Consider the following 72089-nt stretch of genomic DNA (forward strand, 5'->3'; position numbering starts at 1 on the left):
GCCCGGCTCCAGCTCCGGCGATCTATCACACGGAACTGGCAGTAACGGATGAGGATGATCTGCTGGAAAAACTCTCTCATTTGTCTCTGTCGCAGCCAGTGAACTAGAGGAGACGCTAATACAGGGAGACGGCCCGGGGAGGGGATATAATTATGTCTCGGCACTCGCCTGCTCGCTGGCTGCGTATGGAAGGCGTATTAGGATATAATAATAATAAAGCCCGGACTCGCTTCCTTTCTCTTCCTTCTTTCCCCTCCTTGATTTATTTTGTTCACTGGATTTTCCTCTTTCACTCGCTGCCTCTCAACCTCTCAAGTCTATTTATGTGTCTCTTGTCATCCACCGCTCACTTTGACTGTTTCTCCTTCTCTCTAATCTCTCTCTCTGTGTGCAGCCCTCCCCCCTCTCCTCCACCTCTCCTCCACCAGTATAAATGGTTTGCCTTTTTTTTCTGCTGATAGGAAAGCTCAAGTCCTCCTTGGTGACGTTATTCATCAAAAACAAAGGCTGCAGGGATTCGGGGTTTGTCTTGTTTGGCCTGAATGTGTCTTGTGCATTTGTTTAAAATCCATGTTCCATTCCTATTTGGTAAATCAGGAGAAACAGTCATTTATATAAAAGAAAAAGTCTAAATCGAGTCGGAAAGAGAAACAGCACAGAGGTAAGGTGCTTGGAGACACAGATGCATTTCCAAAAGGGAGTTTCAGTCGATTCTTGGCAGAAAATGTTTTCAAGACCTGGAGCTCCAAGGCAACAGAAGGTCACTGCAACACAAAAGTGTCAAAACCTTTGTGTAGTCGTTAAATCAGATACCAGAGAAACCATAACTAAATGATTTTTATAATAAATTAAACCGAGGAGATTCGTTTACAGCAGTAAAAATCGGTTCAGGTGAGGAGGTGTGGCCCAGCGGCTGGAGGAAGGACAGATACAAAGCTGAATGTTTGGCTCCTCCTCTTCGTCCTGAGATGATTTGTGTTGTTTTTGTATTATTTCAGTTTAATAAACATCATCAACTCGCTTGTGGAAAATCCTCTGGATGATCTCCTGCTTGGGGGCTGGCAGGAGAAAAACTACGGCTTTGCACTCTCGCGTAGCCTCTCTGGATTTTTCTGGAGTGTAGTGCATATCTGGAAGCATCTTATGAAAGAAAATCATTTGTCCATGATTTTCACATTCAGCATCTGCATCATTCAGATTCTACAACTGTAATTTTTTACAATATATCAACAGAGTAAGAATAAAAATAAACTAAGTTGAGAAAGAAAGCTACAGCTGACGTTAAGGTTAGTAACATGACTTAAGGTCTGTTATCACTTACAACACTTCACAGTGGAATCTTTACTTTACAAAGTCCAGACGTGACAGTTTCATCTGTGTAATAAATGGATAACAATCATCAGGCTTTTATCTGCAGGTGATGCTGCTTCGGGATGAAGCAGATCCACGTCAACAGGCTTTTTGGAACGAGGAACAAACACACAGTGCTCTCATCCGGCATTTCTCTCTGGGTTCCAGTTTGGACCTGGTGATAACTGCTGGGGCCAGGCAGAGCGTCGGCCGAGCCAGAACTGTTGCCTCCCATCTGGGTCGCGGCAGACAAGGTTACGAGCTTAGTGCCTGAAGCCCGTAGATCAGGCTGAGTTGTGTAAGCTTCTATAAAATGTTTTTTAAAATTGATCAAATCGAACAGATAGAAAGAAAGATATTAACTTGGGTGCAACCTCTGCCAAGGCCCAACCGTCTCTGCTCATAATCCGTCATGTTCATTTGGACAAAGTCCCATTAAAGATGACTGTCTGCTGAACGCACCTCAGCATCACATCAGTGATACTTACAGCTCGGTCGCCATGTTTGTTACTGAACAATGAACATTGAAACCACAATAAAATCCATGACATCTGGATTTTTCTGGAGCCACACAAAAGTTCATACACTCGTAAATATCAATCCCCCAAATTCCCTAATGTTTTTCATCAAGATCCATTGAATCATTCCAAAGGAAATTAAAGGAAATGTAAAAATAAAATTGCAATGTTAAAGAATAAAATGGCTTCTTTTCGTTTTGAGCGATATCTCGTTCGAGAAGTTTTAGGTGAAATGCAGCTGAAAGAACAAACAAACAAATCACATCAAAGTTTATTGTCACATGCACCAAATAACTTCATCATAGCGTCATCAGAGCAGTGAAATTCTTATGACTTGGCAGGCAACGTCTACACAGAAGACTGGCAACACACGATACAAAAATAGCATATAACCTAGTAACATATAACAAAGTACAACAATTTAAATATAGATGAAGGCCTAGCAGCAGTTTACAGGGTGAAGGAGTGAGGATATTGAATTAAATAATATGCATATATGTGTAGTAAGTAAGTAGTAAAACTGGTAAAATGGGCGGGGTGAAAACATAACCTCATTGGCGTTGGTAAAGAACAAGGTGGATTGTGGGATCTGATCATTGAGTTTGCAGCTAACACCAACATGCAGTTGACGTTTCTGGATTTCTTTCTACACACCTTGACAGATGTGAAGCTGAAGATCCACACGTGTCTCTCACAGTGAGATCCGTCTCCTAACCTTCAAACAGACTAAGTGCGTATTGTCGGCGTCACGTTGGAGGGAAGGCGTCGGCCTGGTGAGTCATCCGGCGCCTATTAAAGCTCCTTCGGCAGGAAACCACCACGGTGTTATGGTCATGGTTCCTTCCTGAAGCATGGCACAGAGGCACACAGGAGATCTGCAGGATGTGTGTGTGTGTGTGTGTGTGTGTGTGTGTGTGTGTGTGTGTGTGTGTGTGTGTGTGTGTGTGTGTATGTGTGTGTGTGTGGATGTGGAAGTATCAAAGTGTGTGTTTCTGTGCAAACCTTCTGTAGAAACTGCATCATGCATCTACACTATTTACTTTAACATAAATAAGCCTTTGGAAACTTAAAAGTGTGGTTAATGCAATCAGGGGGAAAAATGAAAATCCTTTAGACACAAGCTATTTCCACATTCCTACAGTTTTATTATTTGGTCAGAGATAGTGCCGTTTTAAAACCAAAACCTTTTAGAGTGGACGTATAGGGACTGGAGGGTTTTGTGATTGGTTGACAATAAATATGAGATTAACATTTAGGTGTAATGACTTTTGGAAATGCGTTCAATCTTTCTCGTTGGAGATCATCCTGAAAAGAGTTAGCGCTCACATCATCGGCACAAGCAATTGCGTTTATTTGTTAGACGAATTCTTGCGACCAGAGGAAGTATGAGGGGAGCGAAGTAACAAAGTGTGTGCGTGTGTGTGTGTGTGTCTCTGTGTGTGTGTGTGAAAGTAACTGTTACCATAGGTAGGTATGTGTTGAATTAAGTGAGAACACACACAATATTGAGAAACACACATCAAATAGAACTGAACGTTTCCCTGAAGCTGGTGTTTTCCTCGGTGTGTCTTCACCTCCGCTCCACACCAGAGAAGACTATAATGACATCATCTCAGATGTTGTGGATTTCTGTTCCCTGCTGCACACGTTTCACACCTTAACTTCATTTGTAGAACATTTCACAGGAATAGTAAAAATGAAAGGAGACTCCGAGAAGTTCCTACACGCTCGGTTTATAAAGATCTGAGCTCCTGTTGGTGAACTGTAGCAAGGACATCCGATTATAGATTAGTTTACTTACTCACATGATCATTTCTATGTGCAGTGGCTAAATAACAACTTACACAAACAAACACAAAACTTTAGAAATGAATTGTGAGGTAATTGTGTGTAGGACAGAAAAGAAGAAGGTGAAGTGATATTTGAGACAAAGGATTCATTCATAAAGGATTGTTAATCAGGGAATGGAGATACGTTTCAGAAGAGAGAGAGAGGCTAGAGAGAGAGAGTGTGTGTGTGTGTCTGTGTGTGTGTGTCTGTGGTTGACACATTTAACAGCCGTCTTACGCCGTGTGACAGTTTGTTTGTGGAGTTGTAAACATGCTGCGGTGGTGTTGCTGGTGTCGGGGGTGTCGGGGGTGTCGGGGGTGTCGGGGGTGTCGGGGGTGTCGGTGGCTTCGTGCCGAGGAGTCGCTCGACCGCAGAGTGACCGTCCGCCTGGAGGCACATCACCTTGAACGCCCTCCTCTGGATTACTGACTTATTGTCATGTGTCACGTCCCATCATTCATGTGTGAGCAGCAGAAACGTTTTTTCTTTCTTCGTAGGTAAACACTTTTCAGCCCCTCCCCCTCTCTGGCTGACTGACCGACTGACAAGGTTCACTTTGTGTAAATATTCGGTGTGCATCTATTTTGGTGACGTTTAACAAGGTCTTTCAGAGAAAATCTATATATTAGTAAGAGAAAAAACAGTTACACATTTAGGAAACTTCTATCGTAGTCACGAGAGTCCAGTAATACATTTATGCTACATGTCCTTTTAGAAGATTAGTGTCTCGCCTGCGTTAAAATGAGAAATGTGGAGCATCTTGTTAAGTTATCATTTGTCTGTGGACTTTGAAACTGAGTCTGAAGGAAGTTGCTTCTTTCGTGAAAGGGATGAAATGTTCAGTAGAGGTCGATTGTGAGTTTTAACTTTATCTTTGACTCTCTGTTGCTCTAATCGTCGCTCGTCCTCTCAGTTGGAACACAGATACAGCCGAGCAATTTTTCATTCAATTAGATCAACAGAATAAAATCAGATTTTAAAGAGCACTTTAAAGGGTTCGAGCCACAGACCACACATAATATCATTTCTCATTAAACTGCTCCGAGATCAGAAATTAGTTTCAGCTTTTAACTGCGTCTGCTCCTCCGCTGCCAAACTCTCACTTAGCCGATGGCTGCAGGTTCCAGGGGGTTTTCACGTGAAGGGATCAGATTTCTCCGGGTCTGCCGAAGTGGCATCAGCTCGAACCATCTCCACGCCTCTGCACTTGACCTGAATGTGTCCTCAGAGATCAACAGTCAATTAAGCCCCCCCTCCTTCCTTCTTTTTTTTTACTTGTTTTACCCTGAGAGCAGAGAGGAGCTCAGTGTGGACTTCTGCACTGCTACTCTGCTAATTGGAACCAGGATCTGTAAAAATGGGAACTTAAGTAAAACATGCCATAAAATTCTGAAGGCTAACCATAAACTAACCAATTTCTTTCATTCTTTTAAAGGCAACTCTAACTGAAACCTCCACATAAACTTTTACGAGGATCCCTGGGGTCACCCGTAAACCCGTTAATAGAGATGAGATATGAGCAGGGTGCTTGGGCCTCCCATTTCGTTTGCATTTCTTCTCTTTTTTTTCGGGTCCCCCTGTTCCATCGCATTCTTGGAAGAGGTCAAATGCTGTTCGGAGGTGAAGACTGCCAGGACTGCACCAAACAGCGCCGTGAAGCTTCCCTCCACGTGGACGCATCTGAGTGGGGCACGTTGGAGCTGTTGGTTTGGTTTGCTTCTCGCTCGGAGGGAGGTCGAGCTCGTGGCCCGAGGTGTGAAGAAAAGGTGAAGTTCACACTGTTTTAGTGGCAGTCGTGCCGTGAGGTTTCTCCTTTCAAGTCCACCCTGCGATAATTGATTACGTTCAATTACCACGTAATTGACAAACCAACATTTTCAACGACTCGAGTCAAAACTGAAACACTGCACGTCACGCGCAACAACAATAAACACACAACGATTTCTGTGTCCCGGAGAATCACAACAGGGCTTTTGAAATGAGGTTGTGGGTTTTTAGCCGGCTCTAAAATAAAGTAGATCACATCCAGAGAAATGATAAGTATCTTGACAGAGTTACAGGACCTAAAAGCTCCCCAGACAATAAAAAACTCAGTAGAGTGCATACCTCCACCAAAGCTCAACAGTCTCCTGAATTTCAATAAACCTGCACTAAGCTGCACACTTTCATATGCCTGATCTGTTTTTAAATCAAGATGCATGAATTTTTGTGTTTGAAATTGGTGAAACTAAAAAAGAAATGCAAAGTTAAAGAAAGTGACCAAAAAGTTTAGATTTGTTCAAATTCTTTGAGCAGTTTTTTGTGTAATCCTGCCGACAAATCAAATACAAAACCTCCTCTGTAAGTTTTAAAGAGACAAAAATCCTCAGTTTGAGTTTTCCAGCTCAAAACGCTCCTCGGAGAGCTAATCACTATTCACTCCTCGGTATCAAACATATGATAATATTGTGGTTTGCTGTACTGTTATTAAACACCGCCGCCGTAATCACCTTGACATTCTACTTCCTGATTAGTGCTTTTACAAAGAAAATAAACTCATTAGCTTGTGGTCACACCAACATTACTAAAAAATCCCCGTCCACATAAAACATGGAAGAGGAAATAAAGAAGAAGGAAACTAGAAAGCAGCCCTGAACCGCTCCCGGTGCAGCGTCGGGAATCAGCATCTACTTAAAGCTCCGTCTCTTTGTTGCTTCCCTCGGAGCTCGAGCTGCGTTTCATATTCCGTTGAGACTAATGAGAACAGTCCGGGGACCCGCTGCGGTTATTTTGACAAATTGAGGCTGTAGCTGTTTTCCTTTTACCTCCTCATACATCGCAATCTAAATCCCTGCTCTCACTGCTGATAGAGAGGATTTGGAATCTTAACTTCTGTGTTTTTCTTCACCGAATTATGATGCCGAGCGTTGTAACCACATATCCTGGGAGTGAAGTAAGTGGTCGCTGACTCACTGCAAATCTATTAGCGCAGGAATGATGGCGGTGCTGAAAAATCTGACAAAACAATTGGTTAATTTTACAAATGATAATGATTTTCCTGGAGTCAGATGGCCCCTCCGGGCAAACAAAATATAGGCCCCGGTAAAACGCCATGTCACAAGAGTTCATACGTCTGTGATTCCTTCGGTCGACAGGACAGACGCCCACATTTTTTAGTGCGACGCTAATGTCTCAGGTTACGCTGCAGCCCGAGCCGAGCTACGGCCCGAGACCACCCTTCAATTAATCTTACCCTTGTAGCGGCTTATAATTTGCCATTACAAAAGCCATTAAACCTGGGGGCCTGATTCTGAGCTCCGGGGACTGCTTTGGGAGGAGGGACCGGGGGGATTGGACAGGCCTCCGGTTGGCCCCTTAGACCCTGGACGAGCCCCCTTCTCCAGAAAGAGACAGGTACTTAAAAACAGGGTGAAGAGATCACCTTAAAGAAAACAAGGATGATTAATGGGGAAAAATGAGGGCCCTTTAGGTTGCTTTCATCTGGGTCTGATTCAGGTCTTCGGTGAGCCATTAACCCAAAGGACAACTGTCCACCGCCGGCGTGAGAAATGAAGTCGGTTCAGACAAATGTTGAGTCGCAGAGTGGAATGAATGTGGCTGTGATTCAATAAGCAGATGCTGATAAACACAATGTTAAACCTCCACATCCTGGATAAGAACGTGAATAAATCTGCTTACTAATACATCACTGGTCTTTGTACAGTGCTTATTTTTTAAGGACCAGAGCAGAGGTCAGTTAAAAATCAATGGAGCAGAAGAAAAGGCCAAGTAGGGGGGGTCAGCAGTGAAGATAAAGCTGCCAGAGTGGGTGACGTCTTCAAATGTTGTGTCATGCGATTTTAAAAAGTAGTAAATTAGGACTAATCTGATGCAGCACAACATGGCTACTAAAAGAAAATATATTTTGTGAAGTTGCATCACGTTGGACTGCAGCACACGTCTCCGAGTTTTTGCCGAGGCTCTATTTAGTCGTCGCCAGGTGTGGAAGGTTTTTACCACAACAGTCGAACCCACTGAATCTTGACAACTACACGGAAGCATCCAGAAGTCAATTAGCTTTTCTTATCTGTGATTAATCACCTACTGTACCCGACAGCGTAGGAAACATGGAGATGGGGAAGATCTCAACCATCTGCTGCTGCAGCAGGTTCACACCAACACTCAACTCATTCCTCCCTGAAAACTATTTTCACCCAAATGGAAATGCCACTCATGTCACAGTAATAACACAGGAGAGTTTGTGTGGAAGTTCAACAATAACAAAACTATAAAGTGAGCATTAAAGTTATCACTAATCGATTTGTTTTAATTTGCTTCTCACCCACTTCAGAGCTGCTTGCACTTCAGTTGGTAGCAGGTAAAGTTCACGTAGGAAACTGAGAGCAGTGGAAACACTATTATTATCGTAGCTATAAGTAAATAAAGATGTATGACTTTGACTTTTTAGTTTGGTTCGTGTCTTATATGCTAACATGGAGGAGGCGGCCAGCAGCCAGCCACCAGGGGGCGATTGAGACACTTTGGTTTCACTGTCTACAGTCAATGTCCTGCAGCATCACACTGTTAGAGCTGCATAACATGGAGCTACTACTATTACTTAATGTGCACAGACTTTTCTGCAGAAATAATTTCATTAGCCTGAAACTCGGACACTCAAAAATCTGACAAAAAGCTAATTTAAAGATAGGATTGTTGTCGTGAAATGTGTTATTACACATTTCTGACTTTATACTCATAATTTCTTTCATTTAAATATGAATTAAATGGTTTCCATCTTGCATTTTCTACCATATCATGACTCATAGAAGCAGAGAGTGTTACAGTGGACACCTCAACCTGTGCACGTCTGATTTAGGCCTCAGCAGTTCCTTTGTCCCGCAGCCTTTTGGGAGGGTGAGTATAAATAACGCAGCGTTGGACGGGAAGGCCCGAGCGCCTGTACGGTTCGTGGCGAGTACAAAGCTCACACCTGGTCCCCGGAATGAAATCAAATCCATCCTGAACTCTGTGTCTCCTCTCACTTTGCCTCCACAGTGTTTCTGTGAGCACGTCTGAGGGTCAGGAGTCAGGCGGAGTGATTTGAGCTCAGGTCACACACGCAGACAGTTTCACACGATAATGTGTTTCAAAGCTGCTGCGTCACCGGGATAAAAAGAAACCACAATAAAATGCCTTTTTCCTTAAATGTTATTTCCTAACATCACCAGTTAATTAAACCCTCGGTTAATCCAGCAGTTCTCTTGCAGTTCATCTTGTGAATCATTCCCAGCTCCACTCGCTGGAGCTTCTCTGGTAATGTGCAGTAATTACAGCCCATTAAACCACTTTCTATAGATTAACACCCACTGAAGCCTCCGCGGCTCCACTGTGTTTATTTAAGTGGGATCAATAAACCAATTCCTCTTGGTTATGTTTTCCTTGTCCGCAGCAATCAGTTCACCGCTGATTAAATCACAGCAAATTATCTCCCTGGGATTTATCTCGGCTAAATTGAGTTTCTTTCACCCTCCTGGCCACGGGAGAGCGGGCAGCGCCTGCTGGGAGAGAGAGAAATAATCATTCATTAACCTCTGACCTGGAAGGGGTGTCAAGTGAGTCAGCCGACTGTTTCATTCTCCCCTGTGACCGGGCCGAGGCAAATTGACGATTTACACGCCGCAACCCAAACTTTATTAACCTGCGCCGCGGTTTGATGCAGTCACTTGATCAGCTGGCAAAGCGTGGAAATGATCTCAGATCGGAATTACCATTGTGAAAGGGGGGGGAGGTGTTTGTGCCTGTTTTCTGCCTGTGTGATTTTTTTGGGGGGTGGGTAGGGGGGTGATGTGGAAACGGACCCGAGTGGAACAGTGGGAGCACGGAGGGGTTGCACGTGAAAACATAACTCGAGCTTAATTTACGGCGTGTGACGAGCTCAAAGGGATGGAGGTGCACATCATCTCGTCTGTCATCGTGGTTCCTCGCTGTCTCTCTCTCTCTCCTCCTTCATGAACCTGACCCAGTGTGCAGCGCTCAGCCTCACTCGGGTTTGATGTCTTCATCTGGTCACAGTAGGAGTGATAAATTACAGGAGACCACTTCTTCCTCTCTGTGCTCCACATGGACGTCTTCACGCCGAGGCATGCATCGGATTGTTTAAAACTTTTTTTTCCTGCTTCTAAAAAGTGTCGGAGCACAAATCATCCCGAATCGATTTTGTCACAGCGAGCAGCAAACCATCGAGCTAATGTTGAGCAGCAGCGAGTTTCTTCTGATTGAAACTCAGCACCTTCTGTCTCTGCTCTTTACTAAATAAAGAGAAGCAGACCAGCGACCACTGGAAAACATGCATTTCTGAATAAAACTGCCATGTCCTGGTGCATCTATTCCACTTTATATGCACCAGGAAAACGACACATTCCCTCAGCAGTGCACCCGTCATCCTGCACAGGAGAGAGAAGCTGAACTCCAAGCCGTCTGACTTTCAAAGCGAACGTTACCTCGGGTATTGATCGAGTTGTCAATGGCGGTCGTAACCTTATTTCTGCCCCGGCACGGTAGCAATAAACACAAGCAAGCTGCCCGGAGATCTTTCCCTCTGACATTATTAGGAGCTACAACCGTGTGGGACTCAACACGGTGTAAAAACAAACCAAATGTCAGCACCACTGCCCGAGCGCCTCTTGCTATAGCCAACAGCAAATGTAATGAAAGCTGGGAATGGTCTGTTAGTACGCCGCTGACCTTTTATACATTTATTGTTCTCCTGACATTTCTCCAAGATGGAGGAGGTGAAAAAAAACAAAAAAAACGGAATGAGGTGCCGCGGCAGAAATCGGGATTTTTTTTTCAAACTTCCATCTCCGACCCCGTTAGGGAATGACTTTCATCGATCCACACCGCAGGACGCCGGGGTCGATGCCGTGTGATTGCCAACACTAACCTGCTGCTGCTCTCTGTGGACGTGATGCAGTTTCATTAGCTTTCCTGTCACTTTAATGTTACTGGAAAGTGAAAAGGGAAGAATGTGGTTTTTGCTTCTGCCTCTGAACAGTAAATTGGTTGGTGGCTTTCTGGAAAAACGTGCTAACAAAATGACTATTTAAGCGCTCAACCTCCGGCGGACCACATTTTAGAATGAACCATAATTTCTACGTGTCCTCCTGGCGTCCACACTACTCCGGAGTTTTCAAACGCCTAAAAACTGAGAAGTTTGGAAACGCTGCTGATCACGTGGAAGTTCCAAGAAATATCCCTTCTCTTTGTTTTTTCCATTGTTGTTCCTTGTTACGTAACTAAGCAACCATTTACCTTTTACACACAACGACACACACACACACACCTTGTTAATGAATATTTGTGTGGACTCTACAGGTTGAACTCCCCGGTCACGACCTATTCCAGAAAATCTCTGCACCTTAGCTGTATGTGCCCATAACTCTCTTACTGTATATATTGTTTTGTTTTATATTGTTGTTTAATGTCTGATTGCTATTTATGTACAGTGCACCAACCACACCAAGGCAATTTCCTGTATGTGCAAATATACTTGGCAATTAAAAGAATTCTGATTCTGATTGTGATTCTGAACTGCAGTGTAGACAATCTGCTTCCTGTTTACACCAGCAGCCACAATCCCAGTGTACGTTGATGGTGAGGTTTATTCTCAGGTGTCGGGGTTAGAGATTTCTTATCTGGACTGAGATAATGTTTGTGGTTTGGAAGTTGAAAATGAACTTTCACATTTCACGTTTTATGAAACAATTTGGACATTTGAGGATGTAATTTATGGTTTGGGATTTTTTTCTGCCTTTGTCAACAGCCAAAAATGTCTGAAGCAACATAATATATTTCCTCTTTAACCCATTGTTGATATTGTCCTCTGCAAAAAGCTGCATTTGGTTGCAGATGATGGGAAATGTCTCTTAAGGGAAAAGAAACATTTCTGCTTCCTGTCATCAAGATTTAAGACTCCTTCATTATTACATCTCAATTTAATTAGCATAAAAAAGTAAAATGATCGTGTTTCAGCTCCTCCAAATCGCAGCAGTAAACTACAACAGTATGAACAAATGTTCTTAATCCTATTTGTGATTTATTCTGTTCTCGTTCTCATCCGTCATCGTCGATCAGAGGAATCCTCCTCCCTGTCTGTCAGAGCCGGGCAGTCGGACTCTAAGAGGAAGTGATCTACACAGAGAGAAAGGAGGGAAACAGCTGCTTAATAATTCAGGAAGCTGAGATTAAAAAGTGAATTTGCCCGGCGCGTTATTAAAAGCCGGTGTAATTACTTCAGAACTCGGTGTCACCGCTTCAATAAGAGGAAGCTTAATTCGGTTACCGCCACCTTACGCGTAATTGCAGAAGATGAACAATGCCGTGCACACAAAAGAGAGTCGGACCACGGGAACTACACAGGATTCAATAAGGAGAAACCTCAGATAATGATGACTGGAGTTCTTTCGGCACAGTGTAGAAAATACCCTGTTTGTGGATATACTACAATATACAATAGGGAGTATGCATCTTTTATACTACCTCTGTCTTGTATGAAGGATGCATATCTCACAAACTGTTCATCTTATCGGCTTCACACTCGAAACGTGTATTTTTAATGGCCAGAGGAAGTGTAGGGTTGAGTTTGGTGCATTTGCGATTCACGAGAATTGAACAAACAGCAAAAGTAAGTAAAAGCACAATATTTGTTTTATGCTAAGTTATGAATCCAGGTCTGAAGATTGTTTATGACCAGGAAAAGTGTGAAATATGTAATACCAGTTAGGTAATTCATTCAAACTTCTGCAGCCACACACCTTGACTATAAAATCCTGTTTGTGGATATACTACAATATACAATAAAGAGTATGCATCTTTTATACTACCTCTGTCTGTCTGTATGAAGGACGTATGAAGGATGCATATCTCACAAACATCTTATCGGCTTCACACCGAAACATGTATTTTGAATGGCTAGAGGAAGTGCAGGGTCGAGTTTGGGGCATTTTGGGATTCACGAGAATTGAAAGAACATTAAAAGTAAGTAAAAGCACAATATTTGATTTATGCTAAGTTATGAATCTGGGTCTGAAGATTGTTTATGACCAGGAATAGTGTGAAAAATGTAATACCAGTTAGGTAAATCATTCAAACTTCTGCAGCAACACACCTTGACTATAAAATCCTGTTTGTGGATATACTACAATATACAGTATGCCTCATATCAAAGCAAAAGTATGTAAAAGCACAATATTTGTTTCATGCTAAGTTATGAATCTGGGTCTGAAGATTGTTTTCGAACACGATCACCAACATGTAAAGTGTGAAATAAATATCACCAGTTCAGGTAAGTCATTCAAACTTCTACAAAAGCCTCACACACCTTGACTATAAAATCCTCATCGCAGATAAACCAGGTAGGATGAACGTCCTCGCTCCAAAGAAAAATACTTTAAATCTTAAAATGTTTTAAAATTAGGAAAAGGAATGATCGTGCTAATAAAGGATAAAGTTCAAGGCCGACAACAACCTTTCCCTCAGGGATCCTGAAGGATTCGATTGTTGAGCCCAATGTGATGAAGCCTTTTGGAACCGAGCTCATCAGAGGAGCATCCATCAGGTCGGCTCGTTCCCTTTAGCTCGACCCTGTCAACTCATCGGCCTACGTGTGTGTGTGTGTGTGTGTGTGTGTGGACGTATGAATCCATACTGGGACTGGACTCCCTCCTTCCACAGGCACTCCATCACAAAACAGAGGGAGTTGCTACCAGATGGTAAAACAAACACATCGCCCAACTGCCCATAACTCAAATCCACTTAGCACCCTCTTGTCATCATGTCTCTCACTCGTCCGCTGCCTCTCCCGTCCTCGCCGGGCCGCGGCGGGAGGAAGGAAGGGAGGAAGGAAGGAAAAGAAAATAATGCGGAAATAATGGGAATCGGCAAGAAAAAATTCCTGGAGAAGGGGAGTGTGTTTAATTTTAATCACCAAGACCATCCATCCTCGGTAGCTCTCATCTCTCCTCTGCTCGCCCCCCCCCCCCAGGTGTATTGAAATGAGGGGGGGGAATGGCGAGAACCCCGGAGTGACAGCACGCGTAAAGGTCGCGGAGACAAAGTCCAAACCTGATGCTCGACTCGGGGTTTTCTTTCCAGAGCTCTCAGGGAGGCGCCCAGGACTCGGGCCAGGGGTTAAGAGTTTGGAGGTCGTGGGGTCACAGGATTTTCCCTTTTTCCCTCGGCCTCATCCCTGTGCTTAAAACCTCAGCGGTGTACTTGAGAGGGTAATTTATTATCCTGAGTTCTGTCCAGCTCGGACCAGAAGGTGGGAGCCGGGGGATTAAGCTTCCCACCTCCGATGACAACACATCCCCGCTCCGATTTTTCCTATGAGACATAAACATTTTTTTGTCTTCATTCATTTATTTGTTTTCTCTTATCCAACTCTGGACTGTAGATGTATTAACCTCGGCTGCTCTGCTGGTTATCTTGCGAGGATTTATGTTTCCTTGATTTCTTTCCTTGATTTCTTTGTTATGTCTCGTGTGACCCTCTGTGTCCTGAAGGGTTTTTGCCAAAATGCATTTATGTTAACGATGTATTCTCAGAGCATATATATCAGCCCCGAGAGATTAGCAGAATCTCTTTTTCTTTCACTAACTTCCACGACAGCACCGCTTTGTTTCCCTGAAGGGTTTATCTCGTGAAAGTGCCCGATGGAAGTTTCCTGTTTAGTGTCTTCACCGTGTTGATCCTGCAGCCTCAGCGCAGGTGAAAAGGTGAAGAGATAAGCATTATCCTGGACACGTAATTGTCAAAGGCACGGATAATTGACGTGCATGCCACCGATGACCAAGAGTCGGCCTGCTGATGACAGCCAAACTGCATTTGGCCCCTGGAATGCGCCGAGGCCGTTCTCAGACATCTGAACATCAAACGGCGCTCGGCTCTGTCAATCTAATCGCTCTGGATCCGGGATTTATTGGCCGAACGAGAGACGAGGGGCGAAAGCAAAACCAGATTTTCTCTCCCGTATCAGTTTCTCCTCTGTCAGTCATGCTCGCAGACGAGTGCTCATGGAGAAGAGGTGTGTGATGTTATTACTTCAGATTAGAGAGATTAAAGCGCTGTAGAGAGTCAATGGGAGTGGGCAAAAACAGAACAACATCTAACAAGAAAAACTACAGACAGAAAACTCATCACACAGTTTTACACATATCTGATACTGCAAGTTTTTATTGAAAATTAGGAAAAATAGCTCATGGAACAATAGAAGATAGATAGATAGATAGATAGATAGATGGATACTTTATTAATCCGGTGGGAAATTTAGGTCATCCAGTAGTTTATACATTTAAACACTTATACACCTCACCGACATACATACATAAATCACAGAAACATAGGGACAACATATTACAGATACATGAATGGGTCTGACCCTATGGTACAGAATACACTGAATTGTGTCAGTGTCAGTATGAAAGTGTTTTTGTGCTGCTGGAGTGGATAGTACACAAATATATATATTAAAAAACAAACAAAAAAACTAAAATATATATATATATAAGCATCACACAGTTTTACACATATCCGATACTGCAATTTTTTTAGTTTTTTTTTAAACATATATTTATTGGTTTTATACATTAACATCAATTTACATACATACAAGAACCTTCCCCAACCTGAACATATGGCAGTATAAAATGACAGTAAATAATACAAATATCACAAAAATTGCTAAGTTATGATTCAAACATAAATTCAAGAAGGACAACAACTTACAATGAAAATACTAATTTAGTTAAAACTAAATTAAAAACAAAAACATTAAATAAATATATATATACATAAGTAAAATAAAATACAGTCACAAACATGGAACAGAGTACAGCACACATTCCTCACAACAGATTAGTCACTTCACATTTCCAATGCCTCTTCGATGTCACCATTCTTAACAAAGTCCAAAAACATCTCCCAGATATTGTAAAATTGAGAAACTTTCTTCTTAACTATATATGTTAACTTCTCAAGTGCCAAACTCGATGTTTAGTTTTTTAACCGGTGGCCTAGAGAGGTACTGCAAGTTTTAGTAGAAAATCAGGAATAATAGCTCATGGAACAATAGAATAAAAAGATATTTTTCAGTTTTTGCATCAGCCGGTTTGTGATAAACACACTTGTAAACATCTATAAGTTTCAGTTTAAGAAGCTTTTAACTGATCTGTGATGTTCGATAAGAAGTATGTGTTGATTTTCAAGGGTCGGGGGGGATTTGTGGCCCTTCTCTCTGGGTCTTCTGAGTTCACACGAGCTGCAGGACGAGACACTGTTAAAGCGTGATCGTTTATCCTTTAAGAGAAGAAGAGCCAAACTCAGTCTGCTAAATTAAGTATTTATTTAGAAAGCAATGAACAGGTTACAGCAAAGCGATGGGCTTCCACACATTAGTCGTATCAGAGCGCCTTGAACATCCGGCGCCTGTCTATTTTATAACAGTAGATCTTCGTTCCTCCTCCTCGGAAGTGCGCAGGCGTAATCCATCCTCCTGGCATTTGGAATACGGAAGTAGAACAGGGAGACATTCCCAATGACGTTCCTACTACTCTGATAGTTGCTAGGCAACCTGTTTACTTCAAGAAAGGCCTTCACTCAGCAGACGCCATGACGGGCAAAAGGTGTTTACAGTTGGAGAAAAAAAATATTATGTTTTCTGCTTCATCAAAACAATCCTGACTGTAAACATTCGCAACAACTGAACCCAAACAATGTCATACTGACTTTGCCTCAGAAGGAACAGCTCCATGAACTCTGTCTGATGTTGAATACAGCTAAAGGAAAATGATGCTTTAATACAGAACGAGAAATGAGAACAAGTGAAACATTCATTCTTAATATGTAGATTTAACCCTAGGAAGGAAAAGATTATTATTAAATCATTCGTACCAAGGCCTTATATCTAGCTAAAACTACCTCTGGCTTTATTTGGTTGGAAGTCTGTCAGACACAACCTGTAGTTAAAAGTTTGAAATCCCAACAACACTCAGTTTGTTTCTGATGAAAACTAATGACGGACGTTTCTTATACGGAGGCAGAGAAAGTGCAAAAGAACCGAGGACACGAGTCCGTCTCATCGTCCTGGAGCTCCGTGATGAAGACGAGGTTCTCATGGAGCAGGGACGGAATCAGGAGGACTTCTATTTATCTCTGTTAGCCTCACTGAAGAACTCCCTGTCCCTGCTTAGATCGGCCTGCCAATGCGCCATGATGTCATCTCCCTGGCGTGCTGTGATGGATGCGTCCAGGCTGCCAGCTCTGCGCTCGTGGGAGGCGGGGGAGTGTGTGTGTGTAGGGGTGTGTGTGGGGGGGGTTGAGGCAAAGAAGGGGTGAGTTTTTTCCACAGATAGAGACATCCCAAATGTGAGCGGAGCCCAGCGTGGGGTCACTTCAGAGCTCGGGCCGACAGACGGGTCAGTTCTGATGTTTTCAAACGTTGTTCACGAGTCGGGAGTCGAGCTGATGGTTTCTGTAGCAGCGGTTTGATGGAGACACAGCAGGGGTGGGAGGGATGGGGGGGTGGGAGGGGGTGGAGGGTGGAGGGGGGGGGCGGCCCGGCTCTGATTATGTCCGTCGACTCTGCGTTCTGTTACACATCAGGACCGAGGGGAAGATGGAAGCGGTTACTGTGAGAGGAAGAGTAAGTGTTTCACAGATAGTCGAGGAGACACGCTGAGCCCGACTCAGCAGGGAGCCCCCCCCACCCACCCCCACCCCTGGTGTCAGCCGGCCAAGTGGGGACTGCTGCTCTAACGGCTCTATCACCTATCATGGGTGGGGGGGTTATACATGTGTCCAAGGGGAGACGCAGCCGCTCGAACATCCTCAGTTTCCATGTGTGTTCGGTTATTTTGAAATATCGAGGTATAAAAATTTCTCAATCCTCTATTGCTTTTTAATTTGTGTCGTGTAAATAAAAACCCAACACAAAAACAGCTGTCGACTCAGCCTGATCTGAAGCTGTAGGATTGAGAGAAATAAATAAAGAATAAATAATGATAATTAGCACTTTTCAAAACAAAGATACTTTTAAAAAACCGGAAAAAACACAATAACATGGTCTTAAAAGAATTAAAACACTAAACATGTGACAGAAAAACACTTATCATTGTTGTATCGTGCATCGAGCTGCAGTTTTTCCATTTATCTGAGTCAAAATCTTATCTTATTTCTACTTATAATATATATTTGTTCATTGTCATAATTTACCAGGACCACTTATCATGGGTTAGGGTTATACATGTGTCCAAGGGGAGACGCAGCAGCTCGAACATCCTCAGTTTCCATGTGTGTTCAGTTATTTTGACATATCGAGGTATAAAAATTTCTCAATCCTCTATTGCTTTTTAATTTGTGTCGTGTAAATAAAAACCCAACACAAAAACAGCTGTCGACTCAGTCTGATCTGAAGCTATTGGTTTGAGAGAAATAAATAAGGAACAAATAAGGATAATTATAATTTATATAGCATTTCTTAAAACAAAGTTACTTAAAAAAAGCCGGATAAAACCCAAAAACATTGTCTTAAAAGAATGAAAACACTAAACATGTGACAGAAAAACACTTATTGTTGTTGTATCGTGCATCGAGCTGCAGGTTTTCATTTATCTGAGATAGTTTAAGATAGTTTATTGTCATTACACAAATACAATAGTGTGAACCCAGAGATTGTAATAAACAAGAATTCACCACAACATTTAACGAGCTACACAACAAATTATGCTACTCATTAGTTTCTCAACTACTGTATTTCATTGATTCCTATATATTTACAGGTGGAAGTTATTAAATGTGTTGATTTGTTGTTTTAGTGAGTGACAGATGAGAATAATGAAGAGTGGTATCATGAAAGCAGCCGGTTTAAGATGGTAAATTATGTGTTGAATGGTATAATTATGATTTATATAGCACTTCTTAAAACAAAGTTACTTAAAAAAGCAGGAAAAAACACAAAAACATTGTCTTAAAAGAATTAAAACACTAAACATGTAACAGAAAAACACTTATTATTGTTGTATCGTGCATCGAGCTGCAGTTTTTCCATTTATCTGAGTCAAAATACATCTTATTTCTACTTATAATATATATTTGTTCATTGTCATAATTTACCAGGACGTTCAGGAGGAAACTCGGCTCCACTCGTCATCACTGTGACTTTTTAATGACATGTTTCCCAGACGTGGATCATTATTACCTTCGGATCAATATCATTTAAAAATAAACACGGTCGCCGACAGAAAGTCAATGATCCTTCAGTGGACGAGTAAATGAGTAAACACCAGCTCACGCTTTCCCACTCGCTTATCGACTCAGTCACAATTAATTAGGACCTGTTTCTCGTTTCTCTCCATTAAAGGATTGAGTGTTTGAAGCTGCTGCTATTAAATAAAGAGGAAGTCAGGTGTTGATAGTTAACAGTGCAAATAGTTTGGTCTCGTGGGATCAACGTGACGTCCACCTGCCCGGCTCCATTTGAAAAGACGCTTGTTCAACTCCGGTGTCTTTGAGTTAGAAATCTTTATATTTGTCCGTCTGCTGCAAATGTTGCAGAGAAGTTTGGTTTTGATTATTTTCTGCCAAGAAGTTTATGTTTTCACCTCTGTTTGTTTCTTTGTTCCTTTGGGAGCACAATTACACAAATACACAGATTTCCATGAAACTATGTGAAAGGTTTGTGATGTGGGGGTCACCGGAGAACCCAAATCCAAATCATAGGGAAATAGATCATTAATCTTAATGAAAAAACTAATTTCGAGAGCTGGTATCAATGAAGGGTGTGAAATATACTGTAGCTTGATTCAGTGACGATATATACAAAAATGAAAGTCAAAGTCAAACAATTGTACATTTATATATATGTACAATTGTTTGACTTCCTTATTTAGTATATTTTCATTTTTGGTGCGTATAGGCTGCAGCAAAACAAAATGCTAACTTGTTTTTCAATTTTTCTATTTGCCAGATTTCATTGAATTATTGAATGAACAGATGATATATGGACCCAGTCTGTTTCATTTTACTGTTTTGTTTCTTTAAATGTCCGATCTGTTGTTTTTCAGTCTTATCAGTTGTGTGACGTTATGTTGTTAGTTAAGTTGTGAGTTGTGTGTGTTTTCTGTTGACTGAAACTAATAATTCTCCCTAAAGGTTCAAGCTAATTTGTCATTTGTTCCTTCAGTGACCTACATTTACACATTTGTTGTGTTATTTCTACCTTTAACCACAATATGTGTGTGTTTACTTTAGCTTCGCTGGAATACAGTTTTGTGCGTTCCGACTTCAGGTTGTGGTTTCATTGAAACAGGCTATTTGGACGCAGAGTGCACACGTCTGCTGGTGTTTAAAACCTTTTAACTGTGGTTGTTTCTGTGCACGCGTGGCGTTTGTGTGCCGACATGCAGATCTCTGCACGTGTCGGAGGGAAGGTGTCCAGCGCTACACAATCAGTATCGGCCCCCTGCTCCTTTTCACTGTGGTCCTGCAACTGAGACTGAACATGGGGCGCGGGGAATTGAGGTGCATTGATCTGTCCTCTGCGGCGTCTCCCTGGACGGCTGAAATCATTAACCTCGCTGGCACAGACACAGGAAGCAACAACAGAGTCTCTTTGAGAGGTTAATTAAAAATAAAAGCACAAGGGGGAAGGGCAGGGGTGTATCCACCAGGGAAAAGTGCGCTGACTTCCAAATGAGCCCCCCCACCCCTCCAGTAGCTCCGTGCACGTGTTTGTAGTCAGACTGTGATCAAACAGAAGAAACTGAAACAGGCCAAATATGGTGAATCCAGGTGGAAGCAGCTAAATATTATGGATTATTCCTTCAAACCTGCATATTTAAAACCTTAATCTACTCAGGAATCAACTGATTATCATGAAATAGACGAACAGGGTGAGAACTTTAGTGACGTCTGATCTGTGTTCATCAAGTTACTGGAGAGAAAAAACACATTTTTAAGACTTACTCACTGAGACGGTACAAAAAAATAATCTGTATTCTGGGTATTTTTATTTTACTTTATTTTAATTGGATAACACTGACACGTCAAAGTTATTAATAAGATCAGTTTGGAACAAGCAATAAGATAGATTATTTTCGTTACACAAATATAATAGTGTGAACAAAAACAATAAACAAGAATTCACCATAACATTTAATGAGCTACACAACAAATTATGCAATTCATTAGTTTCTCAACTACTGTATTTCATTGATTTCTTTATATTTGTAGGTGAAAGTTATTAAATGTGTTGATTTGTTGTTTTAGTGAGTGAGAGATGAAAATAATGAAGAGTGGTATCATGAAAGAAGTCGGTTTAAGATGTTAAATTATGTGCTGAATGGTATACATTTCTATAAACACTGACGTTCTACAGGAAACAAGATTATCTTAATATCTACACATATAATAACTTTAAACATGAGTGATAGGAGTCAATGTTCCCGACGTTCTCCAGTGCGATGCCACTGAGCTTCACACAAACAGCAGCTGATGTTTAAAAAGTAAACAATAAGATCAGTTTGGAACAAGCAATACGATTGTTTATTGTCATTACACAAATATAATAGTGTGAACCCAGAGGTTGTAATAAACAAGACTTCCCCACAACATTTAATGAGCTACACAACAAATTATGCAACTCATTAGTTTCTCAACTACTGTATTTCATTGATTTCTTTATATTTTTCAGGTGGAAGTTATTAAATGTGTTGATTTTTTGTTTTGGTGAGTAAGAGATGAGAATAATGAAGAGTGGTATCATGAAAGAAATCGGTTTAAGATGTTAAATTATGTGTTGAATGGTATAAATTTCTATAAACCCCTCACGTTCTACAGGAAACAAGATTATCTTAATATCTACACATATAATAACTTTAAACATGAGTGATAGGAGTCAAAGGCCCGGACGTTTTCCAGTGAGATGCCACTGAGCTTCACACAAACAGCAACTGATGTTTAAAAAGTAAACAATAAGATCAGTTTGGAACAAGCAATACGATTGTTTATTGTCATTACACAAATATAATAGTGTGAACCCAGAGGTTGTAATAAACAAGACTTCACCATAACATTTAATGAGCTACACAACAAATTATGCAACTCATTAGTTTCTCAACTACTGTATTTTCATTGATTCCTATATATTTGTAGGTGGAAGTTATTAAATGTGTTGATTTGTTGTTTTAGTGAGAGAGAGATGAGAATAATGAAGAGTGGTATCATGAAAGAAGTCGGTTTAAGATGTTAAATTATGTGCAAAACTCAACACCCACGTTCTACAGGAGACAAGATTATCTTAATATCTACACATATAATAACTTTAAAACATGAGTGATAGGAGTCAACGGCCCGGACGTTATCCAGTGAGATGTCCCTGATCTGAGGACACGTCTGTCCAGTGAGACAGATTCACACAAACAGCAGCTGATGTATAAACGTCAGTGAGACGTCCGATCGAAGTCGTCGTCCACGACACGTTTTGAAACCGTTTCATCTTCTCGGGACAGTGACACAAAGTGAACACAACAGTTTGGCGGCGCCTGTCGACCGCGACGTCCCGACTTCTGCCTGAATTCATACATTCTTTATGAGCGTGTTATTGAAAAGACTCATTATGTTCATCACAGACATATTGGGACCAATGTTTCTTTCCCCAATATCGTCTACAGTACGAAGAGACATAATTTAAGACGGCACCTCATTGGATTACGACCGCACACGGCAATGAGTTGTGTTATTAGTTTGCTGTTGGTGTTTACGGCTTAAACAAGTTAGGTGTTTGCAATTGTGTTGAAAATGTGATGTGGATCAGCTTGATGGGCCGGTGGAGAAGAGTTATTGCAGTGTGCGGCGCCCGGGAACACTCGGGAAATGATGCTCCCCCAGTCAGCAGCGCAGAGCCGGAGCGGGGGGGTAATTACTGAGACTCTGCTGACTCAGGACAACACAACAACCCTGCACACACAAGCAAACACACACACGTGGTCGGGAGGTTTTCCAGGATTCACACACATGCAGAAGACACACAGCTGCCCTCAGGACAGGTTGGATTTCACAGGCCAAAGACGAGATTGTGGTTAGAAGTGGACGAGCTGCTCTGGAGGCACAAGTCAAAGTGTTGGTTTAGTTAAACTACAAAGAACAAAACCATTGTCTGAAGACTAAGATTAAAAGTTACGTTTATTCATGTATGTTTACATCATCAAAACATCCTTACTAAATGCAATTGATGCTCTTAGAGTCAAACTGGAATAAACTGGAATAACCCAAATTATTATTTTTATTTCTAATGTGTTAAATGCTCAATAAGATTTTGAAATCGTGACATTTTTGCCTTTCACTTTTGTGTCAAAAGTCAATTTCTAAACATCCAACCGGAACTATCAGTCCAATTTGATTTGATTACCCTATATTCACAAATTAAATATGTCTCAATCTAGCCGCCAAGGCAACATCATTTTTCCCGTTATAGATTTAGTTTTAAAGCAAAAGAGAAAATCTGAAAAATAGTTTAAAACCAATTAGACCAATATATTTTGTGGGAAATGTCCGAAAATGCTGTAGCAGTAACAACGTGAGATTACAGCAGGAAAATGTCTGGAGAATGTTGATGATGTTTCTAGCCGAACACGTAGAGGACGCAGACAAAGATGTCGACTTGGAAAGACGACGTGATTATTCTTTTTATTTCTGTAGTGTTAAATGTTCAACAAGATTTTGCTTAAGTGTCAAAAGTAAATTGTTATACATCCAAAGTGATAACCCAATCAATAAATCTAATTTGATTTGAATAGCCATCTTCACAAATTACAAATTTTCTGTATCTAGCCACTAATGCAACAACACTTTTCCCGTTATAGATTTTGTCAAAACTTAAAGCAAAAGAGAAAATCTGAAAAATAGTATAAAACCCATTAGGCCTATATATTTTGTGTGAAATGTCCGGAATGCTGTAGCAACAACCACGTGAGATTACAGCAGGAAAATGTCTGGACATTATTGAAGATGTTTCTAACCGAACACGTAGAAGACGCAGACAAAGATGTCGACTTGGAAAGACGACGCGATTCAAGTTCGTTTGATAAGAGCCGATGTGTCGATGTCCTGTAAACAGAAACGTGTTCTTTCCTCAGCAGAATCCATACATCACGTCCTTCATGTTCTACCGGGTGCCACCACACACATGAATGTTCCGGACATTTAAGAGTTGCTGTGAACGCATTTGACCCGGACAATATCCTGCCATGTTCTAGATATGTGAAAGACAAAGTCCGGAAAATGTGTGGACCAAATTTGTGTAATATTTTCTGGAGTTCATGTCTGAAAAGAGATTTAGAAAGTCGAAATAAGTTCAAGAGATTTACAGATAATTGGCTAATTAACTCAGAATATATCTTTACTTCTTGCTCCTAATCAGCTTTGCCTGCGAGACTTTTTCGAAATAACACACTCACCAACTTCCATGGCAACCACCCGTGGGACCTGGTGATGTGTCAGCCAGAGAAAGCCCCCCCCCCTCCGTCCCCTTTTCTGAGATGAAATAATTCCCAGGTTTATTAGCTTGTGGAAATTGGCTTCACTGGAAGGCAGAAAAACAAATCATTTGAATACAGACCCTGCGTGTCCTAATGTTCATTTCAAACGCTGTCACTTAGAGGGGAGGGGGGTGGGGTGGGGTGGGGGGAGGAGGGGGGGACGGATGGAGCGCATTGTGCGGCTGACAGGATTGGCTCTGTGCGTGATGAATGGGGCTGTCACAGACGCTGACAGGTTGGTGTTCAATACATGTGGATGTACAATACGCTCTGCATCCCGTGACAAGCTGGGAGGCTTTTGCTCCCGATCGTCTCCGTCTCGTTTCATCTGCGGCTGCTAGCGGCGGATGTGGTCCCGGAGGGTGGGGGGGGGAACAGACTGTCCGTCCAGTGGAAGACACCGGGTGATGAGGTCGACTGATTTGAGGTTCAGGGGGTAATACAGATTGGAGTTTTATGTTCGACAAACACTTGAGGTTAAATGTCGTCTGATCACACGGATTTAAATTCACCTAAAATACCTGAAACACTAAAAAACAACTTTACAGGTTGGTGCAAATCTGTAATCTGGTTCATCCTGGACGGGGGGGGCCAGGTCAACACAAGGCCGACATACAACCATTCACATTCACATCTTCCAATGAACTCAACCCCGATCTGTGTGTCTCTGGACGGAAGGAGGAAGTCGACGGACCCAAAGGAAACCAAGATACTGCAGCTAGAGGAAGGTTAATGTAAATAAACAGTATTTGTCGAGATATAATACACATAATGAAATTTAAGAGTAAAACAGAACCAAAAATGATTTTTACGCTGATTACCATAGGCTAACAAAAAACATTTTGTTGTTTTCACACTATGTTTCAATATATTCGTATCCACCTGTATATAGTTATATCTTAGAGAAGATATTGAAGCCTCTTACAATAAGAGTTTACCTGAGTATGGTGACAATAAAGACCTTGAATCCTAAAAAAATTATGGAAAGCGTGACTGCTTCCCGAAAGTGAAGCCAAATAATTTCCATCGCCCCCTGGTGGCTGGCTGCAATATAGGTCATATGGTACGTGGACCAAACAAATAAAAATCAGAGTGTATCAAAGATGTTTTCTGTCATTTTAAGTATAGTTATTATCTCATTGTGGTTTGTTCCATAGTAAATTTTTCCAGTAAGTTTGGTTCAACCTGTTATTTGATGCTATGAAAACAGGATGAAACTTTGTGACTGACGATTGAAGTTTGATAGCGTTTGTTTGGTTTTTGTACAACTGGAGAAAAGAGAGATGCGCCGTCCATCTTTATTTACAGTCCATATGAAATACTAACTACACAGTTCACATGGCGGAGCCCAGTTTCCCACATATAAAACCCAGGAGGAAAAATCCTGTTCCATATGTTCACTTGAGACACGTGCGTCCACATCTGGACGCTTTGAGACATAAAACTGCACCGCAGGAATAAAACAACTTTTAAAGTTTTCTTTTGTTGTTGCAGTTGCTGTTAACACTAAATTAGCACGCTAACACCACGTCGCAGGAGAGGACGTGTGCTGCTGAACATAAAATACAGCAGATGAAGTGAAGAGAAGTGTATTAAAATGGCTCTGCTGCAGGAAGTGTAATGGAAAACAGGGAAGTAGCAGCGAGGGTGATGTCCCTTACAGACGGGACTTAAAGGAAAGAGGGAGGAGTGAAACTCTTCATACATCACACAAATCCGTTTGAGTTTTATGTATTTTAGTTTGAAGTTGACGAAAAACAACTCAGATATTGAACTGTAACAAACAAAGGGATTAAACAAACCTCGTATTGACTCTGGACAAAGTTTTAAAAGTTCAACGTTGGACTCTTAGTTCCAGAGTCCAAATCTGTCTTGATCCTGATTTTGGAAAGAGAGAAATAACCCCCAGACACAAAGCGTTGGACGGTCGGAGGAGCAGGAGTTTCTCTCCATGGATTCATTGTTCACGGCTGCGACGGAGTGTGAACCTATTCTGAATATTTATGAACGCACGGCGACGGAGTAAGTTATGGACGCGGATCGGGCCAAGACCTCGCTGAGTGTTTTCATTCCCTCTGTATTTATGCTTGCCCGACATCTTTTTTTTTTTTTTTTTTTCATTTCTATTTTTCCTGTTTTCTTCTCCATTAAAATACCTCAATGAAATAAGTCAGAAGAAAAAGTAAAAAGACAGTTTTCTAATAGGAAACGTATGGAGATGATGTGAGAGAATTAAAAGTTTTGTCAAGTCTTTGTGTTTTTCACTTAATGGTCAGATTCAGTTTTATTCATCACTTCAACAACAATACATGTTACACATGATCAGGCTGCAGGTGACACATTATACATGTTACATAAAAAATAGATCTGTGCTAAAGATCAGGAAAAGTCTTTACGCCATTTCATCTCCGACTAGATAGGTTTCCTGAAAGAACAACAATTATTATTACTTTTCTCGTAATTATCCTGCATTTCAAAATAAATCCATCTTTAGCTTCTGACATTTGCATTGCTCTAAAACAAAACACAGGTTTGATCATCTGGCTAAAGCTTTTACTTTTGAACTTCCTGCCCATGATTATTATTTGAATACTTGAGGAAGACAAAAAAAGAGAAGGGAGCTTCTTCCAAGAGGAGAAAAACTTCAATTTAAATCTTGTGTGGAAATATAGATGGCAATAATAATGATTTAGCAGCTGGCTAAAAACATCCCAACATGTTCCAGTGAGTGCTGTAGTGTAGCGGCTTGTATTTCACCTATGTGGACGAATCCATCATCCCGTGCACTGCATCACAATTAGAGCCAAACTAGCTGCGAAGGTGCCAGTAACTCTCCGTGTTTGTTTTCTCCTGCTGAGGTGAGAGCAGGTTTTCTGCACCGAGACGATTCCCCCTTTCACATTAAATCTTAATCAGCGAGATGTTTCATACAATTACTTTTTAAAAACTCAGCAGCGAGTCTCTGGCAGTCGTGTGCGAGTGGGAGTCACTGGGAGTCACTGGGAGAACAAATCTTCAGTCTGAATGAAGAATAACTGAGTCTGACGTCTCTGCTCTGTGTCTATTAATAGCATCTGAACACACACTCAACATACACTGAACATACACTGAACATACACTGAACATACACTGAACACACACTGAACATACACTGAACATACAGGAATCACACAAAGCATTAACAGTTGTATAGATACCTTTCATGTAGTTTGCTTGGACTTGAAATGGAATAAATAGAATTTAGTTAAAAACGTTGAAAACTCACCAAACCAACGACCAGGATCAACTCTCATCATCGGACGTTTTCCCACCACAGTCGTTTCCTCTGAATATTGATAGAGTTTCATGTAAATCACCTTTAGCCTCAACTTTAAATAGAAGATAACACAAACTCAGTTTCTCCATTAGCGTTGACTTTTTCCTCTTGGACGAAAAGCAACGAGGCGATGACCTCACTCACGTCCGTAACCGAGTTTGGAAATGACCTCACTTCCTGATTCAAGGTCAAATGAGATGCATCTTAATATCTGGATCATATATTTAAACCCGTCACACACTTCAGTGATTCGATAATTTGTATTTGCCTGTTTAGCACTTTGAAATCGGTCAAGATTAAATATGAACCTGCCTCTGATAAATGTTCAACTTTCCGCTGACGCGTTGTTGTGGTTGGAGAACCTCTGCTCGGAGTGACGTCAGAATACGAATGTGATTTTTAAGTCAAAGCTCTCTTTGTGTTCTGCGTTTGACCCGATGACATAAGTCTTCACCGGGAATGTGTTGGTGCGATATATTTATATACGTGTCTGTGGAGCCGCCACACCGTGACGTACAGGAAGTGGAGACAGAAACGCTCTGACTCGGAGCCCGGGATACGTACTTATCCTAAATATTGTTTGACCTTCCCAGTGCCCGGCGATTACTCTCCTGTGAGTCCCCATCACCCTCCTCCTCCTCCTCTGCTTCTCCTTCCACAGATGGATTTTCTTTTGTTGCATTAATCCCACAGATCAGGTGGGTTTTGTCAACGTGTTAAACTTTAATACTTTGGGTCATTTATCTTTACGGCCGAACCCGGGGCCTGTCAGCGACCAGACGAGCTATTTCCTCATTTGGTTTGGGAGCAAAGTGGCGCAGGAGAGAGCGAAGGAGGAGGAGGAGGAGGAGGTGGTGATGGAGTGGAGTGAAGGTGGGGGTGGTGGTGGTGGGGGTCTCTGCTCACCACTTAATGAAATCCTGATGTGAGGAGCCTCGGTGGAGGGGTGATCTCCGAGGTCACGGCGCCCACACCATCTCCAGCAAGCGACGGCCCTCCAGAGAGGTGGCTTCACTTACTCATTTCTTCTTCTGGGGCTCGTAAAGAGCAGCCGACGATGTGGCGCTCATTACGCCTCTGGAACGCCGCCGCCACCGCCGCGTCGGGGACCGGCCGGGCGCCCAAGTGGACAAGGGTAGAATTGCAAGTGATTAATTTGGCCAGAGCTCCCCTGGAACTTGGTCGTGCTCACACAAGCATTTGTCTTCATTTGCCAAGATATGTGCAGTGACATGGGAAGATCGGCCCTCGGAGGCCGGAGAGAGTCTGTGATTCTTCTTTCTTTGCTCGAATCAGGGTAAAAAAAACTACAGCTGAAACTTCTGTAAATAAAATACTACGTGTTGGTTTGAGTGTGTCTGTCAGTTGTGTTAAAATCCTGCTGAAAATCTAAGCACTTTGTCAGCTGATTTCAGATTTAACATGAAAAATACACTAATTCCAATACAAATGATCACAGCTGTTTAGACAGAATTTATTATGAAATACATGTAAATCTAGTGCGATCTGTATATATTCTGTATTGCTGATACATCACGTGATTTATTCAAAGTGGATTGTGGGTATTTAAGATGGCGGCTGACGAAGAACCCTCGTGCTCCAAACGTCACTGGTGAATAATTCCTCTGACGGAGCTCTAGGTGGATTTTCTCTTTTTCTCAATCATTTCAGATTCAAACCTGTGGAACTAATGGATGAATAACGAGCAATAAAATACATTTTGTTTTGTTGCTCGTGCAGAAGCTGGTGAGACGTCAGTGTTTTATTTCACTGGTGTAATCACAACATGTAAATACGAGTGGAGACGATTAAGCAGAGAGCTTTTATCAAACGAAGTTATCAAACGAGCACGTAGAGAACGTTTGATTTGTTTTGTCATTGCTGATTTAAAAGTGTCAAAGTCACATAATGTAATAAAATGAGAACATGATTTCTCTGCAACGAAACACAAACATTACGTGAGTTAAGTCTGTTGTACTTGGAGTTTTATAACAGCAAATTGAGACTCGCCTGCGAATTATTAACGTCATTTATAGTATGAATTTGTCCGTACACAATAACATCACAATTACCCAGCACGTTTGATTGTAAAAAACTGAACATATGTCTGATAGTGACTGAAATGTGCTGATTGAACCATTAACTCAGGATATTAGAGCATCAGACTCAAGTCTACTGGTGTAAAATAATATTAATTTAGCTAAAGTCATAATAGGTCCACACTTTTCATGAAGACGTGATTCATTCTCGTGTGAATATATGCCAACAGTTTGCACACATGAACATTTGAATGAAAATATTATATATTAAAATAGGCTATAAATTCAGATTTTGTTGAAATATGTAAAAAGGAAATTCCGCTGCAGTTTTTATTTGTGTGTCTGTCTGTGTGTATCCAAGGTCATGAAGGTCAGAAGTCTGCTGGACACAGTGTTCATGTTGTGGTTAGTTCTGATCACAGGGCAGCTCAGCAGCAGACTCCCATCATTAACTATAAATAGATTCGCCCGTGTGCACTGTGAGTGTGTGTGTGTGTGTGTGCACGTGTGTGTGCGTGTGCGTGTGAGTGTGAGTGTGTGTGTGTGTGATCGTGCAGTTGTGAATTTCAATCCCTCTAGGTGGTAGTAATTTTGCCCAATATCAACAAATGCTCCCCGAGCACCAAACTCAGCCACTGATGCTGTAAAAAAAAGTTATATTTCTAAAAAAAATGTATCCTGTAATTGATTTGCAAAAATACCAAAAATACCATTTTGCTTTTTCAATTTTACCCTTTTAAATAATGTTGCAGGTAAAAATGAAAGATAAAATACTGTTGTAATTACCCTTTAATTCACAAACACATCATAATGATGATTTGTATTCAGTTCGATGTCATTGGTCATTTTAGTGGCTCTTTTGGGCGAGTTGGCTTTGGGCCTCACACACACACACATGCACACACACACACACACGTTATAAATGGACTGTGTGGTATCAGATTCCACATCGTGCACCTCTGGTCAGTGCACTAATTACACAGTAATGAGGCTAATCAAGAGTCAAACAGGAGAAACATTCAGCCCTAATGCTGTAATCCAGCTCTAAGCCTCCACATATCCTTCTTTATGATGTTAAATGGCCCCGGCCGGACCATTACAGAGGAACAAGGACGACCACAGTCCACTCAGGGGCAAGGGGGGGGGGGATCTCAGGCTGTGGAACAAAAACTAAAAAAAACTAAAGAACACTCAGAGCTCTGCAGTAGATTTGAGTCCAGAGGTGTCAGACGCTCAGAAACTCTGCTGTTATTAATCTGTGAATCTGCAGATCTGAACCCTGTGGTTTAGTTAGTGTCAGTCAGAGGCTTCAGGCTAAACTCCATCAGATACTGGAGACCATGACCTGGAGCAACTGGGAATCTGCACAGATATGTTACTAGAACAGATTCCAGACCAGCAGGCAACAAAACACGATCCCACAGATATCATCACTTCATTCATCTCTTCGATTAATGAGGGAAACTGTTGCTAGGTTCATGGTGCATGGACCATTTATCAGGCTGTTACCATGACAACATCATTACGGGCAGTAATTATATCAAGATCACGATGTTCACATCAGTTGATATCGATAATCATTATGATCTTTATTATTTCTTTTAATTTTAAAGACTGGTTGTTGTTTCTCTCGCTGTGTTTGCACAATGCACCAGAATTACATTGATTTATATGGTTTTATGTATCGAGACATGGTTTGTAACAGAAGTATTTTGTTTTCAATGTTTTCTTTTATTAAAGCACTTTGTAAACTTGTTTAGATAATCGCAAAAACGTAAGTGTTATTATTATTATCGTTATAATAATGGAACTTTTGTTATATATTGTGATTGACAGCGATAATTGGCGATATTTCCTTGTTGCCCAGCCCTAACATGTTGTCATAGGCCGACATGATTGTGTTAACTTATTTACACACTGTGACACATGCGTGAATCAACACTCACATGCTCATGTTAACAGTAGCTCCATTCATTGTGTTAAGTTTTGTTAGTACCTGAATTGTCATGAGTGTCAGTCAGAGCTTTATGGAAAAATGGGAATTTTTCAACAAAAACAATGAAACATGAAACATTTCATCGTTGCAGCATCTCAGATAATTTGCTATTTTTCTTTTGTCACATAGAAAAGTAAAGTATGTGTGTAAGTCTCATTAAAAACAAGCTATTTTTTCGCTTTAGGATTCCACGAAATTCACATTTTTTTGACCTGGTGAATGATGAATTGATTCATGAAGAAGAAATACAGCAGATTAAGTCAATAATAAAATAAATGATAATAATAGCTGCAGCCCTGGTGTCAGATTTTAGCTCCAAGATAACAAATAAATGTTGATATAATTCTATATATATATATTCTATTTTCTATAATTTGCAGAACCACAAATATAAAACAGAAAGGACATATATCAGGCTACTGGTTCCACGTTTACTCCCTGATTCTCACCTTCATCTCTTCAGAATCCAAACCAAAGCTCCTCTTCCTCCTAAAGGCCCACGTGTGACAGCTCCTGACACAACAGAGGTCTGTGGAGGCTGCTGTGACGTGATGCGAGGCCTCGACCAATCAGATCTCGCAGCGTGGACCGCGCATCAAGCCTCTGTGAGGATCAACACCTGTGCGTCTCGGGCCGAGGAGCGACGGGCAGCCCGCAGCCGTGCGTTCGAGTCCAGCAGCTCGGAGAGAACATGCGCCGCGGGTGAGGCGAGCTGTCAAATACACAGAGGCTTATAGGGTTTGATATGGGCCTGGTAATAGGACACACGCACATACACACACACACACACACAAACACACGCGCACATGAGGCAGGTGGGTTGATTTGGATGAAGGCCTCTTTACGCACGACAGAAGACACAAATATCCAAAGTGTAAATCTATTAATATTCATGTTATTTCTATTTCTTGTGGCCTCGGAATGATCAGATATTATGACCATCGTTTTTTGACGTTTTTCCTTTTAATATTAGAATTTTATATTATTCTATCCAAGCTGTGGTAATGAATGTAGAGGTTCCCACTGTCCGGCTCCAGGCTCCATGTCCTGGTGGCCCGGACGCAGCAGCATCCAGCCGCTTGTGGTGTGCTTCATTCGGCTTGAGAGAGAGGAAACAAACACCCACCGCCTCCCGAGCCTCCTCCTGTATCGTGTTCTGCTGAGAGGCGTTTACAGCTGTTCTGTGTCCTGATACAGGGCGACACGCTGCGAGGAGACGGGACCTGCACCACGGCCTGGACTCATCCACACAGAGACATATATACAAGCCCAGAGTAAAGCCCGTGTTCTGAAGGGATAGAAATCGTATTTAAAAAAAAAGATGACCTCAAATATTTGAGGAAATATTTTAAAAAGGAGCTGAAAACACGTTAATGCTGATTTAATTGTGAATTTTTCTTTATTCGTTTAAAAATAATAACAATAAAGATTGAACACATATTTGTCTGTTTCTATCACCTGTATTTTTCAATGTGAGAATAATGTGACCTTGTAGTGTATTAAATTATTCTTTTGTATGTTTCCTGCAATTTCAATTTTTTGGATTGAAATGTTCTATTTTAGACAAAAAATAACCAATGAAAGAATGTGCAAATATTAAATACTTGAGGTATTCACTGTGTTTCACGTTTGGAAGAATCGAAATTTCACAGGAAAATGTATGAAAAGGATTGAAAACATGTTTTTTCTGTGCAGAACAAACGAGTCTTATCGATGCAGCTGCGTAATGAAGCTGATTCCATTTTATAAACTCTTAGTAATATCATTATTCCATTTGTGGTATTTGTCCCCAGCTTCCCTGGAGCAGCAGGATGAGGTGGACACACTGATGTGAACACCTCCTGCTCGGTGCACGCTGGATTAACGTGCTGATTAATGACGGAGACGATGACCTTTACCGTGAGGGGGGGGCGTCTTCACCTCGCTCTGATTCCATCGAGCTCCACCAGACGATTAGTTAAAAGGTGACCGGTGGAATCCAGTGGAGAAGAGGTTTGATTAAATTCAAACACACACACATAAATTTGGCCTTATAATAAAATAAAAATATACAATTCCCTCAGAGTAACGCAGTACTTTCTGGAGAGAGGATTCCTCGGGCGCTGATTGGAGGTTAAACCAAAGCAAATCATCCAATTAAATCCCCCCCAGAAGAGGTGATTGATGATGTCAGCTGCTCTGCTTCTAATTAGCGTTTAAATTAAGAAAGAAAAAAAAAAACTTTCAGGTCCAGATTCACTTCAGACCTCAAAGCCCAGGGAAGCGTGTTGTTTTAAAGGGGTGGAGGGGGGGGGGGGTGTCTTCAGGGTTATTCACGCTCAAACTAAATTTGAGGGTTAATAATCTACAGCAGGTCGGGTCACGGTGCAGCAGGGTTCCTTATCTTTCACAGGATTAAATTACCAGTGAAATGAAAAATAATCCTCACGGTGGTTTCCTCTTTCTCAAACCTGTGAGGATGTAAAAGGCCTGAAAGGGAAAATTGAGGTGAACACGATAAAAATATCAAAATACTGTTTATAGAATTGCTATTTTCATCAATCAACGAGTAGAGAACATCTAGATCTAAACTGATTTCTTGTGTTTCTATAAAACAAAACCACCGTAGTTCTACTGAGTGCTAAATAATAATAATAATCAAACCATTGTATCCTGCATTTTTAGACGTTTTAAGCTTGAAACTGATCTCATATGCAAGTCCTAAACGTCAGAGTGAATCAGAATCAGTGTGATATTAATAAGCTGCCTCAGCCTGGACGTTCTGCTACCTGCACTCCTCCAGAAGACACATGCACGCTCCTGTCCAAATCCCCAAACTGGATTTACTCCCCGCAAACTGCTGCTCGTTATGGAGAAATATATATTCAAAGCAGCCACAAAGGGTGGACCTCCACGGCAGCTAATAGAATTTCCTGCTGTTTTATAACTCTGTCCCTAAACCAATGTCACCATATGCTGCTGTTGGCACAGGAGGCTCCGCAGTGGCTTCGTGGGCGCCAGGTTTCATCCAAACGTGTCGAAAATAATCTGATTGTGCTTCGACAAAAAAAATATTTAAAAAAAGGACTGCATTTTTATTGTTTTATTCAACCTCTGGCACGTGGAAGCAGCTGGCACGTAGATAAGCATTCAGCTGCAGGAATGTAAGAATACATTTATTTAATTCAGGTAACGTATCAAGAGAAGCCTTTGTTCCATTTTGCGTAAACCTGCATTTGTTGTGGTGTTTTTTATTTTATTTAATGACATTTTATTCAACCATTAAGTATTTTTTACAGCTTTCTTTATTATTCTTCACTCGTATAAAGGGTAAAACGCATATTTCGTTCTGTCTGCAGATCACGCATCACCTCGAAAAAAAAAGCATTAAAACGAATCTATGCCCAAGTGGCTCGAACTGTCATGTGCGTTACATTTTTACAAGCTTAAAACCAAACAAGGTGTTTCCTCTGAGCGGACGTACCTGCGGCTCTGCTCGGTGTCCCAGCTCCTTCCACTCCTGTCTCCCAACATCAATAAACTCCCCCCCTCCCTTCCAGAAAGGAAAAATAAAATGTTAAAAATTCAACAATCCTCCGTCCTCAGAGTCTGAGGCACAGCTCGGCGTCACCTTTATTAGACGCTCGTTTCACGCTGGCGCATTAAATTACACTGGAACTCGGGGGTTCACCTGCAGGCTCAATATTGACGCACGGATAAATTACCAAGAAAAAAAAAAGGACAAACGACAACAAACGATGTGAACAAAGGAAGGACTGTAAATAATATAAAACTAGAATCAAACAAATGAGAGTTATTTCATCTTTGCCTTTAAAGTAAATAATTGTTGCACAGACTAAAATCCACCACCTGCCACGTGGAACAATGGATTAAACTGGATTATATTATCTGTCGATTTATAAATATTTGTAAGTATTTTTTTTAATAAACTTCAAAAATCTGTTCCCTTAAATGTTCTCATTGTGACTATAAAGCCAAATCCCCGTGCAACACGGTGTCTAATGCGCACATTACGCATAAACGCCCTGTGCGTAATTACGCAGCTAAATGACTAAATGGATATCACGGCTGGAGACCGGTGCTGGCTCGGTGTCCCTCCAAACTTTACCATAATGCTGCTGGCAGATTTCTAATGGGCATCGACTCTCCCTTTCTAGCAGAACACACCAGCAGAGGGAAACAGATGCATAAACATTTCAGGGGCATCTTCCTCCTCGGCAGCGACTGACTCCTCCTATTCCCCACGTCCAATTAGTTATTATGGTCCGGCCCTTTAAGACGCAGCAGCGGGTCAGCGAGGAGTGTAGTGTTTCTCTAATTGAACTTCGCCCAATCAACAATAACTCGTTAGCAGTCGCTTTCTTTTTCTCGCAGCTCTCGACAGCTTTTTTCCTCCTTGCAAGGGATTCACCGCCTCCAGTCCGCTGCTTCCTAAAGATCCGCATGGAGCTCAGCAGAGGGAGTGCGGATCTCTGAGGGGAACAGCCACCACTACTCCGCCAGAAGCATGGTTGTTTCGGAGGAAAAGTCTCAGGCGAAGTGAAGTTGCAGCACTCGGCTTTAAAGAGGAGAGTTTGCTCCAGCCGGCGGAGGAGGACTCACGGTGTGGACGCGTAAAAACGACCCTTTGAATGAGATAACCAACTTTTGTGGAAAGCTGCAGCGATTGTTTCCTGGGGACTGACTGCGATGACCTCTAGTAAAGACATGAAGGCAGGTTCTGTGTTGCAGTCCAGCGGCGAGGAGAGGAGACGGGCTCCCCTGGACCAGCTGCCGCCGCCGGCCAACTCCAACAAGCCGCTGACGCCCTTCAGCATCGAGGATATCCTCAACAAACCCTCGGTGAAGAAGTCGGTGGCGAGTATCCGTCCGCCGAGGGTCCTGGTGGAGAAGGTCCCGGGCTCTAACTCGGGGAGGAACGGGATCACCACTCCCTCCTCGCCGCTGTGCGCGCTGGAGGAGCTGGCCAGCAAAACGTTCAAGGGTCTGGAAGTCAGCGTGATCCAGGCAGCAGAAGGTAAAGACACGTTTACATGGAAAATATGTATTTTCAGAGGGATGCAGGAACTTTTAAAGCGTTTTTCTCATGGAGGGAAGTCGCCATAGTCACTGGGAGCTGGGCTTGTTTTGACATTACGCATGAACCACAAACGGAGGCTAATACACCAGTTTGCATGGTGTCAACGAGCCAATCAGCTGGGAGAGACATAGATAGACAGATAAACATAAATGGCTCGTTTTTATTATATATTTTGATCCACTGTAAAATAAAAAAAATATCAAAAAATGCAGGAATTTTGTGAAATTCATGGTTTATTGTATGAAAACAAATTATCCAGTGGCATCCAGTTAATGCTTTGATTTAATCAAGTTTTTATAATATGTTGTTGTTATTTTATATTTATTATTTTGGGTGAAAGCCTGTGGAGCGAGGACAGGCCTCTGCTGCTGCTGCTGTGGCTCGAGTGGGGGGGGTGAATGTGTCCCTGGCGGTTGTCTCATTCCTCATGTGTGTGTTTGTGTGTTTTCTCCCCCAAGGTCGCGAACACGTCAACTCCTTCGGCCAGAGACAGACGTCCAAGAAGAGGAGAAAGTCGCGGACGGCCTTCACCAACCACCAGATCTACGAGCTGGAGAAGCGGTTCCTCTACCAGAAGTACCTGTCCCCGGCAGACCGGGACCAGATCGCCCAGCAGCTCGGCCTCTCCAACGCGCAGGTCATCACCTGGTTCCAGAACCGCAGGGCCAAGCTCAAGCGGGACCTGGAGGAGATGAAGGCGGACGTGGAGTCGCTGAAGAAGATCACGCCTCAGACTCTGCAGAAGCTGGTGACCATGGAGAACATTGAGGACGCGCAGGGTGAAGAAGAGTCCCCCAGTCTGTCCCCGACCTCGCAGCAGGGACACCGGGCCTTCCCGCAGTCCCCGTCCTCGTCCAGAGACCAAACCACGGACGAGTTCTCGGAGGACGACGAGGAGATCGAGGTGGACGATTGAGAAAGTCGCGTCTGGTTTTCATATAAGCAACAACAAGCGAAAAAAATGAATTCTCAAAAAAAAAAAAAAAAGGGGGCATTTTTTTCCTTCCCAAACTTTTGCACGGATACTGACAAAAAGGAGAATATAAACATTTCAGGAAAGTTTTTTTTCTCCTCTTCTTCTTATTTTTTTCTTCCTCCATTTTAATTTATTAATCGGTCGTTTTTAAGTTTTCAACCAACAGGAATATCTGCTCCACTCACACACTGACTTAACTGTTATGGTACAGGAAGACTTGAAAAGTGTGTAAACAATTTAATGTTACTTTATTTTTTTTATTTTTTATTTTTTGTGGAGGGGTGTGTGGAAAGTTGTGCAATTATTTTTGTTTGTTTGCCATTTACGCGCATTCTTCTGTCTGGATCTGCCAAATATTTAAATGAACCCCCCCCTCCTCCTCCTCCACCCCTACTTTTATTTTGGTTTGTCCCTGCACAGCTCGGGGTCGATGTCTCAGCACATCACACCTCAAGAGTAAAAAAAAAAACTAAAATGATTCAGTCCTGATCGAAAGTGTGTGTGAGAGCACACGGGCCTGAGGACTGTTACGCGCCCCGAGTTCTGTACATAGATCAAACATCCTATGCGATAATTTTATTGTAACATTCTATTTAATCAGCATCTATGTAAATAAAGGTTATATGATATTTCAAAGAAGCTTTTTGTTCCTGCGCTCATTACTCGTAGAATTTAAGGATCCTAAAGTAGAAAGACGAGGGATTACGCAAAGTTGTGATTATTGTGATTATTATGATTATAATATAAGAAAAGGGATTTTTTAAAAGACATTGTAAAGTTAAGGGAGGCCACTGCCGGTAGTTTTCTTTCATTTAAGGGGTTTTAAAGGGTTTTATGTGGGTGTCATTGTGACCTAAAGGAATGTTAGACCACAAACAGTCGCTTTAATATTCAATTTGATTAATATGATTATAATATAAGAAAAGGGATTTTTTAAAAGTCATTTTAGAGTTAAGGGAGGCCACTGCCGGTTGTTTTCTTTCCTTTAAGGGGTTTTATAGTGTTTTATGTTGGTGTCATTGTGACCTAAAGGAATGTTAGACCACATACAGTCACTTTAATATTCCATTTGATTATTATAACAGTGTAATAACCAGAGGATTTGTCCTCGGAGGTTAACAAAACAGGGGCTTCCTGCTCTGCCTGGTTAAAAAAGTGTCTCCTGAATAATTGACCCCTGCTTTCAGCCTCCAAGTGCCATGACTTCAATTAGCAGCCGTCCGCTTTCTTTCTTCCATTCTCTGCGCCGCCTTTCAATACATCTTGTCACAAGAAGGTCCGGGTCTGGCCGCGGTGTTAAAGAAAAGCTCTCCTCCACCCTCCAGCCCTCACGCCATATGTTTTCTTCCTCCCTCTCCCTCTCTGCACGACCACTCGTCTTTTTAACACAACTAGTCGACATGATTGATTAGGTTAACCCGCCTCTGCAGCACATAAAACAGCCTCCGCCCGGCCGTGGGCAATAATGGCACGCATCTGCCACTCTTCACCCGGGTTTGTTTGGAGAGAAGGGGAAAGAAAAAGAGAGGAGTCTCCCATGAATAGCAAATGGGTCCGTGTGATGGTGCTAATGAATAAACCTCAATGGGGAGGCAGGGGAAATGCGACGTGCTGCTGCTGCTGCTCATCACTGACCATTTGTGGCAGGGATCAAGAGTTTGTTGTGTGTTTGTTGTGTGTTTGTGTGTGTGGAGTGTGTGTGTGTGTGTGTGTGTGAGTGTGTGTGTGTGTGTGTGTGTGTGTGTGTGTGTGTGTGAGAGAGAGAGAGAGAGAGTTCGTGTGTGTGTGTGTGTGTGTGAAATAGAGACTAAACGATCAAATGTTATTTAATTCGAAATCAATTAGGACTTTTCACTGGTGTTCAATATAAACAAGGGGATCATAATGTGTTTAATTTATTTCCTATATTTCTCTTAATTGCTTCCCCAAATAAAATAAATATATATCGTTCACTAAAGTAATAAACACACATCATGTATTATCTGAAGCAGTTGAGATTATGAAATTCTACGAAATAAATTGGGTAATTCACATTTTTCAGCTTTAAATGTTTTATATAAAATAATACAAATGATATTAATATTAATAATAATTTCTATGGGGCAGAGGAAAGGTGATTCATGTTTTTGGAGTAAATGTGGTGGCATTTGCATTTTGAAAGTCTGATGTACTGCAGACCGCACTGTTCTGTATTTACACTTTAAACATGTTTAAAATCACAAAATAATTATTATAAAAATAACCGATTATTCAAAGAAATTATAGAAATTTTTGATCTTTCAAAATGAAGTGGAATCTATTTAAATTCCTACTTAAATCCTCTTAAAAATTTAAAATACAAAAATACAGTTACACTGAATATGAGAATGTGTGAGTATAGTAGCAATGAGCCAAACTGCTGGAGCTGGAGATTGTTCCCCGGTTCCCCTGGTGAGACAGAGCAGGCTGGCGCTCACAATAGAAGCAATCGTGTGGAATCGTGGAGGTTGAAAAGTCAAGTAGGCCTTTTACTGTGGAGCCACTCAGGACTGGCAGGAGGAACAACACACAGGACGGAGCTTTAAATAAAGTCGGAGAACAAATGGGTTTAAGTCCTCAGCCCTAAAACTGCTGATAAAACTGTAGGCGCTCATAAAGAAGAGCATTACTCTGCCGGAGACACACAGGACCTTCTCTCCTGGTGCCACCATCTTTACTAACAGCAATATGTTAAGGGTACTTTAGGGGGCTTTTCATTTTAAAGGGAAGAATATATGCTATAGTGGTCAGCTTGAATATAATAACAGATTATTATTATTATAGAAGCAGCCGATCAGTAGAATTAAATTAAATTCAACAGCTGGATTAAGATAATCACTCTTTGGTGGCTGTTTGTTTGGTGCCACATTCACATGCACACTTTCCATGTATTGTAATGAGGGAAATTAAAGCCCTAAAGGTGCAGAAAGAGAGAGAGAGAGAGAAACACTAAGCAAGAGCCCTCAAATCTTAGGGCTCATCATGTACGTGCCCTGCGGGGACGTGCTCAGGCTTTTTCAGCCTGGATGTAATTTGCATGTGCCTGTGTGTATATGCTGCTGGTGTGCAGCTTGTCACGGAGGTTGTATTAATATTCATTTAGAAACATTGGCCACAGGGGCCTGATTTAAAAAGAAAAGGTTCAGCTACCTTCCAGATATTATCAAGGTCATCAGGAAAATATCCAAACACAAACAGTTTGAGGAAAATAAGATGGAACAACAAATACCCTTCTTTTTGTTTAGTTAGTCCACTGCTGACTTCTTTTTCAAGGTTATTGATCTGTGTGCACTAAAATCTAAAATATTTTTTTCCCTGATAAAGATCTTAATAGTATTTCTAACCTTTGACCTTTAAGACACCTGAAGGCCCTGATGTCTTCACAGAGCATACGGATTAAACACAATATCCAAATTTAACAATCCACTATATTAACTGTGTTATTGTGTCTAAAAGCTAATTTCTTTACGACTGGGTAATGTGCAGCTGAAACGTTGAAAGTGATTCTGCTGCTACTTAGCGAGAGAGCGTGGAAACAGAATCAGATACAAGGCTTGTGTACAGTCGAGTATCAGCTCCTGTCAGGTTACCAGTCTTTCCTTTCACTCACATCAAAGCTCAGCCCTCCTCCTCCTCCTCCTCCTCCTCCTCTGTCCTCGTGTCTGCAAAGAACCAAGTCTGCCATCTAGTGCCCATCTGGCAGCACTGTCTCTGACATCCCAGCCAAACCGACACATGGAGGCCTGCAGAGATAAAGAGGTGGAGGGATGGACACAGGATTGGGTTTGGTTGGAGTCTGGGGCTGGAAGAGAAATCCTCGTTAAGCCTCTCGCAGCAGAACCCAGCGTTTTCCATACGCTCTCCCCGGCAAGGCCTCTAAAACGTGCAATAAAATATCACCACAGTTAGTGTGTCACATAAACATTTAAAGATGAGGTGGTATGCCAGCTGGCTTAGCTGCTTCTTTTCTCATTTCGTAATGGCAAGAATGCTGCTTTAAGGGGCAGCGGTTTCACACACGACTCTGTGTTTACACATCGTAAGGAGCCTGTGAACAGACACCGACTCGACTGAGCTTTCTGAAATCCTGACAAGGGTTATCTCCAGCTGAGCTCACAGTTCATAAATCTGGAGCAGAAAGCCCGGTTTACAAACTGGGAGGACGGAGCTCCGGAGATGTGGGCATTTGTTTGGCTTGCAGGGGTTTTGATGAAAGATGCTCTTGGGTTGCATTATTGGAAATGTGGGGCCCAGCATGTTTTGAACTTTGGCTCATACTGAAAAGTGAAAGTCAGGACGAACTGGGCTGCAAGAATGTTTGGACTCGTGCAAGAATCCAAACTTTGTGGGAAAGTTTGACTTCATTTGACCTGTTAGAGGCATGAGCATGAGAATTTAAAATGCAGTTGTTATAATACTTTAATTTCACCAACCAAAAACTACAACTAGGTTTAGAAACTGTAAATTACTACTGTCCCTACAGTAGAAAGATCAGTCCTGTTAAAGGTTGAGGTTAAAGTTGTTTGTCATATATATTCAAATTATTTACTATGTGGATGATTTCATTAATTTACCATAATCGAATCACATGGAAATGAACTGGATGTTTAAATGTCAAAGGTTAAAATCAAACATTGACTTGAGTGCAAAATATTGAAATCAAAATAAAGGATTGTATAGATATCTACTTTGAAATAGAACTAAATCATCACTATATAGTATAATATAAAAGTACAATTCAAGAGAAAGAGAAGATTTGTTAAAAACAAAGCAGGTTGATTATCTGTCAGGAGAGGAACGTGCAGGAGGAGGTTCTGCAAAGCTGCTGTTAAAAGATCCACCATGTTTGAAACTCAGTGGAAGAAGTTTCAATGGTCTGATAAGAATAAAATAAAAATAGTTTTGGAAAATTAGTATTAAAATAGTGTGTCTGCTGTGACCACCTCCACCACATCACAGAGAAACGCACCACGAGGAGCCCGGTGGAGGCAGCAACTTCCGGTGGCAACGCTTTCCTGCAGCCGACCTCAAGACAAATAAAACTAGAATCCTGCAGGAAAATCTGCGACGGCTCAGCAACCAGGGGAGAAGATTTATTTCAAAAAGCAAGGCCGAGACATAAAGGCAGAGCCGGACGGAAATGGAACAAGGACGAGACAGAATATGAAGCCGCAGGCAGGACTTTAAAATAACCGTTCACTCTCAGTTCTCTCTCTCAAACAGGACGGAGGCCGAGCTCTTTCAGATGATGTGTCCAGATACAGTCTATGGTCCAGATGCACAGAAACAGAAACATCCACCGACTCTCAGCTGCAGCCAGAGGTGATTCTACCACAGATGAACTTTTATACGATTAGGCAACACCATCTTACTGATTTATATCTGTGATCCAGTGACGTCACTTCAAGAGTATTTACGTATTTCTTTAATTTGTAGGAAAATTATGCCTCTGAGATTTTAACTTGTAAATTAACTCAACATGAAAATCTACTATTACTTTAAAAAAAGGTTTCTGATCAAGAGTCTTTGCCTGATTTTAACATTAAAAAAAGCAGATGAGCCTTTCACACACATTTCAGTATTTATATTTGACAATATTGACTTTAAAGTAACTGTAAAATAGCAAAACTACATTAAATAACTTCATCATAGGGGTAGAAAACCATTAGTAATTATATTATTATATTCATAATAACTGACAATAGATCAACTTTGCAGAGAAATATGCTGCATCAAAATAAGGAAACTACTGATGTAATATAATTCAGTTAAAATTAAATTAAACTGCAATCAGTAAAAACTTATAAAATATATATATACTTATGTTAAAAACCTGTGCTAATGTAAAATACATACACACAGCTTCTTTGTAGACGTAGATTAAAAATATATGTATATTTAAAAATCTTAAAGCAAGTGATTCAAACTTCTTTTTCTCATTTCAAATTTATTTTCAAAAATACAAAACAAGGAAAATAAGTATATGTACACAAACACTATTAAAATAGAATATGTATGGTACAAAATATGTACAGCTTTCCTCCCGACTGAGAGCAAATCCTATCTGGTCCTTTTGTCCTTGATGGTGTAGTGAAGCACTAACGGTTGAGCCTGAGACAGAGAAAAAGATCATGTTTAATTTAAAGTCATTTCACTAAATGCTGAAAAGATTTGAGAATTTCTATTTGCTTCCACACGTCAGCGAACTTTCTCCCGAACAGTAAAACAGAAAACGTGCTCAAGTGTGAAGGAATGTTCGACACATTCATTGGTACGAGTCCACACTGGCTGTACTGTACCTTGCCAAACCAGTGTGAGAGCCATAATCGTTTCATGGTCATGTGATCGGGCAGAGACTCGTTGTTGAACAACATCTGGACCTATGGGGAGACCACACAAACAGATGTAAAGGTGAACATCTGGGATTATGGTGTGTTTTCATATGAAGCTCGATTTCTGTTCCTGAAAAAAAGGCGACAACGAAGAAATAAAAACAAACACGGGCAAGTTTCTCTTGATGATTCCGTTGCCATCATGAACTCATATTTGTTAAATGGATCTTATTCACGATTATGAAAACATCAAATTTCACTTCCCAAGCACAGAAAAAGAAAAACTCTTCCTTCCACACAAACAAGTTAGTTAGCTGAGAAAATCTGGACCCGGCCTCAGATCTCAGTGTCTCGACTGTGGTAATTTGGTTTAATGAGAAACATTTCACACGAGGGGGATTAAAAGCTCGTAAACAAGGGTTTGGTGATTTATGGTCTGGATCGATGTTCTGAGGAAGAAAACACACATGTTGTCTCCGAGCGTTTGACTGATGCTTCATCTTCAGCCAATTTCATCAGTTTCTTTCAAAGATTTGGGTGAAATGATCTATTGGCAGAAATTGAATATATACTAAATATTTTTAGACGTGATTAAGATGTTATACTTAACATATTTAAATACTTTATATTTATATCTCTATGGAGGCAGCCATGGTCTTTACAGTAGCCTAGACTGGACAAAATAAACCTTTTGAGTTTCTGTCTACCACAGGTTCTCTGTCATGTTTGGAAGGGGAGTGGGAGGTGAGGGGGATTCAGCTGCAATATGGCACTTCACCACTAGATGTCACTAAGTCCTACTCATTGAACCTTTAAGAATTTGTACTAAAAAGGTGCAATAGCTATTTAGCATTGACTTAAGCCATGTTGCTACGTCTAAGTATTATTAATAAAGTTTATCGTGACAGGCTGTCCTAATATATGATTTTGCAATGTTCAATTTCAGATGTGAATCATTGTTGTATTTTAAAATCTTAGCCAATAGGACATCAGTGAAAGTTGAGTAAATGACAAAGGTTAAAACCTAGTTATAGCATGATAAAATTATATTTGGAAAGTGTAAAATTATGCAAGACAAATTATTGGTATCATTTTTCTTCCATACAGGATGTGGGTTGTCTTTCAAGGAGATGTAGTGACGTGTAATTTGTATTCTAACGTCTTCTCTTCAGCTGCTGATACTGACCTGGTGTTTTTCCACCTTTAGCCGATGACAGAGCACTTTCCGTAGATGTCTCACTTCAGCTCGGACGGAGCATCGAACAAACTTCTGCTGCGGAGAGAAGGTCAAGCAAAAACTATAAATCTGCAGAGAAGCAACACGAATATTCAACAACTCGTTGGAAACCAGGAAGCTTGTTGTGTTGTTTCCCTGACTTTCATTATTTGCACTTCAGGCGATCGAGCGGTGGAAAACATCAACTAACTCCTCGTCAACAGAATCAACTGGTGCAGAATTTACTTTTCACTCAGAGCGCTGACTCACAGTTCTGCCGTTCGCTCAAAGTAAAAAAAAAACGACCGTCAATAAATAAATCTCTTTAGTTTTGCTTGTAACACAAGCAGAACTGGCTGCCGTCTAGAAACTTCTATTTTAAATCTAAACATTATAAAAAAGCTTTTAAACGTCTGCCCGACACAGAACAGGTTTCCAAGCACGTTAAGAAAAACAAACTAATAATGAGAAGTGTATCGACAGGGCGTGGCGTCCTCCTGTTACTGTTCAGATTTACGGTGAACAGAACCCCAGCTTTCTGCTGGACGCTCTCCAGTCTCACTTGACTTATTACACACTATTAAGCCCTAGAGCTAAATTTCCTTTCCCCCCCGGTCGGTACAAGACAGTATTTCTTCTAAAGCCGAGGCAGAAATATCATTTACCAAATTCCCCCCCGCTCTGTAAAAAGCGTGGAGGATGAATGGACACACAGCGTGTCCAATCAGCATGAGAAAGTAACATGTAAGAAAGGTTAAGAGTCACAGTTCTAAACCAGAGCGCTGCAGGAATCAGCGTTTCTCAGGAATCTGATCCGACTCGAAGCCTCGGCGTGTTTACACCTCGGTTTGAAAAACTCTGAACAAGGTTGGACGTCACTTTCAGGATCGAGTGAAGGGAAAGTACACAGCATGAGTCTGGAAGGGAACCAATAAAACCGCATGTTCCCATTACTGTTATTATAATGTGACATCAGATGTAACAATAAAACACATTTTATGTTAAAACTGTTCAACCTCAATAAAACCAGATTAAAATCACAAAAACAGTCAGAGTCTGTTCGACTGAAATAAAAGAAAACGCATTTAAATCTCTCTGGAAAAACAGGAAAACATTTATAATCTAAAACACAGTGAAAACATTTTAAGAGAAACTCTGAGTCTGGATTTGTTGAGACTCAGCAGTGCCACACACAGGCTGTTTGTTAGACAAGGGCGCCCCCTGCTGGCTGAACAAAGTCTTTGCAGTCCGATGATGATAGAGAACAAGCAGAGAGGAGTTTAACACAAATCGTGTGTTTGCATTAAGTTGTAAAGGATTGAGTTAAAGGTTCTTTTGTTCACTTTAAAGCGTTAACGCCTCTCAAAGCTTCAGATCGTCCAACCAGGGGTCGAGGCTGAGAGGTAAAGATGATCATGTGTTTGCAAGTTGCACTTTTCCGCCTTTATTTCCATTTTATTTCGGTTAGTCCTTAACGTCCCCATGTTTATATCTTACAGCACTTTGGTAATCTCTGGTTATTTTAAATGTTCTTGATAAATAGATATTCAAAATCTGTGTTAATTAACTAAATAACATTTTATCCGTCAATTATAAATCGCTGGAAACACCAAATTATATAAATGTACGGCTGTCACCACTTATTTCATGTCTGTTTTAGACATTGACACATTTCTGTGTTATGTTTGGACTCAGGTTAGGACTAATGAACACAAACATTATTCAACTCTCTCACTCCGAGATGTAGGTTGGAAACACCACAACACTTTGTAAAACAACCTCAGCACAATTAATGAGAAATGAGTTGGTTAAAGTGGGAAACGGAGAAAGACTATACACTTCACTGATTCCCACTTATCCATGTTTGCTATGAGGCTTCATCTGCAGCCACACTAACCAGCTCACGGTGCTGATTTCTGCTGAGGCTGCGGATCTGCCTTGTATTCGCCGAGCAGATCAGGGTAGAAAATTACTTTAATTAAATGAGCCCTTGCAGACGTGTTTCCCACAGTTGAGCATTGAAGCATTCAAACTGTTTCTGTGAGTAAACTTCTACCTAAATGTGTCTAGAGACTTTTTATTGGTGTGAAGGACTCACCTGAAGAGTAAGTTTTGTTTTATCTTTTCCAGCAAACGACGAACTGTGAAGAGACGACACGGAAAAAAATTCACATTATTCTGGGCTTGAAACTCTTAACAAAAACACATACGAACACAGTCACGTTCATATTCACACTTTATCAGATTTAAGTCAAAAACAAGAGAGAGAGCGATTAATCCAGCCGAAACTCACCTTAGTCTTTCTAGACACAGTGAAACCTGCTCGTCGTATCTGTAGAAGTGAGCTTTCGAATGATCAAAGCTTGTGTACGGTAAACCTGTAGCATCGGGAACTGCCTCTGGAGGGAGGAGAGACACGTGTTTAACTTGACAAAACAAAAGATCATTTTAATTTTAACCACCAGACACGATTAAACGAACAAATATCTTCAGCTTCACTCAACAGAAAATCAAAAAGCAGGTAAATGTCAGTGCTGCCGCAAAGTTCAACGGTCACGTGACACATTGGAAGTTTTACACCAACAATCTCACACTAATTGGATAAAACATTCCCACAAACCCCTTAATCAATGTGAAGTAACATCTATATCAATATGTTTTTATGTTTAAAAACCAAAACAATCTTCTTCATCAAGAACATTCTAGCTCCATATCAGAAGAAATCTTCGTTGTAGTAAATACTAGGAATGAGAAACAGCGATGGTGAAAATGATGAACAGCGAGGATGAAAAGGAACCGTTACCGACGATGTGAGTTAACAACATTCTGCCTTTATCACTAGTTGTTGAGTTCTGACTAATAACAACCAACCAGGAAGCAGATGACGTCCGTCCAGACCAAAACCTTAATTTTTATGCATTTTATAACTTAGATGTAGAAGTGCGGCTGCAGCCTGAGACTCACCGTCCCCAGCCGGTTGGATGACTCGCTCCAACCCTCGAGACTGATAAAACTCTTTTATTCTTTTGTCTTCACCTGTTAAAACAAGAACAAGGATTCAATACAACTAATTAAAAAACCTAAAACATGGTAGATTGACAAATTAACATTTAATTCCCACAGACATCAGACGTTCTACTCACTCTCTTGAAGTCCCGGCACCAGCTTGTAGACGATGTCTTGCATCACTCGATCCAGTTTGAGGTTGAGCAGCGGCTGCGTCTCGTGGATTTTGATGTTGCACATCGGACAGTACTTGCTCGTTTGCAGGTATTTCACAATACAGCTTTTACAGACTAGAGCAAAAAAAAGGGAGAAACAAAAGACGTTGAATTTGTAATATCCAGAAAACTTCCTGCTGAAAAGCAATAATTTAATAAATAACACGAGAACAGATCTGTTTCAGAACTCACAGGTGTGTAAACACTCGGTGATGGTGGTGGCGTCGATGAAGTAACCGGCACACAGGAAGCAGACGATGTGTTCATTCAGGTCCTTGATCTTCAACTTCTGCTCCTCCTGTCACGAAACACAGAGAAAGTGGCTCACAATTCTTATCAGTGTGAAAGTCGTCCGGGTCGAATCGAGTCAAGTTGTTACAGCATCATCTGAAGTTTTGTTAAAAACACGTGGAGACGTTACACAAGAAGGAAAAGCAAACACTGGCAGGAAGTGAGAAACTTTCTGAGTCAGCTCCACGTTCCCATAAAGCTCTGAAACACTTGTGACCCACAACCAGAATGACCACTGCCTCTTAGTGGTTCATGACCAGTAATGCAAGTTAACTTTATCAATAAATGTAGTTATTATAGAGCTTGAAAAATGCAATATTTGGAAATTTGGTTCTGCTGATTTGGATACATGAGAAACACAAGAAAACCCAATTTCACGTCTGTAAATCTAGATGAAAATGTGATGAAAAGAACCGTTCAATTAGAACTGTTCTTTTAATCATATTATTCCGATATCAGCTGCAATATCCTTGTTTTCTTCCTGTTTTATTTATTTATTTATTTTCATTTCTGTGTCTGTCATATTGTAGCAACACCATCAGGAAACAGGAAGTCAACTTCACAGTAATAACACAACGTGGTTCACAGTTTCTTGTTTTAAAGAGCAAACAGCTGAATGCAGGTGTTTACTTCCTGCTGTCCGCTGCTGACCTTTGCCCTCCGTGTGTGTGTGTGTAACGAGGAAAGTGGACCCGGGGGGAAACAGAGGCAGGTGGGAACCTTTTCCTTTTACTCAAAAAAAAAAGTAGTTAAACATCTGCTTTTTCGAGTCGAGTTGGAAGCAAAGTGACACGGGAATCGAACCCGCGCCGCGGACAACGTGGTTGTTGTTGTTCCTGTTGGACTCGGACAGCGGGGACTCAGCTGCATGCGGAGCCGGGAGAGGAGCCTCGGAGGCGGCAGCGGTTCCGCTCACACGCCGCTCGGATCCCGGTTCAACTCCCCGGTGGAACCCGGAGGAATTCAGGGTGTTTTTAAAGGGGGAAGTGATGAAGAACAACACGGGTGTGACCTCCTCCTCCTCCCGTCCTCCCTTCCTCCTCCTCTCCCTCTCCTCTCCTCCTCCTCTCACGCATGCTCACAGCCTCCCTCTCCATCAGCCCCGCGGAGAACACTCGCTCTCTCCCGGTAAACACTCGCCTCTCCCCCGGCCCCACAGGGCTCCAGCCCCCCGCCCGGTTCCCCCCCGGACCCCCGGAGCTCCACCCCGGCCGACACTCACCTCGTTCCGCAGCGGGTCCAGCTTGTACACGGACTGGAGCTGGTTTCGGAGCCGCATCGCTATGGCCATCGGACCTTGCTCCGCCATCTTTGGGAAATTCTGCTTACTTCCGGGTAAACCGGATGTGTCAATTTCAGCAAACTGGAGATGGCGGGAAACTGCGACGCGGGAATATATTAATGAAACGCAACTTCTAATACATGAAATAAATTTGGGTTTTTATTTTGTATTTATTGTTTTCAGACAAACACATTTTAAAACTTGATTTAATTAAAATAAAATAAATTTACTTATGAATAAAACGCCACTTCGACACCTCAAAGTAAATAAATAAGATATTAAATAAATATATTGTTCATTGTACGCAAACCTACACATTTTGGGCTTTATTTATTGTATTTTATTTCATTGAATTTAAAATAAAAAAAATAAAGGAACTAATAAATAAGATGCCACTTCAATACCCTAAAGTAAATAAATAAGATGTTAAATATATGTATGATGTCACTCATTATATGCAGATAATTAAACTAATGAATAAGTCATCACTTCACCACCACAAGGAACATAAATAAGATATAAAAATATAGGAGTTTTTTCATGTGTACATTGTCACAAAGCTACACATTTTTGATTTTATTTTACCTAAATATAATTAAAACATCTATAGTTATGCAGTAACATGAAAAATACTATTAAAAATAGGAATGCTGCATGGTCCACTCTCAGTCGAGAGAAAACTTTGCCACAGTTGATGAGCCTATATCGTCCACACACACCAATACTTATTAGTGTTATCTGAGAGAAACTTGACTCTACAAGTATATAAACTACTATAAGGATAGTTAGTCGTAGATACTCGACAAACAAGTTCACTTCTCTTGGATGTGACCTGGACGTCTGAGAATCTTAACACATGTCTTAGATGGAGATAAACTACTAACTCTTACTTAAGAAAAGCAAAATCTGATCAGGGGGAGCCTACACTCTAAAATACAACATTTTATACATGTCTTCATAAAGAAAATGTTTCAGTCAGAAATAGTGCTTTTTTTGTCAGTTGGCGGTCTCCATTCTGGCCAATAGAGGGCACTGCAGGTACATGCTTCAGCCACTTGTTCAAATCTGCTGATATTTATTTACTCTCACGAGGAGAAATGTCAGTCAGCCCCTCATGCACTTCTGAGTTTATCTTTGCATCCTCTTGCTCTGTGAGTCAGGTCCTCAAATTATAAACATGTACACACAATTCCTCAATGTCTTAAAGGTGTTATACACGTGCATGAATCTAATGTTTATTTTATGATGATCATGCATGGACTATACAGTTTACAGTACTTTATTCTATATTAAACGCCTCGTGATAAGTCTGACATGTGTATTTGGCACTGGCCCAGACTAACCAGGGCTAAAAGTGTGCTAAGACAGAGCCAAACACGGAGGTGTTCCAGGATAAAGGGTGAAGTGTGGGAAAAAACCCACAGTTAAACCAACCACAATCCTCAGCGACACAGAGAATGCGGTGGGTCTTGTAACCTGAGTCCTCTGACATCCTGAGACCTACAGTACACCGGTGGGCGGGCTGCCTGCATGCACTCCAATTAGATCTGGTAATTTGTGTCGGGCACCATGATGAGAAGCTGGTGATTTATAGTCGGCAACGTGGCGTCAAAAGGTAAATCAGCAGGAGCTCGATCCATTCATCAAATTATTAGTAGCATCACGTCCATAAAATGTAAGAAAAAACTAAATACACATTGTAACTTCAATTATCCTGTACTCACGTTTATTCAAAATGATGCGAATGCTTATGTGACATAATTAAACAAAGTTCACCGAGAAAAGATATCAGTTAAAATAGGTTTGCTACTTTATACTTTAACTGCTCTTAATATGTAATAAAGATTTTTATATATAAAGATATTATCTACTTTGTATTGTCTGTAATCCTCTAAAGTGGCTTCAGGTTTTGTTAAAAGATCTATACAAATAAAATGTATATTATTATTGCAGCTTAAAAACAGAGTTTAATTGGCTTCACAGGTTTTGATCTTTGCAGCCGTAACCCTTTTCACTCAGAGGAGCGATTGTGACTGATGTGTTTGAACCCCCAGACTGTTTCTGGAGGAGGTCTGAATGAATACTTCGCTCCCCTCCTTCAACAACAAGCATCAAGGGGCTCTTGAGAGAAGCACTGAACCGTCGGCCCAGTGGCCAGCAGTCGAGGGCCGTGCTTGTCCTGGGCGGCTCCCAGAACTAAATTTGCCTCAGTGTTGTGTGAGAATGAAGCCGGGTGTTGAAATGAAAGTGTGTGGGCTCGGGAAAACATTTCTGCAGATAATCATGTGGCTTGTGTGTTTGGGACCAAGATTATTCAAATCAACAGTTTGCTTTGTGTGACTTCAGGCTTGTGCAGCAGCCTAAACACATCTGAGGTTCTCACTCAGACATGGGCGAGAATCTGTTTGCCTTTCCAAAACCCTTTTCTCACAATCATTTAATTATGGGAAGAATGAAAAGTAAAAGCTTTGTGGAAAAATTGAATTTCCAAATGGGGGGGAGAACATGTATTCTTGGTTGTGGCTGAGCTGCCGCAGCAGAATTAGCGTCTGCCCTGTTTCAACAGGTCGTCGTATTGGTATTACATGTGGAGGTCTCCTTGATCCCTCCCAGAGGGCTTCCAACCTGCGGACCACCCAAAAGCTGCCATCCCAAACAAAGACTCGCCCTTCATTCATCCTTTTGTAGTTTCCCAGTGTAACAGAATGACTGGCAAGTTGGTCTTAGTCCTACCACCTCAGTGGGTCTGAAGCAAGCTATTTATTGAGAATGTTAAATGTGGCATGAGCGCTTTGTTTTGGGTGTTTGTCAGCGAGAATTAAGACTCAATGTTGATGTAGTTTTTCTTTAGATTTGAATAAATATTACCTACTAAACTATTCTGAACACAAACCACTATTCTGATATCTCTGTGTTTCCACATGTATGCACAATATAAGATTCTGACTGAGCATCATTCATACTCCTAAGAGAAAACTTGTAGCTCCTGGCACACTGGGTGTTTTCTTTTTGTTCAGATGAAAAGACAAGTGCTTGGGAACAAGGTGTAAATCAGACTCAGTTAATTTTGTATTTGATAGAAATACGCACACAGGCAATATATTTCCAATCTTGGCAGCCCTTTTTGGGGTTTGAAGAGCCGCTGTGATCAGTCTCGCTTCAGCGAACGCTCATAGTCGGGTCTTGTGTCCCCCGCTGTCTGCCATTTCCTCTCGCCATGTAACGTCTTATCTGCCGGGTCTGCAGGGTCACTGCTTATCTGATTGACAGGGCTTTGACTCCACGCACAATATCCAAATAACCTGAGGGCCTGGAGGCGCAGGAGGACCACAGCATGGCAAAATCCACCAGCTGGGAGAGCAAGAGGCAAAAAGAGCCGGTGGGGAGGGAGAGGATCAAGACAGATCCTTTAATTTATTGTCATTGCTTCACGTCAGAATCACGGACAATAGATCTCCTATACTCTTGGCATGTCTGTAGACTTGCCAGTGATATTCCTCCTGTCCCTCACTTTTATTAAAGATAATTAGTTTATCTGACGCATCAAACACCTGCCAGGACTACAAAGACAGATATATTATGAAGAGTTTGAGTACTTCTTCTTTTTTCTGAGAGTTAGAGTTAAAGTGACAGAAAAATATATTACAAAATTATTCTCGGTTTTTCTCTGCCTGTCCTCGGGTTGGATGTTAACTATTACCCCGCCTAATCAAATCATGCATGAGGAAACTCCTTCAAACTGCAGGGCCATGAATCATCTGGCAACTCACAGGACTGATAGAGAGAGAGAGAGAGAGAGAGAGAGAGAGAGAGAGAGAGAGAGAGAGACCCTGTTTACCTCGGTCCTGGATGTCCCAAGCCAAAACAACCAAACAACCACCCTGCTACTAGAATCTGTGTTCCGCCATGCCAAAAAAGAGGCCCCCATTCTCTCTCACCCTCTCTCTCTCTCTCTCTCTCTCCCCCTACTCTCTCTCTCTCTCCCTCTCTCTCTCTCTCTCTCTCTCTCGGAGCAATCAGAGCATGCAGGGGTGGACTGCAGCCTTTGTCTCCTTTGCTCCAGCAATTGGCCGCCAAGTGGCAAGCTAATGACAAGAGCCCTCTTGGAATGACTCCAACGCAGTACAGCTTGTGCTATTTGATGGGCAAGGGCATAATGAATGATGTAGGGCAAGCCCTTAGGCCTCCCCCTGGCACAAAACCCAAACTCCCCCAATATCACAATCCGAATCACTACGAAATGCAACAAAATAAAAGAAGACAAAAATACATGCATAGGAATTCTGCCTCGGTGGGAATCTGGTGCCAAGACGAGCTGACGGCCACAGAATTGCACAGCATGTGACGTGAAGAGTTTGATGCAAAAAGGAGTCAAACACAGTGAAGATCAACAACTGTGCTGTACACGGAGTTTGTGCATTTTTGATGTAATTTGACATATATATGAATTTAAATTCCTCAGTTTATTTACCAGTCGACAAAAGGATACGGCACATCGTCATTTACTGTTCTTGGGGAAACAATCTCCTGCTGGGTTGTTCACAAGTGAAAAGCAGACGAACAACCCGATTGTGGAAACTTTCTCAGGACTTCAAGTCTGAAAATAGCCCCCAGAAAAATTAAAAAATAAATTTTTATTAAGTGCAGGCACAACACTGATGGAGCTAAAGTTCTGGAGTAGACTACATCACGTCTGTCAACACATTACAAAGTTTGAATAAGCAAAACAAGTTCACATCTCCAATCATCGGTTCAAAAGAGTCTCATAATAGTGCAAACTCAGTCCAAGACCCTCAGTCCTGGACTCTTAGTTCAAGCTGTGGTCGATCAAAAATGATAATATATTGATATTTAAACCTTATGAAGTCCTTTTGAGATTTGAAATCTCTCTCAAACCGAATGCATGTCATTGGCAGACAGACGTGTAGAACTGTACCTCATGTCTTCTTACCTTTAGGGAGGCAGAGCACCTTAACATCTGAAGTCGTCAGTTTAGATAAGCTAGAGGCCAAATAGTGAATGACGCTATTGGAAGATGCTGAGATAAGAACAATTTGCCAATAAGAAATAATAAGTCGGCCTGCCAGTGTCAGAGGAGAAGAAATCTGAGAATTAATCTTATTAATGTGGCACAAAAGAACTTTGTCTGTCATCTGCTGAATGTTCACTGCTGACGTGTGTGTGTGTGTGTGTGTGTGTGTGTGTGTGTGTGTGTGTGTGTGTGTGTCTGTGTGTGCTCAGACCTGCATGGCGTGTGTGCGTCAAGTGCATATCAATGCTAACACACACAGAACGCAGTGAACTGTGATAACACTAAAGCTTCTCAGTAATTCCATGATTATTAAAGAACTTGAGATAGATAGATATAGAGAGAGAGAGAGAGAGACAGAGAGAGAGAGAGAGAGAGAGAGAGAGAGAGAGAGAGAGAGAGAGAGAGACAGAGAAACTGTAGATTTTCATAACTGTTCATCTCTCGTGTGACTACAATATGACAGGGATCACCTGAGTCCATTCATGTCCATTCATTCTCCTCTCTTTGAAATCCAAGACGATGAGAGGAGGCGCACACTTGCTCCTCTTGCCCTCCGCTGTATCTCCTCTTCTCACTTATCACGCAGCCATCTCATCTTCATGGGCATTTAAGAGAATGAGGGCGAAGGGAAAACAAACTCAGCCGAGAGGAAGCGTCGCCTGATCCTTAGAGAAGGATGCAGGCGAGGTGAGTGCTGCGGTCTCAGGCTGTCTACACCGGATATAATGGTCCATGTCAGAACTGGACTCGAACATAGGGAGCAAGATGAAGAGTCCTGAAGTCCTGGATGAGCAGTGAACACAGGAGTTTGCATGTTCTTGATGTGTTTGCGTGACTTTTCTCCAGAGTTTCTCTTGATTGTTTCTCATGTAGTGCTGCCACAGGCATGGTGGGATATCCAGGCCTTTCTTCCAGGGAGACATTCAGACATGTAACTGTAGGAAAAGTCCATCTGGAAAGTTTTAGGGTCTTTGAGCATCGTATACCAGTTGGCTCATTGTCACATGAGCACACACAGAAAATGTCAACAACTTACCCTGACCGATGTTGGTGATCAATCAATCAATAAATCAAATTTGACTCATATAGCCCATATTCACAAAATCTAAATGAATCTCGTGTGAAATCCTCTTTTTTCCCCCAAGGACACATTCAAAGCAACATTTTACATCCCAGGTATCGGCCTCTTTCAGCCGTTATAACTTGTTTATAACTTATGCCAAGTTTAAGGCTCCTTGAGCATAAAGCATCGTATACCAGTTGGCTCATTGTCACATGAGCACACAAAGAGCATGACCGATGTTGGTGATCATTCAATCAATAAATCCATTTTTATTCTTGTAGCCCATATTCACAAAATCTAAATGTGTCTCGTGTGAAATCCTCTTTTCAAAGCAACATTTAACATCCCAGGTATCGGCCTCCTTCAGCCGTTCTGTAACTCGGTCGACAGCCTGACACACGGTGGCCCAGGAACACCGGCTCTCGACATCCAGATAAATGCACATCAAAGAGACGCTGGGAGTTTGTGTGTATTTGTGAGATAATCACGATTCCTTTGATGCCCGAGAGCGATTGGGCTCAAGCTTTTTGGCGCTTTATTTCCCTTCTGGCCTCCTGGATCTTTGATGAGGACCTGGAAGAGGAGACCCTTATTGCCTGCACTTACTGCGTCCGTAATGGAATCTCATCTTCTTCTCCTGCAGCCTCACATGCAGGCGCTCTTTCATCTATCGTTGCCATCTTCTTCCGTAGCATGCGACGGCTGAGATCGCCAAACCCCGGCGCGTCACCGCCTCTCACGGCTGCAGGAGGTGGGGGTGTGGGGGGGTTACAGCAGGACCCTCAGCGTTCACTCTCACTGATTCACACGGGATGATGAGCGTCGTGTTTACACAACACAATCGTAGCACGAGCACGATATGATTCAAAGGTGCTCACGAGTGAACAGAATGCAGTTCCTACCTTTGTTGCACGTTCAGATGACTTAAGCAACGTGCTGCAGACTTAAAAATAGAAATCCTCTTGTTCCATGAATATTTATGTGATAATATACAGATTAGAGCATTTGTTAAATACAAAACATCTGGAAGATTCAAATCCAACTAGATAATTAAGCGTTTGAATTTTGAAACTAGACAGCTCCATAAAGCCGAGTGCAGATGAGGGTGATAATTCTGTCGATTCGTCACTTTAGCTGCTTTCAGACATGAAAACTACACAGCAAAAAAGCCGGTGTTAAATCAACTCCGAGAGTGTTAAATTTAACACCAAGAAAGTGTGTATATGCGTCCACTCTTTTCAGTGTTAATTTAACACTAACACTAGTGTTAGTGTTTTTACACTCAGCTATAGTTATTTCAACACTGTAGGGAGTTTAAAATTAACACTAGTGTTTTTACACTCAGATATAGTTATTTCAACACTGTAGGGAGTTCAAAATTAACACTAGCTAATATGTGTAGTGTCAATAGTACTCTACACTAGTGTCATTATAACAAAATGTTACACTGACTGCAGTTGAAAATGCTACACTGACTACCAATGCATTCAGACCAATGGGTGTAAAATTTGACTACCAATAAACCCACCCACCCTTGACCACCACAACCACCCACCAAACCCATCACAAAAAATACACAAAGCAAACACTTCTTTAGAAAAATAGTCTTATTAAATGGACACCACACCACATTAACAACGAGCAGTGCATGGATTCACATATAATTACAGTATGGAACAATGTACATGCGGTCATCTGTGTCATATGAAAATTGCCTATCACAAGGTCTGTAATATACCAGGTCATTTACACAGATCACTGTAAAAACCTCATTTTTCTCCTCAATACCAAATGCATTTAAATGATCATCAAAAAAAAATTTTTTCCTTTCATAAATGAAGAATGTGGCGGGAGATTGTCGGGGTCAGACTGTCAGTGTTTAGAACACTAGGAAAAAATATCAATTCAATTCAATATTATCTGTACAGCTTTAAATCATATTTTTCTGACATTATACGACAATAAAAAATGAGTTGGACATTTGCGTTCTCACATCCAGTCGCTCCAGAAGATTCCAGATAATTGTCCAGAGTTCCGTGCAGGTCTGAAAGCAGCTCATGATCTCCTCTGACCTCAGTTCTTCATCCCACAAACCAGAGCTCAGTCCTTGTTTCCTCTCAGAATTAGGAAACTGTTAAAGGCCACGCATCATTTTTCAGGCGCTGCTGAAGAAAGCTGTTGTTTCTGGTAATCACAGACTAATTGGTGAAAGATCAAACCGAGGAATTCTTCCCTGATCCGGTGGGGGGGGGGGTGTTTGCAAATCCTTTGTAATCTAGTCGCGGCGCTCCACCACTGTTTGACATCTATTTACTGTATAAAAAGGAACCGGTGCCATCCATTATGGGCCTGCTAGTGCTCTTGTTTACTTATGCCAAACCCTGAGTGCCGCGGCGCGCTTTGTGAAATATAGATCCCCCCCCCCGCTCCCCTGTTTGCTCTCCGCAGTCGAAGGTGTGCTCTCTTGCTTGCCCTTGGCTTTGGGTCGGGGGTTGTCTGGCTGCTTCCTGGTCTGTGATGTCGGCTGGGAGATTAAGGGGGATCGAGTTTTTGGCGGCTCTCGGCTGGCTCTGTTTGCTCAGCGCTGAGAGCTGGAAACTGACGTGTCCGTGTCTATCAACTGGATGCTGTTAGTCAATCTCGGCTTTGCTTTTCTTTTCGTGATTCCCAAGTGTGTATGCGTGAACATTTTCTGTTTGAAAAAACACCACTTGGAAGGAAATCTGGTTTTTGCAGCAGAAACAGACAAAATAGATCAAACTGTGGTTTGTGACGTCTTAAAACAAAATCCTCTTCAAACTACCTTCTTTAAAATCATCTCTTTTTCCTCTTCTGTTAATTACTTCAACCATGGAGGTTTTCATCTTTGTTTCTTCATCTGTTAATTAGTTAATTAAACAACAACAATGCACAAAAACATTAATCTCAAAATGAGAAGCGATGATTTATGCCAGATTTAGAAATCAGTTAATTTCCATCTGCAGTCCTGCCTGGAGACACACACTAAATCTACAACACACCAAACACTAAAACCTTAATTTACACACAACACCACCATCAAAGTCTCTATCACACAATAAGTTATACAGAGAAATAGAGTAGACATCAACATATACCAGCACATTTATTCAATATATTGAAAAATTGCAATTCAACACATTCCAACGTCTGAATCACGGTCAAACTAATGTGGATATGACTGGTTGCTTTATATTGTTAGACAAAAACTTTACCTCTGGGTTATTTTTGGAGTTGAGCCAATGTCTTTTTATAATAAACTATTAAAGTTGCACTTGTATGGAAGTTTTCTGGTATTTTAAAACCCAGATGTACACGAGAGGAAGAACACTGGAGGGCTGATAAGATTGTTGTGACACAATCATCCGCTTTGTGTGTTGTTGAAGTGTCTTTGAGCTCTGGAGGATATGGATCTCGGTCACAGATCGTTCCCATCTCTTATCAGTCTGCACGAGCAGAAATCCCATTAAAAACGATCTTTACAAGAATGCATTTGCCTCCGTTGGCTCGAACACAATCACACAATCCCAACATCCTGCCTGCAGATCTGGCCTCTGATCCTCGTTGCGTGTCGTCTCTTTAAAATGATCAAATAAACTCTTTCCTTTGCTTGATATAAAACTGTGTTTGTCAAGAGGAAGATACCGAGATCAAAAGATGCCAGACTCTGCACCCAGCCGCTGACCCGGAGTCAGACTGGGCGTTCCCGTCGTCTGGTCCTGTTCCTCGGCTCGGCCCCAGCTGGTAAACCTGGAGCTTTGGCCGGGACAACCAGTCCAGTGCACACATTTCCCAGCTAATGGAGAATTTGTGAGTGAGGGCCTTTAATTTCCCGATAGGCGGGTGGATCAAAGATGTGATAAGATTAAAGGAGAACTAACGCACGCTGTTCCCTGGGAAGTGGAGGAGGGATTCTTTCAGGACATGACACTGCTGGTTTCTGTGTTGTATTTACCGTCTTTCATGACCGAGTCGGATTCAAACAAGTGTTTTTTACGGCTAAATGTGTTTTTCTCCATGAACTCGATCCTCTGCTGTTGCTAATAGAGCTGCACTTATCCCAGCAGCTAATTGAGTCCTTTGTACTGTATCGGATTCTCAGTGGGCCGACGGGATCATTACTTAACTCTGCATTCTAACCACCAAATTAATGCTATTTAATGTCTGGTGATTGCTTCCTGCACTGTCAGTCGTGTTACGCAGATCTACAAGTCCTTGCTGCAAACTGGGGGAAATGAGGTCGAGACTAAACATCTGAACAGTTCTTTGAGAACGAGCTATTTTAGAAAACGATGACAAAGCATTAATCTGAACAGTGGATATGATAAATCCCTCTTGCAGACATCGGAGAAGAAGCAGCTTACGTAACATTTCTCATTGTTCCGTCCAAAGTTTCACAGGTTGTGAAACTCTCTGAATCTGAATTTTCAGATTGCTTGTTTCATTTTCTTCAATTTCTGTCCAACGTAAATCAAATGGTGGAAGCGTCCATAGCAACAACCATAACTACAATAGAAATCTGATCAAAGAAAACAAACAAACAAAAGAACATACACACCATCTGAGAGACGATTATGAAAATAAAAATAACATTAGCTCTGCTTCAAATTTGATCACCAACACATTTAAATGATGAATAATTTCCCATAAAGAATAAAATGAATGTCCCCCATGTTTTTTTGTTTTCACGGAGAGAGAGAAGCCGCAGAGGCTAACGTGTCCCGAGCTTCCTGACTCACGATGACGTGGCGTTCATATGAATTCTAGTGCATTGCTTTTCGTAGTCAGTCCTACGAAATCTGGATGATAACAGATGTTTCCTTTAGATATTCTGATGCAATAAGATCATTAGTCAACAGGAGTAGGGCACACACTTTGTCCAAGGCCCAACAGCCTTGAATTCAATCACAAACTCATATATATCAGTCCCCTGAACATGACATGCTGCTTGATTTTTAACACTGCACATCTGTAATCAAGCAATAACCATGTGTGTGTGTGAAGGACAGTGACTTCAACTGTTCCACCCATGGGCTTGGACGGGTTCGGACAGAAAAATGCAGACCAAGCAACTCTGGATTCTCTGTAACTGTAGGAGGATGACACAGAAGAGCAGGGGGAAGTGTTTCAGTGATTAATTTCCATTCTATCTGCTTCTTGCATCATTGCTCCTCACACACATAATATCATTTTGCGACTCTTCTCACCACATCACAGCCTTGTTTGTTCTAATCACCGAATCAAACAGGCCACAGGGTTTTCAGTATATTGATGACGGGTTGAACATTCCTGCGATCTCATCTGGACCACAGGTCATCAATGAGCCTCATGTTCTACAGTTACTCACATAAATAGTTTCCTCAGTTACACATCGATATCAAAGGCTGCACACAGCAAGTTCCCGCTCTTCTCTGATTTCTAGCTTTAGGTTGGAGGCTTCAAATTGCCGGTCTTTACAGACAATACGAATGATGTGTGCATTAACTCATACTTAATTTACTGCAATTGAATCAAGCGGCGTTCCTGTTTAATCACAGGTCCCTAATCGCCGCTGCTGAGATCTTTGATAAGACGGACGAGCCGAATTCCTGAAAACGGACTAAATCTTCTCAGTCAACTGGGCGATGAATCATCTGTAGGTGGTCTAATCATCTCAGCTCCTCACCCAGACCCATCTTCATGACTTCACTGGAGTCTCACACACATACACACACACACACACACACACACCTCATATATGTGTAGCTGCTGACCCAAGAAGACAAATCAGAAAAGCCTCGGGCCTCGGCCTGCCCGACCAAAGGGATGAGGTCATCCGACAGAACCTCATTTTCCCTCAAATTGCACCTCTGATCAGTGCGGTGTTTCCTGCAACAATTACACTGACCCCAAGTCCTCATTAGCAAATAGTGTGGAGGAGGAAAGGGGGAAAAAAAAAGCAGGACAAAGACCACTTGGTCTGTGAAGCGCAGGAAGTTTGGTTCAAAGAGGGTCGCAGTGTTTGTCTATCTGCCGTCATGTCTTCAGGCTTCCTCTCAACATCACCCTTTGATTAGTGAGTCCTGCAGAGTGAGGGTGAGACGATAATGCAGAGGTCACGGTGCTGCACCCCCCCCCACCACCCCCCCCCCCCCCAGTTTTTGATCAAGGGAGAGACTGATTTGAGAAGAACACCCAGCGTTAGGAATCGTGAAAGTGCTTCTTTTTAAAAGTGGTACTTTATTATTTTGACATGTGAACTCAAATCACAGTGAATCTGAAAACTCTGACAACCTGCTGCTGAAGCTTTGCAACCAATCAGGGGGCAGGTCATAATATGGTGCACACACAAACACACACACATACACACCAATACAAAGACACACAATCCTGAGGTAAAATATAGCACAACTATAGCAATGTTTATTAATTGTTTTGTAGCTGCTCTAATGAATGGCAGTGTTGGCCTGTTGTTCCACCACTTTAATACATCTATCTATCAATCAATTAATCAATTAATCAATTAATCAATTAATCAATTAATCAATTAATCAATTAATCAATTAATCAATCAATTCATGAATTCTTCCATTCTTCCATCCATTCATTTATCCATTCATCCATAATGTAAGGGTCATGAAAATCCCTAAATTACATAAATTCTCAATTATGTTTCAGTAATGAGGGAAAGGACTTAAATCTCGACAGGATTTCTCTCAGTATTTGTTCCCTAACATAAAGAAAAGCTGTTTTTTCTTATCCTCCAATAAAACCCATGCTGCCGGGGACGTCTCACCTACTTCTTGTTTGCAGAGGTGTGTGATTTGTATCGCTGAGCACGAGGTGATTTGTTAAGATGGACAGTCGGGCGCCGCAGGAACTTGATTCATCCTGGGAACACGTGGGGGGGGGGCCTCCGTGTACGAGCTGGAAACTGTTGTAATTCACTCGCGGTGCTCCGGGCCAAACGGCTCCCACTCGAGCAGCGGTGATCTACGAGTGTCCGTGAGCTCCAGACACATGTAAATGTGCGGCAAACTAATTGGTGCAGCACCAGTCAGAGGTTTTAAATCAGCGGCTCTATCACCTGTTCTTTCTAACTGGAGGGAGGGAGAGAAGAGAAACACCTTCTGAGATTATTTCATGATTTGTTTCTGCTCCTCGGTTTCATTATCTGTTTGACTCTGTGCTCGGTTTGATCTTTTCCCTGATTTACTGCATTTTGAGCTGCATTTTCTTAAAATATGAGCTTTTAAAAACGTCCTTGTAGAGCGGCGGGAGGGAGAGAGAGTGATGAACTGTAAAAAAAACAGAAACACTGGTTAAAGGTGCGACCTGAAACTAATGTTACTGCAGGTTTTACAAATTCTACAGATTTATTGGGTGAAAGAGAAACTGTAAATTGCAATGCGGTAAAATTACAAAAGCAGAAGATGGAAATGTTTGATCCGGATATTTCAGATACATATAAATGTTTAATAGATTCTCGTTATCGAATGTCTTTATCAAACACATGTGAAAAAGAAATGTAATTATATTTTACAGTTTAACCATAAACTTTATTATAAATAACACAATAACAACCACATATATAGAACTTTAATGAAGAAAATACTTTTTTTCCCTCATAAAATGTACAGTTTAGTCTGTAAAATAAAAGTTTTCATATCGTCAAACATATATTTTGATTGCGATACGTCTGTGAAAAGCTCATATTGGAATATTTTTAAATTATGTTATATCTCAGCCTGATTGCTATCCACCTCTTATTATTTCCTTTCATTCTTCTACACGTCTTCAGCTGTTTCCTTTTATTCTTCACCACAACAAATTCAGTGTGATCTCCATCTTTAACTCATAATTCATAATTCATTCCTCTCTGCAGCCGACCATCCAGCTCTGACAAAACAGATCTGACATTCAAAACATTTTGCCGTCCACATTACCGCCTCATTGTCCGTCGCTCGTGCTGCATCGGGACAGAAACTCAGAAACTCAGAAACTGTCAAACAGAATTCCTTCATTTATCTTTACTGACACTTCAGCTGTCATATAAAAAAAACGTCGGGTGGGGATGGTTTAAATATTTGACTTTTGCTAAAGAAAATATTCACATATTTCTGTAGTGATGATTTGGAAACGTAGAACCTCTGAGTTTGTTTGGATGACGCTGAGTCTGACGTCCTCACTTCTCTCTTAGAAGCCTGCAGTTTGCGTTAGCTCGCAGAAACAGCTAATGCAGCCCATACCTGAACTTCACCTGATTCACACAGACTATCATCCAGAGCGTCCTGGAGATTTGTGACACTCCCTCGGTCGGTGGAGCTGTCACACCAAAGGCCTGCAGGCGCCATGAGCTCCGTGCACTCCAGGTTAACTCCGCAGCTCACGGTTGATATACGCTGCAAACTCTCAACTTTACCTCCGTTGTCATTCCACAACACTGAGCCGGAGAGTGAGGAGCACCGAGAGCTGACAAGACAAGCAGGCCAAGTGGTCACTGGTGGCTCCTGCTGATGCTAGAAGCCGCCAGATTACATGTGCTATGTGTTTGTTTGTTGTGTGAAGAACATTTAATCAAGTGCACCAAAAACATATCAGTTCCTGAAATATGTCTGATGCTTTTCATCAAGATTCCTGAATTATTCCCCAAGAAATTAAGGTTTCATAAAGTTTTGTTTAAATCCTTCCAGTAGTTTCTGCATAATCCTGCTGAAAAACCGACAAACCAACCGACAAACAACTTCTTTGGTGGAGGAAACTAAAATCCCACTCAGTATCTCCATCAAGTCTGAATAATCCCAAACACAATTGTAAAAATGTCCTGAAACTAAATCGTTTATTTGTCAGAAAACATGGCGCAATGTTAAATAAAGTGAGAAAAGGAATCTTAATCTGCATCTGCACCAGAATTTAATGGCTGCGTCCCAACACCAGGTGGATTTAGGGTTAGAGGTTTTTGCGTTATCCTGTGGACAATTAAACAAATAATCCAACTGGAGAGAACATACCTCTCTCACTAAGTCCACTTTCAAACTTGTTTCTCTACCTTATTTGTATTTTATGCCATAACCTTCAGCATCAGAAGTCAGGTTTGGCAGTTATCTGACATGTTTTAAAATTTCTGTGGTGTTTAAAAATCATATTTTGCCATCACGTTTTGCATTATCGTGCAAAAGCAAGTGCAGCCATGTTGCACTCAAGACTTGCAACTTGCAATTAGGCCAAACACTCCAACTATATTTCTGCTTAATACTAATAAAGTAAAAGTAATACCACCACCGCTGTCTCTCCTCAGACCTTCAGCCCGACGCCTCACATGAGAACATCTCCCTCATCGTGTCCGTCCACCTTGTCTGTAAACAGTGATTATGGAAAAGGTGTGTTCCCCTCGCTGCCGTGTGTCAGTGACCTTTCTTCACGCCAAGTCTCCAGAAGCTCTAATCCCAGAGAGGAGTCAGGAATTCGTGCAGAAACACATCACACTCAGGACTGAAAGACAGACAAAGTATTTATAGTTTATTATGTCTGTGGCCCTGAACTCTGGTGTTAGTCACGGTGTTTTTCTAAGAGCTTCTCCCTGGTGGAACATGCCTGGCTGCTACCAACCAAAGGCTGGCAAAGGTTGGATAACTGTGGGCGAGATTTCTGCTCCTGCGTTTGATAAGAACACAAAAACTGAGATGTCACCGTCAAACGTAAATGCCATGTTTCAGTCAGTCATCTCGTCTGATGTGTAACCTTACTCCTACGTGGCGGGCCGACTCCGCTTCTTCTGTTTTCATTTCAAATTGTTTTTTATTCCCTTCTCTGTGCGGCTGACACATCAGTTGAGTGGCACGCTGATCCGCGGCCTCGCACATGCTCCTGCTTGCTCCCTGACACACGCTGGAGCCCGGTTTCCAGCGAAAGACGCTGATGCTGTCACCGCCGACACCTGAATCAAAAATGTTTGCAAATAGCTCGCGAGCGGAATATGTGCTGGCTCGTTTGGCGGAGTGAGTCGCAGGGATTTTGTGGTTCAGCGAGAGGCGGCTGACGGAAGGAGAGAGAAACGCTGCCGTACGAGAATAGACCCGAGAAATGTGAGCGTGCACATACACAGGCCAGAGGAGGGTAAACAAGTGATGTGTGTGTCTGAGACATCTCACGGATCCTCAACAATGGAGACATGGAGGCTAAGAGGAAATATTTCATGTTTGATCGTGCACAAAATTTCCGTTGATGTTTCCTTTAAGTACGAAGAGATACGTCCGTTTAAAACGGCGTAACCGTCACTTCCTACGTAATTCCCATTTCGTCCTTTACGATGGCACGGTGGTGAATCACTACATCCACTAGAGGGCAGTGCAGAGTCGAGCGATTCAAACTACAAAAACACGGCGCATATTTCCTGCAGAATATTTTACGCACACTTTACACTTCAAGGAAGAATACGGTTAAAAGTACGGACAGAAGTTCTGTGGCCAAGAGAGTTTAACGCACGGTAAATTAAAGAAAACAATTTCATCAATTTGTCGATATCCACAAAGTTCCATCACCACTGACCAACAGCAGACTTAAAAAACTTTATAAAGCATTGAACTACAGCAGGTTCATCACTTTTTCGGTTCCCCTGGAAACATTTGCGCCTGATTCCATATATGTATCTAACGTACAGTGTAGCTTTATTGTGTTGGGCATTTTCATTAGACACTCGTACCTTTGTGTGAACTATGTTCTTGTGATTAAACGCTAAAAGGACAAAGAAGAAACTGTTCCCCGGCTCTGTTGTGGTGACGGTCGCCCTGTTGTTCTCGCTCCGACGCAGGAACATCAGGTGTCGGTTTCAGACGAATCACATGACTCCTGCAGCCGGGCCGAGCCGAACCCGAGGTACCGGTCTGACACCGACCCTCCGGAGAACAAACGTGTGCACGGGACACGAGGGAAGACGATATCCACTGCCACCCGGGGGCCGTAACAAATGACTCAACGTTTCTGAGCATCAAAGCCACAGCGTGCAATGTGGCGTCTGACCTGCGAGGTCGCTGGACTCCATGACATCAGAACGAGTATCACGTCATGGTCAGCCTCGGCCCCGCGAGTGCTAATTAACACCAGACAGAGGGATCATGGACATTCCCATTCATCACAGAGAGGCTTAGTTTGTTTATTTGCAGATGTAGAAGAGAGAATAAAAGCAGATTGAGCAAATTAGAGGAAAGAAAACCCAGGGGATGTAGAAATTAACCAATAAAAAAGGTGGGTGAACTCAGCGCAGGGGAGGTTCCAGCGTCCACAGCTTCTCAGCCACAGCATCTGCTGATTGCACCGTGGCACCACACACCAGGGCCTCCTCTCATGTGAGCCAGCAGTGCATGAAGTGTCATCAACCTTTATGGGATGGAAGGACAGAGGCCTGAAAGCCCGGAACATGAAAGGGAACCATGTTTGCTCTGCTGCCTTTAAACAAACTCAGCAAAGAGCAGTGCTGGGAAAAAAAGAAAATGACGAGAGAAAGAGAGAGAAACAGTGAGAAAAACAGATGCAAGTGGTTCGTGGAAGATCTTTCTCTAAACACTGAGCAACGAGTCCTCCCTGTGCTTTTAAACATGAATTAATGCAGATTCCAGGCGTATCTCAGGTCCGCCTGTGACGCCTCGACTCACCGGTGAGATGGAATTTCGTAGGGGTGCGAGAATCTTGCCGTAATGGGCATTCCATTACCGCTGTTTCCCAACAATCAATCAAGGTCAGCGTGTTTCATCAGGAGGAGGAAAAAGAGGCGGCAACAATTTGTCCGCTATGTGCAGGAGTTTATGTGTGTGTGTGTCTGTGTGTGTGTGTGTGTGTTTAACAAGTAGAACTGTGTAATGCTATTTGCAGCAGGCCTGAGAGATGCAGTCATGGACGGTGAAAACATATTTTTACATCAGATAACTTTCACCCAGAGAAATTATCTTGAGCTGTAAATCATGCAGGACTCAACGAGAGGAGGCTCAGCGCTGCCAGGGTTGTGGGTTTAACTCCGTCCCATGTTAAAGTCAAGGTATTACAAGGTGTCCACAAAACTGCATGTTGTATTAACCTCAGAAAGTCAAGTACAGCCTCGGAATGCAAGTCAGGTTTGCAGATATCAGCAGTTTTCCTGGGTGGGAGTGTGGAGGTGCATGTGTCCCAGAAGGTAGAACATGGTAGTCCACTAATCAGAGGGTCAGGGGTTTGATTTCCAGTTTGTCGAAGTGTCCTTGGGCAAGACACTGAACCCCTAATTGCAGACTACAAGATTTTGAAAGACGTCCATGACTTATACACAAAGCTCAAGATTCCAATATTCATTAATACTGAAGAAGTTCTTGCTACATGGAATCAATTTGTTTTTCAGAATAAAGGTGAACATCATTTGCAGGATGTGTTACGGTACAAAACCCTAAAACTGCAACTGAAAACGATATCACTCCAGAAGAGACTCCTTCTTTTGAGATGGATAATTTCACAAGAAGCTTTTTGAACCATTTACTGTTTGATAAAATACTATTCTAGGTGTTGGAGGGCGTATCCAGAAGAAGTGTGCACTACTTGACAGGTACATTGCACATACGTGAATTCTGACTCCATGCATGTGTGCTCCGATTCACCGTCAGATCCCGTTCACCCCCGACAACCGAGGAGTGGGGGGGGGGCGGACGACGCCATGGAGCCAAACAAGAGGGCGTTCACCGCCGTGTTCCACGCATTCTCAGCTAATCAGGAACTGCCCAGCTCGGAGTCACACAGTCCACTGAATAACAGCGTGCAGTGATAAGGTCACCAAATTAACTAAAGCTGGAATCAAGAACCTGAAGCCTTTTGTAATCCGTGACTGACAAGATTAGAGGGTCTCCGCTCAACATGTGGCTCGCTGGAGGAGTCGCTCACACAGAGAGAGATGCCCGAGCTTTCAAAGCCTTGCTCCGAAATTAAACATTTACCTTTAAACATGAAGAATTTTTATTGATATATCTCCTTTCAAAAACAAAGGTTTCGAAGAGCTTGGGAAGAAACCGTCATCTGGACGGAGGTTATTTTGTTTTGAAGTTAAAAACACTTTAGTGTGGATGTGGCTCAACGTGTCCGTCTTCATCATGATGTGTAGAAACAGGTTTTGAGGACGTGTTCATCGTCTCAGAGATTAATAATCATCTTATTAAAGTATATTAAATTCACTGATTTCATTTAGTCGAGCGATGCAACTCAATTCCCGAGTAAGAAACCCCAGAATGATGAGGTTTTCACCCTCGATTAGGTGAATTGAGATTTAAAGGTTCTACGTTAATCTTCTAATCTCAAACGTTGACTTTCCCCTCGTAGAGAAAGAAGCTCGAGGACATAAAGGATGAGTCTCTGTGTGGCAACAGCAGAACAATATGCAGAACGAGTCTGTTCCCAAAGCAAAGGCAGCCTGGTCTCTGAAAAGGTTCCATACATGAGGTGGCGAGGAGAATGCCACGCAGGCTAGAAAGACAAACTGGGGAGCGGAGAGAATACACTCTCTCCCTCCCTCTGCTTGCTCAGTGATCCAGCCCAGTGAACACAAAAGCTACTGTTTGCCACGGGGCCAAGGAGCCCGACCAGTCACCTCGATGGGAAAGGAGCCCGAGAAACGCTTCTCAGAGGAAACACAGGGCGGTGAAACAAAGCAGGGGATCGGGAATCAGCAAGACGGGTCTGGATGGAGAGTGAGATATATGATTTAAAGAAACAGGAACAGCTGGGATTAACTTTTACTAACAATTACTCACCTTATTGCTTAGTTATAAGTATGTAAGTATCATGGAACAGGTGTTTCAAATAAGAGAGTTGAAAGCTTTATTTTTCAAACTTTTCAAATCAGTTGTATTTAAGACCAAGTCCACACAATTCATAAAAACTAAATTATTCTGCCATGATATCGAACGGCCGACATAAATTGCTATTTATTGTATTAAATTATTAATAAACTTTAGATTCATCCGACACATCAGCCACCACTTTCCAATTTAAGTATAGTTTATTTTTGGGTAGTTTGATAAGGTCTGTGTGTTGTCACAGACTTGGAGGCTCATTCTTCAGGATATTGAATTCTGAACAAACAAATAATGAATATGTTAAAATGATAGCTAACTAGTAGCTTTTTATATAAAAGCTAGGGTTGAAAATCCTGTAAAAACTATAAGAGCAGATTACACTTTGAAAAATTCAGCAGATACATCCCACCCCTCCTATCAGCCACGCCCCCAAAACACACGAACGTGCACATGACTGTTGGAAGACGACTTTTCTGTGACTCTCTTGCTAACTTCTGAGAATCGTCCATACTTCAGTGATGTTTGTCTTTTTAGCCCGATTCATGCTTCTGCTTAACGCAATTACACCATGGAAACACTAGAGGCGCTCTTCAGGTTTCTGGTCCATTTATTTACGCATTATCTGGCGTCTCTGTTTACTTCGATTGCGAGTTTAATATTTCATATTTTTTGACGATAACTTTATTTATTGGAGGCTTCCAGGATGTGAGGAGGATTTCAACAAATAAGATAAAAAGTTAATAAACAAATGATCAACCCTTCCCTTAATCTACTGCTCTAAACAATCAGATCTGTAAAGACAAAACATCAGATTCTTAGTATTGTGTTTGAGGAAATGTGTCCAAGAGCATTTGCAATAAGAAGATCTCTGCATCATAAACAGTATTTCGATATATGAGCAGTTGCAGATCATGGAGCCCAGTCTTCTCCCAAAGTCTGTTGAGAGCCGCTTGTATCCCCGATAAATCCTCAGTGCTTTACACTGCTTTTAGAGGAGCATAATTCTTGCAGGCTGGTGTGTTTTTATCACCCACTGTTTATCCTGGGAACACATGCTCGCCGGACCAATTTCACACTGAGGACATTCATCTTCATCGGGGGGGAGATCCCTCTGCAGATTTGTGCCTTTTAACACTACTTTACCTGAACATCTCACAAACGAGAGTCAGGTTATCGGCACAGATAAGAGCCGACGATGTGGTTAACAAGTACCATCGCTTTCCTGATGTTCCTTTCCATCAACACGGTTCCACCTTGTCGAGGAGTGATGGCTGAGATTACAGGGGTTTAGCGTAAGACTTCTTTAAAAGAAATGGATAACAACTTTAAGGGATGAAGTTCTGAGCCTCATCTTCATTCTCACATATTTGAATCCTGCGTAACACGGAGATTATCAATGGTGAAAAATCCGATGATGAATTATTACTTTACAGAAATAGACGCACGACGTCACCGGGGAAGCACTTTGGTTTATTTTATTTTTCACCTGTAGCAACTGTCTCTCTTGTGTTTTATTTAGACGAGCATTCCAACTGGACCTTCACAGAAAGGTTTATCATACCTGTCATACCTCCAGAGCCATTTCCCTCCCTTATGAGGCCTAAAATGCTCCGTCACATTCTCAGGACCACACAGTCTCTTTCTGCAGCAGATAGTTGACGCCCGGCCACCTGCTCGGTCCAGGACGCGTCCCAGCCGTGCCGGGAAATCCCACAATGCAACTGGCGGCGTGTGATGAAAAATGGGAATGGGTTTTTTTCGATACTACAGCTTGGTAACCGGGGAGCTCAGAGACGATCCGTCTTGTATTCTCCACAGCGTCGGGCTCATATTTATAACTCATTTATAAATATAAAAAGGTACGAAGCTACGTCACTGCTGTACACAAAGTCCTATTAAAGAATCCTCTCTTGGAATTTAACTGCTGTCATAAAGAATGTGCGCTTACATTTTGCCGGAGGCTGCCAGGAAAACGTCATCACCTTCAAATGTGCATTTTCCACTGGGCTGTTTTGTCATCGTGAACACATGGTGTGACTGTACAGGAGGTTTTTACTTTTGTTTTATCATTTCATTTCATTTTTTAATTTTTAAATCCAGGACAAGTAAGTAAGCAAGTAGCTTTGTTCATCAACTATGTAAAACTCTGAGGGA

The 72089-nt window shown here is 41.8% G+C and overlaps 2 protein-coding genes across 3 annotated transcripts; one reads left to right on the forward strand and one right to left on the reverse strand.

Annotated features, from left to right (window-relative positions):
* The first annotated feature begins 36308 nt into the window (after positions 1-36308).
* Positions 36309-37615, forward strand: lbx2 (ladybird homeobox 2). The gene is made up of 2 exons (XM_061080263.1): positions 36309-36636; positions 37158-37615. The coding sequence occupies exons 1-2, from the start codon at positions 36309-36311 to the stop codon at positions 37613-37615; spliced, it is 786 nt and encodes a 261-aa protein (XP_060936246.1).
* A 6005-nt stretch (positions 37616-43620) lies between these two features.
* Positions 43621-50065, reverse strand: pcgf1 (polycomb group ring finger 1). 2 transcript variants are annotated; one of them, XM_061079928.1, is made up of 9 exons: positions 49976-50065; positions 48655-48760; positions 48385-48537; positions 48206-48277; positions 47535-47640; positions 47340-47382; positions 45212-45295; positions 43993-44073; positions 43621-43804 (listed from the first exon to the last, which is right to left on the reverse strand). In XM_061079928.1, exons 1-9 carry the CDS (start codon positions 50060-50062, stop codon positions 43754-43756), a joined length of 783 nt encoding a protein of 260 aa, XP_060935911.1. In that variant the 5' UTR covers positions 50063-50065; the 3' UTR covers positions 43621-43753. The 2 variants fall into 2 exon arrangements, with proteins under 2 accessions (XP_060935911.1, XP_060935910.1); XM_061079927.1 differs by having other exon boundaries at positions 45212-45298; positions 49976-50062.
* Between the last annotated feature and the right edge of the window lie 22024 nt (positions 50066-72089).

This window comes from Limanda limanda, chromosome 10 (genome assembly GCF_963576545.1).
Source record: "Limanda limanda chromosome 10, fLimLim1.1, whole genome shotgun sequence".
Lineage (NCBI taxonomy): Eukaryota > Metazoa > Chordata > Actinopteri > Pleuronectiformes > Pleuronectidae > Limanda > Limanda limanda.

Bases quoted from the DNA above. Each gene is read 5' to 3' on its own strand.
- lbx2 (XM_061080263.1), top strand. From the start codon at position 36,309: ATGACCTCTAGTAAAGACATGAAGGCAGGTTCTGTGTTGCAGTCCAGC. The intron at 36,637-37,157 runs GTAAAGACACGT...TTCTCCCCCAAG, and splicing joins CGTGATCCAGGCAGCAGAAG to GTCGCGAACACGTCAACTCC.
- pcgf1 (XM_061079927.1), bottom strand. From the start codon at position 50,062: ATGGCGGAGCAAGGTCCGATGGCCATAGCGATGCGGCTCCGAAACCAG. The intron at 48,538-48,654 runs GTGAGTTCTGAA...TTTTTGCTCTAG, and splicing joins CACCGAGTGTTTACACACCT to TCTGTAAAAGCTGTATTGTG. The intron at 47,641-48,205 runs GTGAGTCTCAGG...TCCTCCCTCCAG, and splicing joins CATCCAACCGGCTGGGGACG to AGGCAGTTCCCGATGCTACA.